This window comes from Alosa sapidissima, chromosome 15, assembly GCF_018492685.1.
Source record: "Alosa sapidissima isolate fAloSap1 chromosome 15, fAloSap1.pri, whole genome shotgun sequence".
Classification (NCBI taxonomy): Eukaryota; Metazoa; Chordata; class Actinopteri; order Clupeiformes; family Clupeidae; genus Alosa; species Alosa sapidissima.
This window is the reverse complement of record NC_055971.1, coordinates 30,173,395-30,232,647: the sequence shown is the minus strand read 5'-3', so window position 1 is coordinate 30,232,647 and position 59,253 is coordinate 30,173,395. Positions and strand designations below refer to the sequence as shown.

The 59,253-nt window shown below is 44.5% G+C and overlaps 1 protein-coding gene and 1 long non-coding RNA gene across 3 annotated transcripts; one reads left to right on the top strand and one right to left on the bottom strand.

Moving 5' to 3' along the window:
* Positions 1 to 21,084: 21,084 nt before the first annotated feature.
* LOC121684208 lies at positions 21,085 to 38,494 on the bottom strand. The gene is made up of 3 exons (XR_006023064.1): positions 38,190 to 38,494; positions 23,794 to 23,796; positions 21,085 to 21,098 (listed from the first exon to the last, which is right to left on the bottom strand). It is a non-coding gene; the product is annotated as an uncharacterized LOC121684208 (long non-coding RNA).
* On the top strand, positions 29,781 to 40,604 carry LOC121684207 (von Willebrand factor A domain-containing protein 7-like). Of its 2 annotated transcripts, XM_042064174.1 has the most exons (16): positions 29,781 to 29,855; positions 29,984 to 30,186; positions 31,515 to 31,787; positions 31,898 to 31,991; positions 32,321 to 32,437; positions 32,530 to 32,716; positions 34,703 to 34,875; positions 34,978 to 35,090; positions 35,302 to 35,418; positions 35,574 to 35,789; positions 36,374 to 36,506; positions 37,943 to 38,095; positions 38,501 to 38,593; positions 38,691 to 38,965; positions 39,057 to 39,356; positions 39,928 to 40,604. In XM_042064174.1, exons 2-16 carry the CDS (start codon positions 29,992 to 29,994, stop codon positions 40,450 to 40,452), a joined length of 2,964 nt encoding a protein of 987 aa, XP_041920108.1. In that variant the 5' UTR covers positions 29,781 to 29,855; positions 29,984 to 29,991; the 3' UTR covers positions 40,453 to 40,604. The 2 variants fall into 2 exon arrangements, with proteins under 2 accessions (XP_041920108.1, XP_041920109.1); XM_042064175.1 differs by lacking the exon at positions 29,781 to 29,855 and having other exon boundaries at positions 29,868 to 30,186.
* Positions 40,605 to 59,253: the final 18,649 nt, after the last annotated feature.

The window sequence follows — 59,253 nt, the reverse complement described above, 5'->3', positions numbered from 1 at the left end:
AATCTTATGTAGAAGAAGAAACATTCACAAAAAATCCATCCATCCAAAAATGACCTTTGTTTTTGATAGCTGTTGAAAACGGCATGGAACTGACAGATATGTTTTTGTTTATAAATACATAAAAATAAATAAATAAATAAATAAATAAATAAATAAATAAATAACATTATGCTGATACCTTTTGTTTTTCCCAAATACAATGTAGCCTACAGGTGTAAGTGACCTTTCATCAATCCAGTTGCAATGGATGAACTGTGATGAACTGCCCTACTTGTGATTGTTTAGAGATTTTAAAGGTTTTATAACAATGCTACATCTTCTTTGGCTATTCTACAATCTATTCACCTTTTCAGCACCAGTAGGCTACTTTCTGTGCAGCCGCACACACACACTCAGGCATGCCAAACAAGCATACACAAAAGTTTCAAGAGTGGGGGATGGAGTAAAATATGGAGACAAATTGAAGTGTGATTTATTTTCGCGGAACGGATGTACAGGACTGAGCGGCGGTCATATTTTGTACCGCTATGCGGTACATCTAGTTTACACATTGCACAGTCATGGAGACACTGAGCAAAGCATTTCACTATACTCTATAATTGTATGTGACAAATACATTTGAATTTGAATTTCAAACGGTCAGTGCAGTCAAAATGACAAGTCATGTTGCCATTGTTCATGTCGATAGTCAAACCAATTTGTCTTGTTGTCAATGTGAAGTTTTTTATAATAAAAAATGGCCAATATACAGTAAAACACCCCTTGGTCAGAGCTGTGCACCACTGTAGGCCTACATTATGTCTACATTCTGACGTTCCTGTCTGTCAGGTCACATATGTTAGACAGACTAGGACAACTAGTTATGACAACTAGTTCAGTTCGTTCTATGGGGTAGGACTATTCAGCATGGAAACAGTATAGTGCATTTTGACTAACATGAACATGGTATGGGTGTTGTAACCAGTTGAGCCACAGCGTCCTCCTAATATTATACATATTAACTTATTTTGTTATTTATAGGCTACTCTTTGTAGAATACCAGTTCAGCATCTTCTTTCAACTGTTATCTGTCTGGAATTGTGGTGGCACTTCCGTTCACACAGCTGGAGGGAGGGAGCAGGGAGGAGGACAGGTACTGTAAAACTGGTTTGACCTGTTGAATGTGGGACGGAAATGGTGGACAGCAGAGGTGGAAAAAGTACGAAAATATTGTACTCAAGTAAAAGTACCAATACTTTGATGAAATATTACTCAAGTACAAGTTAAAATACCAATCTGAAAATGTACTCAAGTAAAAGTAAAAAGTAGTCCATTTAAAATGTACTTTAAGTAAAAGTTACTTAGTTACTTTTTTTTTTTGGGGGGGGGGGGGGGGGGGGGTACCAGAAAAAACAGTTTTACCAGAGACTGTCTAATGAGGAGATACAGCACTCAAAAAAACCTCCATAGTTTAGTATATGTGCTGCCGAAGCGATAGTAATGCATGGGGTTAGTTTGTAACGCCAATATGGCAGTTGTCTACACATATTACAACCCTTTTGCAGCAAAACGTTGACATGTGAATACATTGAGCCAATCATGTGGTGTGTTGAGAATACATTGAGCCAATCATGTGGTGTGCTGTGAAGACATCGTGCCAATCATCTGTTGTGATCTCTCCTTTAAGTTTGAGCAGTAGTTGATTTTCAAAGTTAGTTGCACTCATCCTTGGTCGCTTTGCAGTGAACAGTAATCCAGCACAACTGAAAAGCCCCTCACAGGCACCTGAGGCAGGCAGGCCAATGTTGAGTTGCAGAGAGTTTTTTTTTTTTATATTTGGAAACGAGCAGAAGGTTCAGCAGATTAAAGGGGAACTGGGGGGAAAAGTGGAAGTATAGGGCCCCAATGTAGGAGAGGGCCCTTGAAAAGTGGAATACGGGGGGCACAACATTTTCACCAGGCATTAGTAATAACTCAGGTAATCCACACATAAAAAATCCAAACAACTCCATAAGTAGAGTCATGTGTAATGAAGTGGAATAACACAGGGAAAAAGTATTGAACACGCTAAGAAAAGGCACTAAGTCAAGGAAAGGAAAGGAACGAGCTGGAATCTTAGAGAGTAGTTATCCTTTCTATCTGTGCAAATTAATATAATCTTAATATAATATAAGCTTGGTTAGTAGCCTACATATTGATGGGCTATAAAAAGGTTTTTCATTACCAAGGTGTCACACAAGAAACATTTCATGATGGATAAAAGCAAAAAGCTCTCCCAAGACATTTGCAACCTTATTGTTGCAAAACATATCAATGAAACTGGTTACAGATGTATTTCAAAACTTCAGAATCTTCCAGTTAGCAGCATGGGAGCCATTATCTGCAAGTGGAAGGAACATCACTGCATCATCAACCGGCCATGCACAGGATCTCCTCGCAATATTTCTGACCAGGGAGTCAGAAGGATAGTCAATTCCAAGAGCCAAAGACCACTCGGAGAAAGCTCCAGAAAGACTCGAAGGCAGCCAATTCAATTAAATTCAATTAAACAGTTCTGGCAGTAAAGATCAGGATTCACAAGAGGGATCCATGGAATCTGTTTAGAACAATGGGCCAAAATCACACCTGATACTGCGACTAATAAGTTTTGTCATAGGAAATTTCTTGATGCTGTCATTACAAACAAAGGCTTTTCCACAAAGTATTGAAGCCATTTCAGTAGGCGTTCAATACTTTTTTCCTGTGTCATTCCACTTTATTACACATATTGTTTTTTATATGTGTGTTAATATAATGTGTGGTGAAAATTTCGAATAGAATCACTGTGTCACGGTTCAGACAGACGACCAGAGGACCACAATTGCGTCACACCAGAAAGTTTATTAAACTTAAGGGAAAAGGGAAGTAGGGAGTGAGTGAAGGCTCCAGGGGTTACTGGGAATAACAGGGATACAGGGGTTCCGTCCAATGTGCTGTGTCTGTGTCCCACCCAGTGGCAGCGATGCGTCCTATGACGCCGGTGGTGGGTGGTCCGGAAGTCCTGGGGGGGGAACACAGACACAACAGGGCGGATGAAACAAGGCAGAAGTACAGTTCAAGGGAAATCCAAATTCGTAGTAGCAAGGCAGAAAGCAGGTCTGGTTTTCTGGGGCAGAAGAGTATCCAAGATTCAGGCAGGTCCGGGGTCACAAAACAAGAGTGAGCCAGAAGCGCGAGCAAACAGGTTCCGGGTGTGAGCTTTGCAGACGATCTGACAAAGGAGAGCTGAAAGACAGGGCTTTAAATACTGGGAGAGGTTAGTGGGTAATGCAGCGCAGCTGGCAGAGTAATTAGAGCAGAGCAGAGCAGGGACAGGTGGAGCTAGTTAGGCTGAGTAGAGAGAGTGGTGAGCAGAGTGGAAGATAATGGAAACCAATTAAGGTGGTAACCCGGTGGAGTGAGAGGGCTCATGACAGAACCCCCCCCCCAAGGGACGGCCCCAGAAGTCCCAAGAGCAACACCACGCCGGGCGGGAGGAGGGGAGCCGGAGGAGGGCTAGAACTCCTCCGAACGGTCCGAGTGAACGTCCTCATCCTCGGAGGAAGCCGGAGGGTCGTGGTCGGGAGATGGGACAGGTCCCGAGACAGGGTCAGGCACAGGACAGGAAGCCGAGCGGGCAGGACGGTCAGGGACCCCTCTGGGGCGGCCCCTACGGATTGCAGGTTGATCAGGATGCCGTCGGTGGAAGGCGGTGATGAGAGTCCGATCCACAATCCGACTAGCCGGGACCCAGGTCCTTTCCTCAGGTCCATAGCCCTCCCAGTCAATGAGGTACTGGAGACCCCTACCCCTCCGTCTGGACCGAAGCAGGCGGCGGACGGTGTAAACCAGACCACCATCGACGAGCCGTGGAGGAGGAGGAGAAGGCGCAGCAGGGACCAGCGGACTCTCATGAATGGGCTTAATCTTAGACACATGGAAAGTGGGGTGCACCCTCATGGAATTAGGCAGTTGGAGCCGGACAGCAGTTGGGCTAATCACTCTTACAATAGGGAATGGGCCAAGGAACCGAGGTGCCAGCTTTTGCGACTCCACCCTGAGTGGCAGGTTCTTCGATGACAACCACACCCTTTGACCAACATGGTAGGTGGGAGCAGGAATTCTCCGACGGTTGGCCCCGGTAGTGTAGCTGGCAACGGATCTGAGGAGTGTGGCTCGGGCTTGTGACCAGGTGCGGCGACATCGACGGGCAAAAGCAAGTGCAGATGGGCAAGTAACCTCCCCTTCCTGGCTGGCAAATAGAGGAGGCTGGTATCCATAAACACATTGGAAGGGGGACATACCGATGGCAGAGCAGGTCAGAGAATTGTGTGCGTACTCCACCCATGTCAATTGCTGCGACCAGGAGTGGGGGTTGCGTGAGGTCATGCATCGCAGTGCCTTCTCGAGCTCCTGATTTGCCCGCTCTGACTGCCCATTGGATTGGGGATGGAATCCGGAAGTCAGACTGACTGTGGCTCCCAGCAGGTGACAGAACTCCTTCCAAAAGGCGGAGGAGAATTGTGGGCCACGGTCAGAAACTACATCCCTTGGCAGTCCGTGGATCCGGAAGACGTGTTCCAGGACCACCTGGGCGGTCTCCTTGGCGGTTGGGAGCTTGGGGAGGGGAACGAAGTGTGCCATCTTGCTGAATCGGTCAACTATGGTCAGAATGACGGTCATGCCACTTGAAGGGGGCAGCCCCGTGACAAAGTCAAGGGCGATGTGAGACCAGGGACGTCTGGGCACAGGCAGGGGCTGCAGCAATCCGGCTGGGGGCTGGCAGGACGACTTGTGTTGGTTGCAGATGGGGCAGGCTTGGACGAATTCCCGTACATCCCTTCTCAGAGAGGGCCACCAGAACCTCTGGGCGAGCAGGTTGTAAGTGCGGGTGGAGCCAGGGTGACAAGCTAGGCGGGAGTCATGTCCCCACTGAATGACCTGGGACCTCAGGTTTTCGGGGACAAACAGGCGGTCAGCTGGGCAAGCGCTGGGACCTGGCTGGTTACGGAGAGCTTCCAGCACCTGTTCCTCAACAGCCCAGGTCAGAGCTGCTACGATGCAGGGACTTGGCAGAATCGACACAGGATCCTTGGAGGGGGTGTCATCCTTCTGGAATTGACGGGAGAGGGCGTCTGGCTTGGTGTTGCGTGATCCAGGCCGGTATGACAGAGTGAAATTAAACCTGGTGAAGAACAGGGCCCAGCGGGACTGCCTGGAGTTCAACCGTTTGGCCGTGCGGATGTACTCCAAGTTCTTATGATCGGTCCAAACGAGAAATGGAATGGTGGACCCCTCCAGCCAGTGACGCCACTCCTCCAAGGCAAGCTTCACAGCCAGCAGCTCTCGGTTCCCTATGTCGTAATTGCACTCAGAGGGGGACAACCGACGTGAGAAAAAGGCACAGGGATGTAGCTTCCTATCCTCCGCAGCCCACTGAGAAATCACAGCACCAACTCCCACATCCGAGGCGTCCACCTCCACAATGAATTGCCGGTCCACATCAGGCATCTGGAGGATGGGAGCGGAGGTGAACCTTACCTTGAGGGTACTGAAGGCTTTGTCGGCTGCTGGGGTCCAGGTGAAGGGTTGCTTGGTGCTGGTTAGAGCAGTGAGAGGGGCAGCAATGGTACTGTAGTTCCGGATAAACTTTCTATAGAAGTTAGCAAACCCCAGAAACTGTTGCAGCTTCTTTCTGTTCTCCGGAACTGGCCATGAAGTGACTGCTGATATTTTGGCAGGATCCATTTGGATACTTCCCTCTGCCACTATGTACCCCAGGAAGGCCACTGTCTTGACGTGAAACTCACATTTCTCTGCCTTGGCGTAGAGGGAATTCTCCAGGAGACGATGAAGGACTTGCTGGACATGGCGGGTGTGTTCAGACAGGTTTCTGGAGTAGATTAAGATGTCATCCAGGTAAACGAAGACAAACTTGTTTAACATGTCCCGCAGCACATCATTCACTAGAGCCTGGAACACAGCAGGAGCATTGGTGAGGCCAAAAGGCATAACCAGATACTCGTAGTGGCCTGTTGGTGTATTGAATGCGGTTTTCCATTCATCTCCCTCCCGGATCCGCACTAGGTGGTAAGCGTTTCTGAGATCCAACTTGGTAAAAACAGTGGCTCCCTGGAGCAACTCAAAGGCAGAGGTGAGCAGAGGCAGAGGGTAACGGTTTTTCACTGTGATGTCGTTGAGTCCCCTGTAGTCGATGCAGGGGCGAAGAGATCCGTCCTTCTTCCCCACAAAGAAGAAGCCAGCACCAGCAGGAGATGAAGATGGACGGATTAATCCTGCGGACAGAGAGTCGTTGATGTAGTCCTCCATGGACTTTCTTTCAGGAGCAGACAACGAATAAAGACGGCCCTTTGGAGGGGCTGTTCCAGGGAGGAGGTCGATGGCACAGTCGTACGGTCGGTGAGGGGGCAGAGATGTGGCTCTTGCTTTGTTAAACACTTCTCTGAGACCATGGTAGCATTCTGGGACATTGGAGAGGTCAGGAGCGGAGTTAGTGGGTACTGGCCGAGGGGGTAGTGCGGCAGCAAGCAGGCAGGTTCGGTGGCAGTCCTCCCCCCACTCCCTGATCACCCCGGTCACCCAGTCGAGCTGAGGGTTGTGCCGGCGGAGCCATGGGTAACCCAGGATGAGGGGTTGGCCTGGAGAGGGGAGCAGGTGAAACTGGATAGTTTCTTGATGGTTTCCGGACAGACCCATCGAGACCGGGGCTGTGACATGAGTGACCGATCCGAGTAAGTGTCCGTCCAGTGCCCGGGCAGGAATAGGAGGTGTCAAACGGTGGTTCTCCAGTCCCAGTTGGCGTGCCAGTTTGATGTCCATTATGTTGGCTTCGGCGCCAGAATCCACCAGAGCAGCCAGGGTGTGAGTTGAGTCAGAGAGGCGGAGGTGAACTTGCAGCAGGGGTTTGCGGTCGGAGGACTGGATGGTCATTGAGCTCAACCGGACTCCCCCTATGCCCGGTGAGCTTCGGCTTTTAAAAGGGCAGGTTACCACACGATGTCCATCACCTCCACAATAGAGGCAGAGGTTTGAGGTGAAGCGGCGCTGGCGCTCTGCAGGAGTGAGAGAGGCTCGCCCAATCTCCATGGGCTCAGACTGGTCAAGCTGACTTGGGTGAGTGGCAGTAGATGACAGGAGCCCCGTCGGATCTCTCCGAATGCCGGTAGTTGGTGGACCTTGGCGCCCCCTCTCACGACGACGGGTCTGTATCCTTCTGTCGATCCGGACAGTCAGTGCGATGGCTTCATCAAGAGTGGAAGGCAGTTCATGGGAGACCAACTCGTCCTTGATATAGTCGGCCAAGCTATGGAAGAACGCGTCCACCAACGATGGTGTGTTCCAAGAACTTCGTCTTGCCAGGGTTCGGAAGTCGATGGAATGGTCTGCGACTGTACGTCTGCCTTGTCGAATACTGAACAGTTCACGAGACGCCTCTGCGGTTGGTGAATCCAGGTCAAACACCTTCAGCATCTCCTCAGCAAACAGGTTGAAGGTTGCACATGCGGGGGTTTGACGTTCGAACTCTGCTGTTCCCCAGAGTCGAGCTCGGCCCGTCAGGTGAGTGATGGCATACCCAACTTTAGCCCCTTCAGTGGCGAAGGTCCTTGGCTGCAAGGAGAACTGAAGTCGGCAGCTAGTCAGGAATGGCCGGACCTGGGTTGAATCGCCGTTGAACCGCTCGGGGTCTCCAATCTTGGGTTCCGGAGCAGCGGCTGCAATGACCGGGGCAGGTAACTCGGGGGCAGGGCTGGTGGGCGGAGTGGCTGGGGTAAGGTTGGGGAGGAGTTGGATGATCATGGCGAGTTGCTGCTGGTGCTGCTGGAACTGCTGATGCTGTTGGTGGCCGACCTGAAGCAGGGAGGTGATGTCGCCGCTCATGCGGGCTAGCCCTCTCTCAGTGTGTTCCAGGCGTTGCATGGCGGTGGGTTGCTCAGGTTCGTCGGTTTCCATGTCGGGGGAAGTGTGCGCTGAGTCCATGATGGTCAGATCGTACTGTCACGGTTCAGACAGACGACCAGAGGACCACAATTGCGTCACACCAGAAAGTTTATTAAACTTAAGGGAAAAGGGAAGTAGGGAGTGAGTGAAGGCTCCAGGGGTTACTGGGAATAACAGGGATACAGGGGTTCCGTCCAATGTGCTGTGTCTGTGTCCCACCCAGTGGCAGCGATGCGTCCTATGACGCCGGTGGTGGGTGGTCCGGAAGTCCTGGGGGGGGAACACAGACACAACAGGGCGGATGAAACAAGGCAGAAGTACAGTTCAAGGGAAATCCAAATTCGTAGTAGCAAGGCAGAAAGCAGGTCTGGTTTTCTGGGGCAGAAGAGTATCCAAGATTCAGGCAGGTCCGGGGTCACAAAACAAGAGTGAGCCAGAAGCGCGAGCAAACAGGTTCCGGGTGTGAGCTTTGCAGACGATCTGACAAAGGAGAGCTGAAAGACAGGGCTTTAAATACTGGGAGAGGTTAGTGGGTAATGCAGCGCAGCTGGCAGAGTAATTAGAGCAGAGCAGAGCAGGGACAGGTGGAGCTAGTTAGGCTGAGTAGAGAGAGTGGTGAGCAGAGTGGAAGATAATGGAAACCAATTAAGGTGGTAACCCGGTGGAGTGAGAGGGCTCATGACACACTGGAAGTTTAGGCTAATTACTGAAAAAAATCTAAGCGTTCATTACGTATTTCCACCATATTTTACCTGAATATTTTAACTTCCAAATTAATGTCAAAATGAATGTCATACAAAATGTAAAGTTTGACTGACTGGATGTTTATACACACATAGTGAAAACTGTCTAAGGTCACTCTCACTCTCCCTTGCTAAAGAGCTAAATGGTTTAGTCCGCCTGCACGACTCATAAGGTAGTCTATCTTTTGTTTATTTAGTTGAGCATGCTTGTAGTGGACCGCTAATTGTTGTGCTGCTGGTGCAATGTCTTTATCCAAGAAGTCAGGTTACCAAAAACAAATGCCAAAACAGGAAAAAGAGAGAAATGAGGGGAAACAACTGCTAATGAACTACTTTCCAAAGGTGAGCACAAACGTCAAAACACGAAATCCCATGGTGTTTGCTTGAATATCTCCGCAATCATAGTGCTAAAACGAACTGAGACAACCCATTGAAATAGCGGAAAATACACTTTCATAGGTTAGGCTACACATGTAATCTGATGCATCTCGTGATCCAGCTCCATCTCAATCACTTTCAGAAAGACATCGCGCCAGCTTGAGATCATGTCCTGTTGTAGGCTACATGCTGATCATCATCAGGCTAGTGGTTTAGGGCGCGATTTTTTTCTCTCTCCCCTTCTGTTTTCGTTAGTCTTAACTTTTTTTTTACTCAAGTAACGGATGGGATTTTTGATGTAGCTAAGTACAATACTTAACTCAAAATGTAATCAAGTAACATTTAAAATACCGATTTTATAAACTACTTAAAAAATACAAAATACACAGAAAACTACTCAATACAGTAACGTGAGTAAATGTATTTCGTTACTTCCCACCTCTGGTGGACAGCACAGTAAACAGGTATGATACAGACTATATTCATTTTCGATCATAAATTTCAGCTAGTGCCTAAGAATGGTCACTATCAATACTATAGCTAGCCTATATTCCTTAAAAGTAAACCTAAAAACTAAACTTTCTAGACTAGGCTACTGCTTGTGTTAGCATAACCTTTTTTGGACATGTGGCATTGTGGGCAAATGAAGCAGGCTACTGCGTGGCGTAGCCAGAAATGTTCAAATGGGTGGGCACAGAAAAAAACGGATGGGCAAAGGCAAAGACAATTTGATTGAACATCAGATAGGCCTAGATTAGATACACTATACTAACATTAAGCATAGGCATGTTATATTTATTACATAAAGTGGAAGTTATTGAACGCATTTGATCACAGCTGGCAAATGACACAGAAACATTTTCAACCGGAGCAAAATTTGCATGAATGTATCTCGGTGCATCACATGAAACACAATTGAAACAATAGATTGACATATTGGACAGATTTTTACTGCATTGCCATGAACAAAGTAAAGGAAAAAAAGGTGTTTCTTTGTCGAACAAATTGGGATGCAATGTGAGCTTTGAATTGGATGCCATGCAGGAGTTTGCTAGGATCTCAAAACCGGATTATAAACATACTTTGCCACAAAAACACACAAAAACGTGGGGTAAGTCAAGCTATATGAAGTTATTATTTTGCTTGTATCAAATGATAGCATATGAAAAGCCTTTCATTAGGAAGTTTAACAGGCCTTTTCAAATACATATCGCCCCATCTTGATTAGAACCTTGCTATGGGAGAACATTTTTATATTGTTAAACATTACTATCGGCTGATATATCGGTTATCAGTTTTTGAAAAACTCAAACGTTGAAATCGGTATCAGCCCTCAAAACCCCATATCAGTCATAAGGATATTGAGACAAATTGACATATGCACACGCATCCAAACGCAGACACATCCACACACACACCACACACAAACACGCACACAGGCACAGGCACGCACACACTCACACACACGCACGTATGCACAAAGGCGCACACACACAGGCATGCACATACAAGCATACACAAAAGTTTCAAGAGTGGGTAGATGGAGTAGGAGATGGAGGCAAATTGACAAGTGTGATTTTCCAGTGAAATGCCAATCTGCCACATGGAAAATGGTGCTGTGTTTATTTCCTTTTTAAATGGTAGTTGAAACTTAGCTTCAATCACATTGTTCTGAATTGTCTTTGACATATGAGAGTAATGATATTGCACAGTATAGGCTACAGATTGCAAAGTATTATTATTAATATTTCAATATTATTAATATTAAATATTGCACAGTAGGTGGGTAGAAGAAAGTCCGGGGGTTGGGGGGGGGGTGTAGACTGTGAAGTCATATAGGCTAATACAGTATTATCATAAACTTGCAGGTTACTTTGAGAAACTGCACTTTCTTATAGTCTATGGGCTAGGAGGGCTCCATATGCACCAAGATTCCATTTATAAAAGCATGAAAAGTGGAAATATCCAAGGGACTATATGAATTCTTCAAACTGTGAATTCTTTAAAATAGGCTCATGAAGCAACCTATGGTGCACTTCATTGTCATTTTCGTCGGTCATTCATTCATTGTCCTGTCTCCCTACAGGAGCGTAGTCTGGGCCTTTTTCTCCTCCTCTCTCCTCATGTTGCTGTATTTTTTTCAAATGGCGCCGCAGATGGCTGCCTCGGTACTCTAACCGGAGTCAAATTCCTTGTTTGTTTACGCAAACCTGGTCAATAAAGCTGATTCTGATTCTGAGATCACTTTATCTGAAAGCATTTTATGAGCTTAGCATACAGTTGCTAATTTTGTGCATTTATTTAGATAAATCATTACATGACTCGTTTCACTACAAACTTGGTCATACTTTGTTTGCCAGCACGCTATGCCTCTGACATCATAGCCTACAGCCTATAAGGGATTTAAAGGATATTGGCGTCAGTATGGCAGAGAAGGATCCTCATTCCGAGCTTCCTGATGATGACCCCAGCCAGGCAGAGTTCCATTCTGCAGTGAGCCCTCTAGATGAAAGTGCAGATTGTGGAAGGTGAGATAAAATAACAGAACCAACATTCAAAGGCAAACCACAGGCTACAAAATATTGCAGGGAATTCCATTTGAAATGCACCTAATTTCATTATGAACATTTGTATTATTGATGATGAATTTCGCCTAATTTACTTGTAACACCTACATTCATGATTACAGACTTTCACCGGTACTCAGTGAAATTTCCATTAGTAGTGACATGTCATCGGAGCGAGGAATTTCATTTACAGAAGGAACTATACAAATCCCTAGGTATTGTACCCTCATATACTAACTTACATTGATATTTGTTGGCAGGGGCGCCGCACCTGTCAACACTCCCGTTTTTCCCGGGTTCTCCCGTATTTCAAGGTCATCTCCCATCACCCTCCCGTTTTGTTATCTCCGGAAAACTCCCATTGCATGGTCATCAAACTTAATTTTAAAATCATTGATCCATTCATTTTTTCTAGGCTACTTTCAATTTCAACCGTTTTGTCATAGGCTAAAAACTGGCAACCCAAAACCGAAATAAGGTAACACAAATAAGGAAGCGAGTGCCGACTGCCTGAGTCTCGCAAGCAAGTAGGCTAGTTCAATAGCCTACAACAGAATTAACTGTTGTCAAATTGTTGGGAATTTAATTGATTAACACATCACATAAATTGTTATTGAGTGTTGTTGATACACAATTGGCCACAATCTGACAGCAAGCAGCTTTGCTTTGGAGTTTTGGAAGTAGACGATTCTAAGGGCCCAGCACTGACTGTGACAATAATACTTTTATTATTATTATCAGGGGACCCAGAATTATTGTCTGTCATAGGGCCCAAATTATAGCAGTGTCCCTGTTTGTATGTGTGTTAATAAAGAAATTGTGAAAGAAATTGTAAAAGTGCAATTATTGTATTTTCAGCTTGTTGCTCACCAGATTTGATTTTGAGAGGGTGAAACTCACCAAGACTATCTTCAAATGACGTGTTCTATCTTTTAACAGTGAGCTCACAACAGTATCTGGAGGTATCCTCTGTGACGTTTTCCCAAAGACAGCTGTGAAGTCCTGCCTGACCTGCACTGCCTCCTATTGTGAACCCCATGTGAGGCCACACTACACAGCTCCAGCACTGCAGAGACACAGGCTGCTACATATAAGGAAGCGAGTGCCGACTGCCTGAGTCTCGCAAGCAAGTAGGCTAGTTCAATAGCCTACAACAGAATTAACTGTTGTCAAATTGTTGGGAATTTAATTGATTAACACATCACATAAATTGTTATTGAGTGTTGTTGATACACAATTGGCCACAATCTGACAGCAAGCAGCTTTGCTTTGGAGTTTTGGAAGTAGACGATTCTAAGGGCCCAGCACTGACTGTGACAATAATACTTTTATTATTATTATCAGGGGACCCAGAATTATTGTCTGTCATAGGGCCCAAATTATAGCAGTGTCCCTGTTTGTATGTGTGTTAATAAAGAAATTGTGAAAGAAATTGTAAAAGTGCAATTATTGTATTTTCAGCTTGTTGCTCACCAGATTTGATTTTGAGAGGGTGAAACTCACCAAGACTATCTTCAAATGACGTGTTCTATCTTTTAACAGTGAGCTCACAACAGTATCTGGAGGTATCCTCTGTGACGTTTTCCCAAAGACAGCTGTGAAGTCCTGCCTGACCTGCACTGCCTCCTATTGTGAACCCCATGTGAGGCCACACTACACAGCTCCAGCACTGCAGAGACACAGGCTGGTGGAGGCCACTGAAGATCTGGAGTCAAAACTGTGCCCACGACACAACAGAGAACTGGAGCTGTACTGCATGACTGATCAGACAAAATGTTGTGGGTTATGTGTGGCAAAGGAACACAATGGACATAACATAACAGAACTTGGAGAACAGCAGGTAGATATTGTTCCCATTTACGCAGATATCACACCTACATTTGCAGTGCTTGAAAGTGAAAGAAAATGATCAAATTTCACATTATCTTATGGGCTTTTCTCGTATTTAGAGTCTGCAAATGACCAAATCAGAAATGGAAAATAAGTCAGGTAAGCAAAATTGCGTTTACCAAATAACAAACCAACAAACTACTAGTTTGTAGTTAGTTTTGGGTTGTTTAAGAGTGGTCTAAAGACATTCCTATTCAACATGTACTTAGTTGTTTAAGCGCTTATGTGTTATGGTTTGTATAATATTGTTTTATTTTCATTAGGCTGTTAATTAATTTCACATTATTGTTTATTATTGATATTCTCCTTAATGTAGTCTTACCATGTCATTGTTTTTATATTATTGATTGAATGGACATTCCCCTCATTTTCATTGCTTATTTTTATTAGGCTATTGATTGAATTGATATTGTTGTTTATTTTTACTGTTCTCCTTATTATATTTGACCAACATTCTAATCTGTTCCCTGTTCAATTTTAAATATTATGTTGTTCAGTATTTACATGTCGCTTTGGACAAAGGTGTCTGCCAAATCCATAACCATAACCATACTATCTAATCTATGATGGCATCGGACATAATTGCTTTTCTGCAGTCATAAGAAAGGGTTCAGATAATTATGTTTTTTTTTTTTTTTTTTTCCCCATTTTGCATAAAATGTACTTAGACATCATTGACATAAGACAATGATATCGATGTACTAAATACCTTGCAAACAGTTAAATGTGCCATCAGGGATTGCACACAAAGTCACGTTTGTTTGTGCTTATGTTTACATTTATTAGCAGATGCTTTTGTACAAAAAAAAAACGTACATTGCATTTTAATCAAGGACCAAATAAAACATGTGAAACATGAGAAACACCCCTATCTTCAGTATTCCCAGAGAAATTCCTACTCTACTCTACTACTATTATGAAAATAACTGTCACAGCTCTAATTTGTTTGACATGGTATGGGCAATGCAGTGAGTTATACACTGACATATAGATGCTAATGCCAATTTAAAGTACTGGGCAAAACATTTTGCTAATTCAATAATACCAATACACAGACGAGAAATTTCTCAGTACAGTACATTTTTTTTTTTTTAAATGACACAAAACTTTCCATGAAACTTCTAAAAATCATAGACTCTCAATTAAAGTCAGCCTTTGTTAAATGTTATGTTAAAACATCTCTTTGTTGTATCTATTGTCAGGTAAAAGAAGGATTGTGCTGCTCGGGAAATCAGGCTATGGTAAAAGCAGTACTGGAAACACCATCCTGGAGAACAGCTTTTCACTGTGATGGCTAGTCAGGACTAGCCAGTGTGAAGCTCAGAGTAAGATCAAAGGTAGAAAATACACAGTGATTGACACACCTGGAATTATTTGACACAAACACTACGGAGGAGAAACTAAATTGTGAAATAGCAAAATGCATCACTTACTGTGCTCCAGGGCCTCATGCCTTTACTATAGTAATGAGGGTAGGGAGACACACAGGGCAAGAGGAAGACATTTTAGGTAAGATTCAGAAATTATTTACTCCAGATGTTTTTCAGCATACAGTGATTCTCTTCTCACATGGTGAAGATCTGAATGGCCAGACTATTGAACAGTTTGTAGAGCGCACTGTGAGGGGAAAAGCCTCACTGAAAGACCTTGTAGACAAATGTAATGGCCGGTGTCATGTAATAGATAATAAACTTTGGAATATTCAGGAGGAGGGGGAGAGAAGCAACAGAACTCAGTTAGCAAAGCTGTTTAACACCATAGAAGAGATGGTGCAGAAGAGCAGAGATAAATGCGTCACTAATGACAACGCCACTGAAGAGATTATGCAGGGGAATAGAGGTGGTTTTTACACTAACAAGTTACTGACGTTAATGGAGGAGGTCATACAGAAGGAAATGCAAATTGTATTTGAGAGGCCACTAGAATACAAATTATCTTATGCTGCCATAAGAAAGAAAGCCCAGAAGATGGTTTCCGAGAATCTAGGATCATTATTAACAGTAGGCCTAATGATGATGATACTTACACTATTCTTTGGTACAAAAAACAAAGATATGCTTAAAACAATACGAGGTCTCTTAAGTAAGTAAGTAAGTATATATACTCTTTTGATTCCGTGAGGGGAAATTTGGTCTCTGCATTTATTCCAATCCATGAATTAGTGAAACACACTCAGCACACAGTGAACACACAGTGAGGTGAGCAGTGAGGGGTTAGGTGCCTTGCTCAAGGGCACTTCAGCCGTGCCTATCCGTTACAAGTTACAAGTCCGAAGCGCTAACCAGTAGGCCACGGCTGCCCCTAACCCTCCCCTGCCAACTGTCAATGTCTTCCGCACTCGCTGCTTTGTGCTTTGAAGACACACGGTCATCTCTTGTTAAAATGCGCATAGTAATAGTAAAGGAATTAGGAAATCTAAAAACGATCATAATCTAATATAATTCTGTAAATCAGGTTTCTAGGCCAAGCATATTTGCGTATACATGGAATTTGGTCCCTGCATTTATCCCATCCGTGAATTAATAACACTCGGGGCACACAGTGAACACACAGTGAGGTGAAGCACACACTAACCCGGAGCAGTGAGCTGCCTGCTACAGCGGCGCTCGGGGAGCAGTGAGGGATTAGGTGCCTTGTTCAAGGGCACTTCAGCCGTTCTGGTCGGGGATCGAACGGCAACCCTTTGGTTCCAAGCCCTAACCAGTAGGCCATGACTGCCCCCATTGCATAACAAATTTATAACAAATAAATAAGGAGCCACCAATTAAGCTCACCATGTAAACCTTAAAGGAGTGATATATAATAGAATGGATGAACAGAACATTTTACCATGTTCTGTGATGTTAACACGTGTGTGCTATACTTAGCTTAGCTCCGACTAGCTTTGATAAAAGGGAGTTTAGTATGGAGATGGAGGGAATAAGGCTCTTTTCACCTTTGTGATTAAAACTTTTCCTCTGTTTTTTTTTTCTTTATCTTTTTTCTACTCTTATATGTATGTATATTTGTATTGCTTGTCCCCCAGCTTTTAACCAAAGAACCTGTACAGGCCAGGTGGCCAGGTACAAGTCACAATTAATTCAGCTTGACAACCTAGCACAAACGTAGTACAAACGAATGAGACAATTTTGGGAAGTTTTGGACATTGATGGGGGGCTGGTGATGTCATGCACATAAAAAATAAAGCATAATAACTTAAAAACATAGTAGCATAAATGATTATTTTAACGACACAAATCAACCATCTTGGGAAGATTTACTTTTTTATTTATTTTTTATTATTGTTATCAAATAAAACATTCATGTATGAAAAACTCATGGTTATAAAACAATTTGTACAATATTAATTAAAGAATTGAGTGAGGAGTTAGGTGCCTTGCTCAAGGGCACTTCAGCCGCAGCCCACTGGTCGGGGCTCGAACCGGCAACCCTCCAGTTACAAGTCCAGAGTGCTAACCAGTGGGCCACGGCTGCCCACCAATCTTCTCCACAACTTTGGTGAGAATGAAGTACCACGTCCAACTATTCTATTCTGAGATTTTTATCTCAGTAACTGTGGTTTGAAACATAAATCAATGGGATGGGTCATTTTTCCTCAGCTTGTTGACTGATTACATTTGACTTACAGGTGTGGATTGTGTACGGTGACGGTTCCCTTGGCTACAGCGTTGCAGAATTTGACACCTTCACCAGGCATAAGGTGGAGTGCTTCCTTCACACACAAACCACAAGAAACACTCAAGGCAGCTTAAAGACCCTTCACACACAAACCACAAACCACAAGAAACACTCAAGGGAGCTTAAAGACCCTTCACACACAAACCACAAATCACAAGAAACACTCATTATAGAGGCAGCGTAAAGACCCTTCACACACAAACCACATGAAACACTTATTATAGAGGCAGCTTAAAGACCCTTCACACACAAACCACATGAAACACTCATTATAGAGGCAGCTTAATGATAAGCTTAAAGACCCTTACTGTTACGAGGTCAGATAGTGGTTTGGTTGATGAAGGGACAGAGATCACCTCATATCTCACTCACTCACATATAAGGAAATATATTATGAAGCCTGTCATCATTTTATTGGAATAGTAAAGGGTGGCTGAGGAACCCAGAACTGCATTGATTGACTGTTAACCCGATAGCTTATGATGCATAATGCAGTCCTCCTGGGGGGTATTCCAGAAAGGAGGTTTAACAAACACTGAGAACCTCTGGGTTGTCTGAGCCTGTGGTGACTAAACCCGAGCTGTTGGTTACCAGTGGTTACCAGTTAGTTCCATGAACCCTGTGTTAGTTAACCTAGAGTTGTGCACCTTCACGGCGAACGAAGACATCATCTATTGAGAGTGAAACCGAATCATCATCATCTCTAAAGTTTTGCTAACATCTCCATTATTATCCTGAAATATGTCTCCATGCAGGGCAGGACCGGTTCAAGCCTACTGGGTGGGCTGGTAGAAGTTTTGGGTAGCCTAGGCATGGGTGGATTATGAACTTTCGGGCCCCTGGGCCCAGATGTATTAAAGGCCCCCCACTAATTGTCATATATGTGGGAGGGGGGGTTTGGGGGTCCTCCCCCAGAAAATTTTCAATTTTTTTGATGTGATTTCCTGTATTCTGGTGCATTTTGGGGATGGCCAATACTAAATTTAATCAGATTCATAGCCTTCATCCTGATTTGTTGATATTGAGGCAATGATTATGTATCAAATTACATAAGTGTGTATTTTTGTAGTTTACAAATACTGCCCATCTTTGGTAAAACCAATAACCTTTTTTTGGTGATTATCCAGTGCAATATGAGTAATTTGGTTGTTCACACACACACACACAATAGGCCTACATTCCCTCATACCAACCTGAAGTTTCTTGAGAATTTTAATCATCCACATCGTAACACATGTAACCGGTTATGTGGTTTCATGTGAATATGATTCAGGAAGATTATCCAGTGCAAGATGAGTAACTTGTAGGTTGTTCACACACACAATACACTCCCTCATACCAACCTCAAGTTTATTTACTCATCATCTTCTTGAGAACTTTAATCATCTAATCGTAAGACATGTACTGTAACTGGTTATGTGGCTGCTCTGCAACATTTGCTCTATCTGACTTGCAGGGCTGTAGTACTCGAGTCCGGACTCGAGACCGTTTTTCTATGGTCTCGGACTTGTCTCGGACTCGCTAGTATTTGGACTTGGTCTTGTCTCGGTCTCGGCCACTGGTCTTGCCAAATATGGCTTTTGGTCTCGACCGAGTCCAGGTGTCTTTAGGGCCATCATAATTAACGTGTTAATCGCCGCGATTCATTTTGAAATACATAATGCGTTACAAAATATTAACTCAATAGTGTTTACCTTTGTGGGGGGCTGATGTCACGTAACGGAAGCCGCAAAACCTAAAACCGCAAGCCTGAGAGTTTATTTTACTGTCTGTGGAGTTAGCTGAAGATAAAGAGGAACCAACATTTAGCCAAATAGTAGCTTTACTGCAAACTGCTTTTCACTCTTGTTAGATAACGTTTACAATGTCAAAATGCACCAACTGCAACAGTTACATAAAGATGATACTTTTCGGCTCCTCTCCATTAAGATCCAACTTGAACGTATGCTACTCCATTTAATTAAGAGCGCGTCTGAACGCACACGAGAAGGAGAGAAAACGATTGGCAGGCTCCAGCTGGCTTGTCGTTGTTGATGATAATTGATATCTCCTTTTTAATATAAGAAACTTATAAAAGGAAGGCAACAAAGACGAGGTTAGAGGAGATTGCGGATTTATCCGATTTCCACTACTGACCAGTTATAAACATGTATGTAGGCTGCACTCACTGTGATTTGAAAAATGGACAAAAATATGAAGAGTTGTCTTTGCCTTTGTGTAATGGAACTGGTGAGTCTTGAAGTCTTCAATAATTTGTTTACATGAAGCACATATTATGCCGATTGAAACACATTCCATTCAGATAGCTAGGTGACTGGCTCAGGCTCATCATTCACTTTTAATTGCAAACAGAAAATGTCTAGCTAGCATCATGTCATTACATGCTTCTATTTCCAAAGGAATGAAAACTGTTTATACCAACTTAATATCATGCTTATCATTGTTAATATTGTACAATACATGTGGTACAAACAATATTAGAGCTTGTGGACTAGCTATAGGCTATATTTCAATGGAGCTGGTAAAAAGATCATTATGAGAACGTGGCCACAATGGGCTTAAAGTAACAGTGCACCATTTACAAATGAGTTAAACAGCATCATATGTGTAGTATTTCTTAAGAAATGAATACTTTAAAACACAATTACTGTGTCAGTATTATCATTTAAATAATATAAAAGTGTTTTACTTTTACCTTTGTGGTTACTCATTAATTTTGTGATTTATGTTGAAGCTTTAGTCTTTAGGAACTTTTTAATTGCGGTTAATCGAGATTAATTCATTTCAAAATATATATTTTGAATCGTTTGACAGCCCTATAATAATATTGGAGAAGGGGAATGGCTACACTTACAAATCCTGGGTGTGTTCACACTGTTTTTGCTTTTAGATAATAATAATAATAACCCAAAATGATTGTCTTGATACTGTCATGCACAAGACTTTTTTTCCTATCCTGGACTCGGTCTTGACTCGGACTCGAACCTTTTTGGACTCGGTCTTGTCTTGGACTCGAACCTCTTTGGACTCGGTCTTGACTTGGTCTCGACTAGTCCTGGTCTTGGACTTGTCTTGGACTCGACAAAGGTGGTCTTGACTACAGCCCTGCTGACTTGTCTCCACTTTGTAGCACTTGACAAGTTCAGTTGTGACTTTTTGAGTGCATCTCTGATACAGTATTTAGGCGATGAGATGTAACAGGCAGGTCGGCATATTGATCTGTTGACTGTTTGCAGGTTATGGCATGTCTCGTAGGCAGAGAAAAACTGTTGCGAAAAACTGTCTCGAACACTGTCCACTTAATCAACAGAGTCAGTGTACTGATGAAGGAATAGATTGAATAGATAGATATGGAAGGTTTGCAAAGTGAGCAAAGTATGCAGGTAGCCAATGTTCATGTCACCTAGCTGAGTACAGAAGACAAGCCCTGCTTGCTCTGTTATGGTATTTCTGTCCCTCTCAAACTGTGTTACCGTGTTTACAGTAACAGCACCCCTGGACCCTCATAGGCCAATATTAATCAAAATAGTAATGATAACAATAATATCAATACAATATCAAATATCAATAGTAATAGGCCTACCGGTAATAAAAAAAAAAATGAAAAAAACTGTCTGCAGGGAATGTGTCTGACCAATCATGTTGCGTGTGGGCCGCATAGACCAAAAATATCAGGGCTGATTTTTTGTCCCAGCCCATCCCTGATTACAGTTTTTCTCAGTCGCTTTGGTGCTTTTTTCAGATCAGAATGAAAATTCTCATAACTATTAGTTCAACCTCCACAACATTTAGTCATTTGTGCACATCATAGTAGCAATTTCTCCTTCCTCTGAACAAATTGCAAATACTTTTGGACATGTATCAGTTGCTTTCATACAATTCTCTGCTGTTTTTTAACATTATCATTTGCTTATGTCATGTCAGTCAAAATGAACTATACTTATGAATGCTGAATAGTCGTTCCCAATAAAACTATTAGTCTTCATTTTCATTGCTTGAGTCATTACATACAAAATTGTTGAACTAGTTATCAAATTCTGTCACAATGCTGTAGAATTGCAAAGAGCATACAGTAAAAATGTACGTATTCAGTGTCTTGTATTCACTTACTCATTTAAGTTTTTTCATCAACATTTTTTATTATTATTATTATTATTATTATTATTATTATTATTATTTCCGTACACAGTCGTGGCTTGGTAAATGGGAAAAGAACATAGGGATGGACCCCCACAAAAAGCACCAACTCCTGCAGTTCGCAACAGGTGGCTTTAGTGCTGCTTCAATGGGCAATGAGAAGGCTGAATGATTGCATTATTACAGTTTTTCTCAGTCGCTTTTGGTGCATTTTCTCGAATCATAATAATCATTTGCACAACAGTTAGTGCATTTCTCAAAACTGCAAACTGCACTGCGTAGTTGATAAGCTACAAAAGTGTGTATCATGCTGAGTCATGTTCATATCAAGATAGTCAAACTGTTTTGTCTTGTTGTCAATGTGAAGTTTACTCTGTAAGTATTTCTAATTTCTATTTCAATCTTCTATTTATTTATTTTTTGTAATGACAGACATTGTGACAGTATAAAGAAAACAACGGCTTTTAAAGCATTGTGCAAATGAAAAATGGCCAATACACAGTCAATACATCTTTCTATACATTCTGACGTCCCTGTCTGTCAGGTAGAGCACATATTGTGCATATTTACAACTTGAATTTCCCCTGGGGATCAATAAAGTATCTATCTATCTATCTATCTATCTATCTATCTATCTATCTATCTATATATATATTTATATGCTAGACAGACTATGACAACAGTTATGGCAACTAGTTCAACACATTTGCATGTATGACACAAGTGATGAAATATAAGGCCAATTTGTTGTATGGGGTGGGACTATTCAGCAGGGAACCAGTATAGTGCATTTTGACCAACATGACATTAGTGGACATTACATGAAAATGTAAAAAAAAAAACCAGCAGACTTCTGCACAAAATCAGTTGCATGGATGCATTGCTATTTGATCAAATCAGCTGCATGGATGTACAAAAGCATTGCTATTTGTTCAAAATGGGGAGAAACTGCTTCAGTGACGTGCACAAGTGATAAGATGATATGGAGTTTGAACAAACAGTTTTGAGAATTACCATTCTGATCTGAGAAATGTGCCAAAGTTTTCACTTAGGGGTGTACTCGTTTTTGTTACCAGCTGTTTAGACATTAATGGCTGTGTGTTGACTTTGAGGGGGCAGCAAATGTACACTGTTATTCAAGCTGCACTCACTCCTTTACATTGTATCAAAGTGTAATTTCTTCAGTGTTGTCCCATGAAAAGATATAATAAATTATTTGCAGAAATGTGAGGGGTGTACTCACTGTTGTGACACACTGTATTTGTTCTGCCTCTGGCAAATTAATTACAGTTATAGACCCTTTCAAGAGAGTTCCATTATCAGCATCATAGTTGGCCCCACAAGACTTCCTTTTTAACATTCCATATGTTATCTTAATGCAGAGGAAGTAGATTGGGGCCCAAATAGAACGTTCAAGCATTGTTTTTGTTTACCTTGTTGAAAGGGTCTATAGGCAGTTTAATGACATCTAGTGGTTCATTCTAATGTGCATTTGTTATCTGTACTGTTTTGTTTGATTTATGGCATAGCAACCAGGACAACCATCTTGATAAGCATCAGCACATTTTTGAGTTATTTGCTGAATTATCATCTGTCCACATCCTATATGTTTAAGCCCTCGAAAAGCATTGTCGGTAAGTTTAATAATTGCTTACTTCAAGCAGATTGTACATTTAGAAACATTATTTGGTAGTTTCTGTTAAATCTATATCTGTCAGGATCTGGAGGAAACTTTTGCTTCTCATTTGTATCCCTTCTGTTGCTAAGGAGGCAAAATGGTGATTCTCTTTTAAGAATCATTTAAGTATTACTTTTGTCACAGTTATTTCTTCTAATTTTGCCTTAGAAGAAATAAAACAAGCAAAAGATGAGACACATAGCAATGAGACAAGTAGGAGTCACATAAGAGATATTAGTTTGAGAAGCAGGAGAAATATGGGAGATCTCTTATATGTTTGAGTATAGTCTCACTTACAACTTGTTTCTCCTTAGGAGAAATAATAGAGCAGATGGAGTCACATAAGAGATATTAGTTGGAGAAGCAGGAGAAATACGGGAGATCTCTTATATGTTTGAGTGTAGTCTCACTTACAACTTGTTTCTCCTTAGGAGAAATAATAGAGCAAATGAAGAGACATTGCAATGTGAAATTGTTGAGAAGTAGGAGTTACAATTGAGATATCAGTTTGAGGGTCAAAAAATAGGGCACTCCATAGCATTTCAAACTTTTATTTTATAAAACAAAGCAAAACAGTTGTACTTTAAAAATGGACTTTAAGCAATGGGAGCTTACACAGTTGCACTTTAAAATGGACTTCAAGCAATGGAACCATGTTAATGCCTTGATATGTTCTTTTTATAATGTGTATTCTTCTTTTTTTTGTGTGAGTGCGTATGTGAGTATTGTTTTTAAAAGCTGCACAAGCAAATTGCATTGTACGGACCAACTGCACAATGACAATTTAAGTCTATATATAAATCATACAACATGGAGAAATAAACTAATAAACATTAACATAAACAAACTGAACTTGTGCCAAAGTGTGCCATACTGTGTACAATGGTGGATGAAAGTGTGGGCTGGTCAATCTGCATCTTTTATCCTGGTGGTGGAACCAACCAAAGGGAGGAGGGAGAGAAGAGCAGAAAATAGAACATTGTTAGTTTGTGAGCCACTCAAAAATACATTTGTCTGACCGTCTGCTTTCATAACTGGGAATTTTGATACAGCACAATCATCAGACACTAATCACTTAAACACAGAATGGGGGATGTGATAGCTACCACTCACATTTGCTATATGTTGCCCCATTGAAAATTAGATTTTATTGATATATTTGTCAAGCTTAAACAAGTTTGTTGAATTCCCTCACCTCATAGTGAGTGAGCTTACCGCTAGGCAAAACCTTGTTTTGGTTGGACTAAGCCTATTCAGTGTAAAAAAAACAATAGGCATCTGAAAATAGTTTAGTTCAGAGTCCTGATGTCAAAAAAGTAATTTGGGCATTCTTTTTTGTCATCGGGGAGCTGGAACGCATAACAACTAAATGCAGCGTCGCCTTGTTTAGTTCTGATAGTGGGTTTCAACAGGAACATTTCTCCTGTGATCTGTGAGGTTTAAGTGATGAGTATTGCTGGAACATGTCACACAGTCTCATTGAAGAGCAAATCTGGTGTAAACTGATCCAAAGCCTTGTTGTTCGAGCTCACTAGGCACTGTCTAAAGGACAAAGAACAATAAAATGTGTCATAGCCTAGACAAGTTATGGACAAGGAAGTACAGTAAAGCTGACTCAATATGAAAAAAAAAGCCTTCGGTATCTTCTTTCCATTACAGGGTTTCCCCAGGTTTGACCAACCCAAATAAGACTTTTTAAGACCTTTTTAAGACCACTTACATGAAAATTAAGACCTATATCACACCCATTATGCGGATCTAACAAGTAGCATGATAACGTTACAAAGTGGCTTATATCTTTATAACTAACATTAGCCTGAGGTTAAGCTAACCGGTTGGCTAGCTAGATAATTATGCACTTACCTGGAAAAATGTACCAATGTCTCTTCTAATTTTTGAATTCCACTCTCTCTTCAATCTGGTGTCTGTCAGGAACCTGTGGAACTAACGTGTTTTGTCTTTTTTTCCGTCTTTTGTAGTAGGAATTACACCCAGGCACACAGCAGACATATTCGTGACTAATACAATCCACAACATCCACACACACAACTACAGGTACAGAACTCGAACTTCCCACCCTGAGCATGACGTCAAAACAAGATGGCCGCCGTGTGAATTTGGTGAATAAACGAACAAATAAATATTGCAAATTCAAAAATGAAATGTCGTCCAATTTCTAATACTATACATGGATTTCTATGCAACGTCACGAAAACATGTGTGCGCAACCAAGAGGCAGAAAGCACCATAGAACAGCATAGAGCAATGCAAAAGAGCAAAAGAATAAAATGAATTTTTGTGCTGAAAACTGCACCAATTCAAAATCACAATGGTTAGAGAATGTTAAATATGTTCAATATCCCTAACGGAATGCATGTCTTCGCCAAAAATGCCAAAATACGATGTTATATTAATATTTCAAATGAACGGCAAACTTTGAAATATAGTCTGAAATGAGATGTTATTGAGACAACAGGGGTGTACAAAAAATCAGATTGTAGCTTACAGCAGCCAACTATTTTGGTTAAGTTTATAACGTTGTGGACGGCCACCAAGCGTCTTCTGCCCACGTCTGCGCGCGCATCTAGTTTTGTTGGTAAACGGGAAACCCGTGTATTATTTGATGACAACAATACATTTTAAAAACAGAATACAGCCATTTCTGCTTCAAGCTTGTGAAGAGATCTCTTTTACAGAACTGATGGAGCCTAATCTGAGATTTACCAAATAGATCTGAAATGAGAATTGCATGAGTTTACAGAGAGCTCTCTGGTGGATCAGCCTGAGTAAAATATGAGATGTATAAATTAGACAATATGCATTATTTAAAATATTGATGAGATCTCATTTCAAGTCAAGTCGGCTTTTATTGTCAATTTCTTTACATGCACTGGTCATACAAAGAATTGAAATTTCGTTTCTTACTCTCCCATGCAGACATAGACATGCTTTAAATACAGACATAGACATACTATGGACATAGCCATAGACAATAAACATTAAATTAAAGTGCAAGACTGAAATATAGAACATGTATGTATCAAAATAGAAATATAGGACATATATTAAAAAAAAAATAGAGGTAGTTGTGTTGTATATTTCTATAGTCTTAACAGTTACATGAAGTAACTGGGGGGGTTTGGTAGACAGGATCCTAGTTTCCTAGGTTCCTGGTTGGCTGGTGGGTGGGGGGGGCTGTCAGTGATGGGAGAGTGGGTAGAGTGTTCAGCATCCTGATTGCTTGGTGGATGAAGCTACTTGCCAGTCTGGTGGTGCGGGAGCGGAGGCTCCTGTACCGCTTTCCAGAGGGCAGGAGGCTGAACAGTTCGTGTGCAGGGTGGGTTGTATCCTTGACAATCATTAGTGCTTTGCGGGTGAGGCGGGTGGTGTAAATGTCCTGCAGGGAGGGGAGTGGTGCTCCAATGATCCTCTTAGCTGTGTTAACAGTGCGCTGGAGGGTCTTCCTGTTCTGATCTGTGCAGCTTCCGCCCCACACTGTGATGCTGCTGGAGACGATGCTCTCGATGGTCCCTCTGTAGAATGTAGTCATGACAGGAGGCGTGGCACTTGCCTTCTTCAATTTGCGCAAGAAGTAGAGGCGCTGCTGGGCTTTCTTCGCCAGTGATGCTGTGTTGGTGGTCCAGGAGAGGTCGTCGCTGATGTGCACCCCCAGAAATTTTGTGCTGCTCACTCTCTCCACAGCATCTCCGTCGATGGACAGTGGTGGCAGTTGTTTGTGCCTCTCTGAAAGTTGACAACAATCTCCTTGGTCTTGCTGACATTTAGCAGGAGGTTGTTGTCTTTGCAGCATTTAGCCAGCAGGTCTGCTTCTTCTCTGTAGTGAGCCTCATCGCCCTTAGTGATGAGGCCCACCAGTGTTGTGTCGTCCGCAAACTTCACCAGATGGTTGGAGCTGTGAGTGGTTGTACAGTCATGTGTTAGCAGTGTGAAGAGCAGGGGGCTGAGCACACACCCTTGAGGGGCCCCCGTGCTCAGGGTCAGAGTGCTTGAGGTGTTGTTCCCGACACGTACTGCTTGTGGTCTCTGCAACAGGAAATCCAGCAGCCAGTTGCAGAGGGAGGTACTGAATCCTAGCTTGTCCAGTTTGCTGATGAGTTGTTGTGGTATTATGGTATTGAATGCTGAACTGAAGTCTATGAACAGCATTCTCACATATGAGTCTTTATTGTCTAAGTGGGTGAGGGCTGGATGGAGGGCAGAGCAGATTGCATCCTCCGTGGATCGTTTGGCTCGGTATGCAAACTGGAAGGGGTCCAGGGTGGGGGGTAGGGTGGCTTTGATGTGTGACATGACTAGCCGTTCGAAGCACTTCATGATTATGGGCGTGAGTGCTACAGGACGGTAGTCATTGAAGCATGATGGTGATGATTTCTTTGGCACGGGTATGATGGTGGCAGTTTTGAAAAGTGATGGGATGACTGCTTGCTCCAGAGAGGTGTTGAAAATGTCTGTAAAAACATCCTTCAGCTCTTCTGCACAGTCCTTCAACACTCGTCCTGGTATGTTGTCTGGGCCTGCTGCTTTGCGTGGGTTAATGGTGGCTAGTGTCCTCTTCACGCTGGCAGAGGACAGGTACAGGGGTTGGTCGTGGGGGGGAGGTGGGGTTTTCTGTGGGTGAGTGTCATTTTGTGCTTCAAAACGGGCGAAAAAACTGTTCAGGTCATTTAGCAGAGAGGTGTTGTTCTCACAGCTCCGTGGCGCAGGCTTGTAGTCAGTGATGGCCTGTATGCCCTGCCATAGGCTCTGTGCATCTCTGCTGTCTTTGAAGTGTCTTGTTATTTTGTCTGTGTAATCCTTTTTTGCCTTCCTGATGCCCTGGGACAGGTTAGCCCTCGCTGTTCTTAGGCCAGCTACATCTCCAGCTCTGAAGGCTTTGTCTCTGGCCCTCAGCAGTCTGTGGACGTCTCCTGTCAGCCATGGCTTCTGGTTGGCCCGAGTGGTGATGTGTTTTATTTCTGTAACATCATCGATGCATTTGGTGATGTAGGAGGTCACAGTGTCTGTGTATTCCTCAATGTCAATGTGGTTGTTGTGGGTGGCAGCTGTTTTGAAGATATCCCAGTCTGTTGTTTCAAAGCAGTCCTGAAGTTGTGAGACGGCCCCCTCCGGCCACATTCTCACCTCCTTCAGAACCGGTTTGGTGACTTTTGCTCTTTGTCTGTATCGGGGCATTAGTAGGATGCTAATGTGGTCTGATTGCCCGATATGGGGGAGGGGTTTGGCTTTGTAGGCTTCTTTCTGTGGGGTGTAAACAAGGTCCAGGGTGTTTTGTCCTCTTGTTGGGAAGTTTACATGTTGGTGAAATTTTGGTAGTACAGTTTTGAGATTGGCGTGATTGAAGTCTCCAGCGATGATTGTGAAGGCATCCGGGTGTTCACTTTGTTGTTCACTGACGGCCCGATACAGCTCATTCAGTGCCATGCTCCTGTCACTGTTTTTGTTGCTGGGGGGGATGTACACCGCGACCAGCAGAATCGCGGTGAATTCCCTGGGGAGGGAATTTGTAGATTAAAGGGATTAAAGGGAGTCTACACTGAGATAACTTAACTCTTTTGCTCCGGAGACAAACCTGAGAAGCGGGAGACAAAAGCAATAATCTCATTTTTATATCACTGTGATCTCATTATTGTCTAGGAGAAACAATTGAGAAAGAGAGGAGCTCTCATTTTAACATTTTCTTTCCTCTGGGCTGGATTGAGTGACTTTGTGCCACCCTAGTGGCCATTTTGTGTATTGTCCTGTGTTTGCTTTTGCCTGTTCCCCATGTGCTCTTGGTGCATTCATGGCACTTGGGAATGTCAAGGACCGCCCCTGTGTCGGAATGTGTGACAAACACGGATGCCACAACAAAGGTGGCATTAACCTTTGTTGTGGCATCCGTGTTTGTCACACATTCTGACGGCAAAGCACATGAACACTTGCTGTGGGAAAAACAAAGTAATCACAGGGGCGGTCCTTGACATTCCCATGTGCCACATACACTCACTAATCCTAAATAAACAACTGTATTTGCTTAAAATATAGTGTAAGACGCTTGTGAAAGAAAGATATGCAGCTTTCAAGTGACAAAAATGGCAAATTCTAAGTTCACATTAAAACTGTTGGAATAGGCCACATGGACTACAAACGAACTACAAGGTGACGGCAAAAGTGTTGACGAGCCACCTAACTGGGCAACTCTGTTAGCAAAATCTAGCCCCAGTTTCCGACCTCTGACTCATTACGTGACGTGAATAATGCAGAATGATGATGTTTTTATTGGGACAATGTTTTTTCCGGTGCCCATGAACGCTAGGTAAGTTTACCTGTCTGCTGTCATGTGACTGTCTCCACCCCTTTTCCCATATATGGTCTGCACTTCCTGTCTTGTCAGTTTCCCTCCGTTTCTGCTCACACCTGTTCCCTGTTATTGTCTTGTATGTATGTATGTAAGTAAGTAAATATCAAGTGTGTAGTTTAAGTAGCAGGTAAGAAAAATGAGGTTGAGAAAATCCTCCATTGAAATGCATCGGGTTAGTTTTGTAACGCCAATATGGCAGCAGTTGTCTACTTATATCCCTTTAAGTCTTAAAGTTCACTAATATAAACACTACCAGTGGACTACAAAGAGTATTCTTTGTCTTTCTCTGCAAACAGGATGTTTTACTACATTCCTGTTTGTTATCAACTGTAAAAGATCTGTGGGAGACTGGAAGTGTCGTTGAGTTTTGTCACCATTTCCATTTAAGAACTTCCTCATGCGTCACTTAGTGCTTATCTAAACATCCTCAGATGTTCTTCTTGTATTTGGCCAGTTTACCTCACAAGGTAAAGTGCTGCTTGCATGACATCATAAATGATTATGGATACTGCTCGAGATTGTACTGTCGTTTACATTTGTTATATTGAGATCATCATTTACAGTAGGTAATGATATTCTCCCTCTGGTTTTGAAGAATTTACAATGAAGTTCACTGGAAGGGTTCTTCTACTGGCCATCCTTCTTCAGACCCAGACTGTGTGCTTTAAGATATGGCTCTTCTCAGAAAAACCTCGAACCACCACCCATCAGCAGATGACAGAAACCGCAATTCTAAACGTTTCAGCAGAGGCTTGCAGGACTTTGGCAAAGGCTGAGGGAAGGGACTTTGTGCTGCCGGTGAGACAGGCATCTGTGGTACTTTATGCACACCTACAGACATTTGATTGTTTTTTTTCTCTTTCATGTGTCAGTGTCATGTATGTTGATGCTTTGAGGGGCAGCTGTGGCCTATACTGGTTAAGGAATCAGACTTGTGGCCAAAGGGTGGCCGGTTTGATCACTGACTGGTAGGAAAATTTTAAGTTGAACATGGCTGGGTGAACACCACTCTCCCATGTCCACAACCATGGCAGAGTTGCCCTTGAGTAAGGCGGAGTTCCACACTAACGCAGCAGTGCCTGCTTAGTACTCTGGGTTTGTGTGTGTTCACTAACCACTGTGCGTGTGTGTTTGTGTGTGTTCCCTAATCACTGTGCGTGTGTGTTTGCGTGCGTGCACTAACCACTGTGCGTGTGTGTTTGTGTGTGTTACAGTTTTTCTCAGTCGCTTTGGTGCTTTTTTCAGATCAGAATGAAAATTCTCATAACTATTAGTTCAACCTCCACAACATTTAGTCATTTGTGCACATCATAGTAGCAATTTCTCCTTCCTCTGAACAAATTGCAAATACTTTTGGACATGTATCAGTTGCTTTCATACAATTCTCTGCTGTTTTTTAACATTATCATTTGCTTATGTCATGTCAGTCAAAATGAACTATACTTATGAATGCTGAATAGTCGTTCCAAATAAAACTAATAGTCTTCATTTCATTGCTTGAGTCATTACATACAAAATTGTTGAACTAGTTATCAAATTCTGTCACAATGCTGTAGAATTGCAAAGAGCATACAGTAAAAATGTACGTATTCAGTGTCTTGTACTCACTTACTCACCTAACTACAGCAATGTGTAACTTTACTGTAGTTTTCAAATGGCTGTGCAAGTGCTGTATAGTGCTGTCTTGAGCATGTTCAGGTAGTGTCACCGAGTTCTGACCTTTTTTTGCATTGGAAAACACTGAGAGAACTGTCATAATGAAAACATGACAAAGCCATTTGACTGTCTTGTCCATAAACGATGGTGTCAAGACTTCTAATTTTGATGACACTGACAGTTTCATTGACATGAATACCTGCTTTTGAGGAATGGACTATCCATTTTGAGCAAGTGACGTGCTTTTGCAGGTCATCCACTAGGTTTTGCAGTTTGCACTAATTGTTTTGAGAATTGCACTAACTGCTGTGCAAATGTTAATAGTGATGTGAGAGAAGCACCAAAGCGACTGAGAAAAACTGTAACTAACCATTAATGGGTAAAATGCAGAAAAAAAATGTTAAAAAATGTGAATTTTTTTCCTCTTTAAAAAAATTGACATTTTTTCCTCTTTTTTAAATTTCTTTCAGACAGGTCCACTTTCAGCTGAGTCCCTGGCAATGGCTTGTGCAGCCGCCGACTCTGCCAAACCCTTTCAGACTTCAATTAAAACCATTCGATTTGGCAATGCTGCTACAGATGTTGCCTTCGTCCTCTCACCCGAGCACCATTTTGACAATGAGCAGATTTTAAGAGGCCGTGAGCGCATCAAAACTGGTTTGGAGGCAGTGAAGGCAAACATTAGGTTGGAGAACTTTATTGCAGCCAGATGGACACTGGGAGTAACCCTACACACCTTACAAGTAATTTGGGCTTTTATGTTTTGTTTATTTTTAATAATAGAAATAGATAGTTCACAGTCATCAGACATGTTTTATTCTTTTAAAAATGACTCTGGGGAAATGTCTTACAGGACTTTTACAGCCATAGTAACTGGATTGAGATGGGTAAAAGGGTTCCTTTCTCATCCTTAATCAAACCAGATGTCATAATAAGAAACATTGCAGGTAATCTGTTCAATATTTATTTTCAAGTGTTGTGCAGTGACTACACCGTTTTCCTCACCATTAATTGCAATCGACTCAGGATAGGTTTTCTCTGCCGGACAGTTTTTAAAGGAGATATGGTATCATGGTTTTACTTGGCCAGACTTCTTATGCGTAAACAAACATGGGAGCTTGCAACTTCACATTATTTTCATTTACATACATTTCAGAGCAGGCCTTCTGATAAGAGGGTACATATTTGATACTGGCGTATAAACAATAATAGAAATACAGGTCCCTTAATCTGAGATTGCTAGGCCCTGAAATGGAAACCATGGCTCTTTTTTTAGATGAAAAAACCCCAACATGTGGAGAGTGTGATGGACAAAACTGTAATAACATCCTGCAAAGCATCCTGAATGACCAGCTGCTCACCACTGGATACTTTGGATTGACAAAACCAGACGGTAAAGCGCAAAGCTATGAAAGCAAAGTTTTGAAAACAAAACAAATGCCACACACTCAGAACAAATGTAAAAAGTGTGTATTGTGTACACAGGTAAGTGCAGTCACGGAGGCTTTCCTGATCTAAGTAGTTTACATCCGCCAAAGGGCGGCATCAACAAAGACGACGAGGATTCGATACACGGTGGCCTCCATCCTGTGGCTGTGGAGGTAGCCACCGCTGCCACCAGAGAACTCCTGCAGGACATCAGGGGGGCTGCTGGGGATCAAGACTTCCTAAGGTACTGGGGTGTGTGTGTGTGTGTGTGGGGGGGGGGGGTACACTTACCCTAAGTGACTTACAGTAGCCTATCATAGATAGATAGATAGAAAGATAGATAGATAGATACTTTATTGATCCCCAAGGGGAAATTCAAAATGAATTTATCATGTTGATACCTACAGTATGGTTGATACACATAAACCACCATACCGGGCACAAGCCCATGCTCTTGTTGTGGATCTGGCTGTGGTGCTTTTTCAGCAAAATGAGTGATATTTAGATTGTAATAAAAGAGACACAACACACTAGACCCAACAGTGCTCTTAAGCCTGCTCTGTACTTCAGAAAAGTGCTTTTACTTGCAGCATTGGGATTATGAAACTGTGATACTGTGAAGATGCTGACTCATCTTCTCTGTTTTAAGACACCATTTTAATTGAATGCCTTTTTGCACATACACCTGGCTATTAGCTGAGTAATTGTCTGCAGGTGTGAGTAATGAGTTAATTTGGGCCACACCCATTTTTGGTGCTCTTTAAATGGGCCGGGGTGTTGGTGTGTGAGAGTCCAACTGATATTACTACTATATGCAAGTTATTGTGCGTTGTCCATTTTTAAACAGTTTGTTAAATTAAAGAAGACAGTTGGTTACACTTTACTTAACAGTATCGATATAAGAGTGACATGACACTGTCATGAATGTGTCATAAACAAGTCATAAACGTTTATCACATTACGATTCTGTTATTAAGTGACATTCAGGTTTTGTCATAACAAGTTAGGCATGATGAGTCATGTCACTCGATACTGTCAAGTAAAGTGTTACCAGACAGTTTTCTATAATTATCTTGACAGTTTTGAATCTTATAAATGCAAAATTACATTAAATTTTTTACATTTGGCTGACGCTTTTTTTAACCAAAGCGACTAACAACATGGCAAACAGTAAGTTTTAGAACAATTCTCACAATTTTAGGACAGTTTAAAAACATTAGAGTACAGTAAGAATAAGTGCGTCGGTGAGTGCTGTTTTTAACAGTCATTTGTCAGTTTAAAACGGCTGGTGAGTGCTAGGATCAGCAAGGCTTGTTGTAAGTGTTGCTATGAGAGTAGATGTTCTCTAAAGAGCTGGGTCTTCAGGAGTTTTTTGAAAGTGGAGAAGGATGTCCCTGCCCTTGTAGGAACTGGCAGTGTGTTCCACCAACGAGGAACAACAGATGAGAAAAGTTTGGATTGGCTTGAGCGTACCGGTGGTAGAGCTAGACGTCGTTCGTCAGAGGAGCGCAGCGGTCTGGAGGTAGTGTAAGTCTGTATGAGGGCATTCAAGTAGGTGGGAGCAGAACCGGAGACTACTTTGTAGGCAAGCGTTAGAGACTTGAATTTGATGCGGGCCGCCATAGGTAGCCAGTGTAGCTGGATGAGCAGCGGGGTAACATGTGCTTGGTTGTAGACCAGGCGCGCCGCCGCGTTCTGGATCATCTGAAGTGGTTTCACTGCGCAGGCTGGGAGACCTGTCAGGAGGGCATTGCAGTAGTCGAGTCGTGAGATGACTATTGCCTGAACCAGAAGTTGGGTAGCATCTTGAGTCAAGTAAGTCCTGATTTTCCGTATGTTGTAGAGTGCGAAACGGCATGACCGGGCGACTGAGGCAACATGATCTGAGAAGTTTAGTTGGTTGTCGAGAACAACTCCTAGATTTCTTGCAGTCCTGGTCGGTGAAACAGACAGGGAGTCAAACCATCCACGGATGGTGGATATTCATTTTTACAGATACACATGGAAAGACAATGTTTTTAGGTTCATAATGTGTTTCTTTGTATTTTCTCAGTGTTATGACATGCTTAATTATAACAACATAATCAAGAGTATACTGTTTGTTTGTTTTTTCCGTTTTTAATAAATACATCACTGCATTGCTTTGCAGTATACACAGAGGGCACATTTTTATTTTCCCTCTGAAATAACCACCATTTTTCATGTTTAATCATCCTCATTACTGTGACAGGTTGATGGGAGTGACACGGTCCTCTTCTGTTCTGTGCTTTGTCATCGACACTACTGGGAGCATGGCTAATGACATTGTGGAGGTCAAAAGGGTGACCTCGAGCATCATAGACAGCAGGAGGGGAACACCAGACGAACCCCCTGCCTACATTCTGGTGCCATTCAATGATCCAGGTACCATCAACAGAATCCATTCAAATTTCCATTTTGACAGCATACAGACATAACTGGAGATTGTGGAGAACTTGACACTGAACCACTGAAAAAAATTTTCAGACTTTGGCCCTCTTATAAGGACAACGGATGCAGACATTTTCAAAGCGCAAGTCAACGCTCTCACAGCAACTGGAGGAGGAGACTTCCCTGAATTGAGCCTGTCAGGTCTACAGGTATGTGACCATTGAGACAGCAGGTAGGTAACCATAGAGATAGAATGGAAAAATACACACGTGGAATGTACATGTTGAATTGCTGACTGACTGTTGATCTGCTGATTGAAGGCATCCCATTATACAGTGTCAGGTGTCATCAACATAGTATGAGGTTTATCTGACCGTGCTTCATTCTTTTCTGGTGGTTCTGTGGTTTCCGTGGTTACAGCTGGCTTTAACAGGTGCACCACCGTCATCCAAAATATTTCTTTTCACTGATGCAACGGCAAAAGATGACCACCTGAGGAGCACTGTTCGTGCACTAATTGAAAGGACTCAATCAGTGGTAGGTGTTATTTTTAATAGTTCAAATAGTTAGACTTAGTTCGGCTCATATATAACTCAATATTTTAATGTTTAACATGAAAAAAAAGCTACAAAACAAAACTACCTAAGTGTCCAATTCCACTGTAGTTGACATCTCTGTTCCACTCTCTCCAGGTAAACTCCATGCTGACAGGGGTATTAAGTGGGGCCCGCAGACGCAGAATGCCCAATGACGACCAGCAGAACCAAAGACTGCGCTTCTTTGACCAGTCGTCCATTCAGCTCTACCAGGAGCTGGCCCTGGCGTCAGGAGGCCAGGCCATCCAAGTCACCAAAGAGGACCTGCCGCAGGCCACTAGCATTATCGAAGACTCCACTAGTTCAGCTCTGGTAATGAACAAGAGGGCTGACCACTTCTACCACAGCATTCCTTCATTTCACATGGCCTTCCCACCTGGGGTTCCCTCTGATGAAAATAATTATGTTATATTCTCAGAGCTGATGCCTCTTTGGCACCATTGTTGTTCCATTGCAATACTTAGTTTGCATCCTGTTCTAAATGTCCAATTCTATACACACTTATCAAAGTAAACATAGGTAGTGTCTTAATTAATGTTTTATCAACAGTTTGATTTACTAATTGAATTGACTACAGTGCCGCTGCATACTAGTGATTTTAGCTATTCTAGTTGGTTAAATTACCTCTTGCATCTGAATTCAGACATGGATCACGGAATAGCACTCATGAGAAAAAAAGCGAAAAAAGTATGACCATATTTAGTATTTCCAATCTTCACTCTGAGTTTATTAGATGACCATATTTAGTATTTCCCATCTTCACTCTGGGTTTAGATTACCATATTTAGTATTGCCCATCTTCACTCTGGATTTAGATTACCATATTTAGTATTGCCCATCTTCACTCTGGGTTTAGATTACCATATTTAGTATTGCCCATCTTCACTCTGGATTAGGTGACCATATTTCAGGCTGTGAGGAACCCTGGTAAAGCTGAAAATTTCTCCTTCATTGTGGACGACTCTTTGAGAAAGTTGACAGTGTACATCACAGGCAGCTCGCCCATATTTACCATCATCAGCCCTACAGGTGAGCGGATAAAACTCTTTATACATGTTCTGCTTTTGAACTGTGCCATTTTTTCACTTAAAGACATTCTGTGCATCCAGTTTTTTTACCTTGATATTACAGCTTTGAAGTCATTTTGTTGGTAGACATATACACTAACTTATCTTGTAGCAGGGAGAATGGTGTGCCTTCCACTACTGTCTTATCCATCTACTGAGAACCAGCCTTATTCAGCCTTTACGACAATTTGCCTTATTCACCCGGCGGCCATTACGAGGCTGAGCGGTACACTTGTCATTACACCTCAGTCCAGCAGATGGTCGTGGTAATGCACTCCGTTTGCAAACTGCTGTGTACCCCTCAATCTCATAATGGCCGCCGGGTGAATGTGGCGAATTGTGCAATAGCTTACTAGAATGAAATCGTGTGATATTACCTTGTCAGTCAACATTGCTCTTTAAAGATTATCTTTGCCGGTTCCTATGTTTTGGTTTGTAAGCAAATCCACATGTACAGTCCAGTGGAAAGGGTGCAAGCCATGGCATGAGTAGTATTTACAACAGTGGTGTATGATACAGCTGTGTATAATAACGTTGTGTACTGTATAATACAAATGCTGTAGTGACAATTAGAGGGTGCCCAGTAGCACAAAATGAAATACAGTAAACAGTGAGTGAAAGTATTTAGACAGGCTAGTAGATAGATAGATAGATAGATAGATAGATAGATACTTTATCGATCCCCAAGGGGAAATTCAAGGTCTCCGTAGCATACAGACATCACACACAACATGCACTTACAGCAGAAAAAGTAATATACATATAAGAAAACTCCACTGTACAATAGAAACAGTTAGCCTGGCGGGCCATCCTATATCATTGAAATGTATAGTCTGGAATCGAACCATTCACCTCGCTTAATCCAAGGGGCGGGCAGAGAATTGTCTTTCAAACTGCCTAGGCATGCAATAGGCCAGCGCTACGACCATATCCGTATCCGGTCGGCAAAATGGCAAATACATCCTTCTTCGAAAGGAATGACTTAAGTGCATTGTGTTGCTCAACTTTCAAAGAAAAGCACAAGTCCAACTCCTCCAAAGTTGACTCCAACGCCGATTCAAACAACCGCTCTTCGTTCGCCATAGACACCTTCCTTGTTGTTCACCATCGCAGGACTGTCGTTATCCTGTTAAGCCCGCCTTAAGACTCTCTAACAAAATCGAGCGCTGTGATTGGATGACGTCCACGGCGTCAGCCAATAGAAATCCCTATGGTTTGATACTAGACGTACAGGCTGAGCAAATTAATTTGCCACCGCTAGGGTGCGTCTAGATTTCTAGGCTAAGAAACAGTAGAAGATAAACATGATACTAAAATACTAAATTTACTATAAAAAACGAAATCAAATACAACATATTAGTAGGTACTTTTCTGAGATGGTACTGAATTTTCTCACAGGTGCGACCCAGAATAATACTGAATTCTCTGGAGCTCTGGGAAGCATCCAGACGGCGGGGAATTTCAGGACTGTGCGTCTGAACACCACTGAGCAGGGAGGGGTGTGGGAGATCCGTGTGGACTCCACACAGGCCTACACCGTCAAAGTGATAGGTTGGTATTGGTATCAAAAGGACACATCAAAGACGTCATGCTATAGGCGCAAAACCTGGACCTGTTGGGCCGTGTGTGTGCTGGAAAAGTCTACAGTTCTATGCAAAGTGCCTATCGTAATGCTAAGCTGTACTGCATTTTATCTTTGAACGGAATGGTTAAAGGATTTCATATTGAGGCATATACTGTATTAGTGTAACCTATGCCAATGCCATTCGTGAAGATAAAGCAGTTCTAGAGATAATATGGGCAGAAGCAATCTGTGTATACTGAGTATATTTTAAGCTCCAAATTAAAATACAAATGCAATGACACATTTGATATAATGATAAGAAAGTGGTCTGAAATAGTCATATTACAGAGACGGAATGTATCTACGTAATACAAATATCTTCTTATTTCCAGGTCAGAGTGGCATAGACTTCCTCTTTGACTTTGTGGAGATATTTATGGAACCGCAACCTGGATTTCAAATCTTATCAGGACGGCCATCTGCTAGTAAGACAACATACAGTACATCACAGGCAAAAACAGTCTCTGTTTCCAGCCCAAAAGCACTGCTGGGACTTTTACTGAATCAATATTTCTCTTGTAGATAAGAATGCCACACTTTTTGTGACCGTAACGGGTGAGTCCGTAAGTCTCACTGGGGTCGAGTTGGTTCCAACGTCTGGTGCGCAGCCTGTCAACACAACAGTGGAAGACAGAGGCCAGGGCGACTACCTGGTGACTGTGGACAGACTACCCGAGGGCGAGTTTGCAGTTCGTGTCACAGGGCTAACCGGTGTAGCGTCCAGGACGTCACATAACCTGTTTCAGAGACAGACGTCTACTCAGCTAAGGACCTCTGGAGTCACAGTGACTGTGTCTGTGAGTCCATCCCTATACGATATGACTTTCAGATATTTCTGTCTTCTTTAAGCAACTGGTACTGATCTCTGTTGCACATGGTCCCCCATAGGCACTGGTGAATGACTCTTGGGAGCCTGGCACAAACCTCACCATCCCCTTCACCATAGCCTCTAATGCCAGTGGGTCTGGTAGCAACTTCACCATCCAAGCGAGGAATGATCGCGGGTTCAGCTCCTCTTTCCCCAGCAGTGTGACCCTGGAAGCTGGAGGTCGTGCTGCGGGCACAGTGACCCTAACAGCTCCCTCGGACACAGCCTCAGGCACCGACGTCACGCTGACCATCGAGGCTGAGGCTCCCGGAGGCTCAGACTCCAACTATGCTGTTCAGCGCCTGACAGTCATTGCTAAGGTGATCTTTTATTTTACCCGCAAACGCAGTGTAACCAATAGTTTTTAGCTTTTAAACACATTTGTCTATAGATTTCGTCATTTCACTGCGCTTAAATCAAGTCATCGATTTTAACAGTATACTTATAAAACTGAGAGTTTCATCAAAGGGTCATTTATTGGCTTCATCAGACTACATGCAATCTAAAGTGCAAGTGCAGAAAAAACATGTTTCAGGTGATCCCATCCTCAGTGCCACTTGCAAAATCAGAGTTCAAAGAATATATAGGAAATGACATCATTCACAGGGTAGGTGGCAGATTCAGAACAATGTGTATTTGCACTTGCACTTTAGCTTGCATGTAGTCTGGTGAACCCAATAAATCATCTTTTGATGAAACTCTCTTCTTTTTAGAAGTATACTTTTGAGTGAAATCTACGGTCTTGCTTTGGTAAAGGTATTTTGTTTGGAGCCCAGGCATCAACACAAACGACAGCCACTGTGAAAGGACCAGATTCTTTCTTTGGACATCTTATTTATTTTAACAGGACGTACACCAATTCTTGAGTGAATTTGTATTAATCTCTTTCAGACGACCGACATATTGTCTCCCACATGTGAAGTGGTTAGCGTTAACGCTAATTGCACTGGGAACTGTACTCTTCTCTCCTGGGAACTCTCCGCAAACCTGACGGATGGCAATGGGACGGGCATCGCGAGAATCACAGTCCGCCAGGGCAGCGGTACCCTCAACACCACCGTGGTGACAGGAGTGGACGGACTGAACGTGACCCTGGCCACTTACAGGGCCTCCTGCTGCTCCGAGGAAGTGGAGCTGGTGGCTGTGGACGCAGTGGGGAATGTGGGTGTCTGCTCCAGATCCATAAGAGCCTCGAGTAGCACAGCGGAGCCTCCGACTACAGCCCCGGTTGCAACTACTATGGCCCCAACAACACCCCCAACAACTGCCCCAACTACTTCAATGCACACTGAAAGCATGACATCGCAGATCACTGCAGCTAACAGCACCTCTGGTGGGCAGAGCTCTCTGGCTTCACCTTGTTCATTCTGGTTCAGCCTGATTCCTTTCTCCCTTATAAACATTCTAACACACTAGGCAACACTGCAAAAGCATTCTTTTGTGTCTAGAACTGACTCATGCTACAAATTAGTAATCGTTTAATTAGTTACTAATTTCAATACAAAAAAAGGCATTTATATCAAAGAACGGTGAATCTGTGTACTTTTACATGCTATATCATTAAAGGAGAATTCCGGTGTGATATTGACCTAAAGTGTATTGAAACATGATACCGAGTGTGAACGTATGTCTCATAGCCCATCTCGACTTGTCCCCTGCACTCCAAAATCTGGCGCTAGTTAGCCGATGCTACCAACAACTTTTTCAGTAGTGGTGCTTCGGCATCGGGCTAGCCATGCAAATAAATCACTGTTTTACACCCATTTACGAGGCTCAATGTATCTCCACACTTCATTGGTAGACTTCCTAGGGCCCTGACATTTAAAACGAGACATTGAGAACTTTGAAAAAGCACTGGTAGTTTACTTACAAGACGATTTATACAGACAACATCTTCACGAAGTTTAACGTTTGCAGCCATCTTGAATTTAGTCACGATAAGTCGAGCAACGAGTAAGAATGAACAGGTATGATAAGGGATCAGATTCCAAAAATAATTCAGTGGAAATGCATGGATTCCAGTTTCTTCCAGTAGCAGCAACTGGAATCCATGCATTTCCACTGAATTATTTCAATCAATCAATACCATTCTGTATAGTAAAAGAATTATCTTTACAAAAAGCCACCTTTACAAGAGCTATGAAAGAACAAAACATGTTAATACATGAAGGTTGTAAAATAACACATTTTCAACAAGCTAGACGTCTGCTAGCAACTTACATTTACCCATGCACGTCAGCAGAATTTAGCCTACTTGAGGAATTTACCTAGCGTTTTGTCATTCAACATTGACACTTGCTTGAGAAGTTGAAGTCGTTCTCTATCTCCGTTGCATCATGCACCACGGTGGTTAAAAATGGTACGGTCCATAATAGGGGTGTCTGAAATCGCTTTACATTAAAATGTTCCTACAGTGAAAATAGGAGTTGACTGGTATTGTAGCCAACTGTAATGATATTTTTCATAATATCAGAAAAATGATCTGACCCCCCCCCCAAAACTGATATTTCTGTCTCTTTAGGCGGTACTGGGTCTTCATTGGGGGGTATAGTACCCCCCAGTACCCCCTGTAATTCGAACTATGTGCATGCTGTACCTTTGAACTCCCTACTTGTAGCATCCCCTTCTACATTCCACAGTGGAGAAAAGTTCACCTTGACTAAATAACAATTCATTTTTCTTCGTTAGCAGCAGGTTGGGTTGAAGATATTTAAGTTTCTTACATACTGGAACTTCAAGATACAAGATATATATTTATTATCTTGTTTGGTTCTGCACTTGACTTGAATTAGGAACCTCAGGCACAGATATAGTAAAAAAAACACACATGATTGACCTATTGATTATACAACGTAATAATATTATATAGTGTATAGTACTGTATATTGATACATACAATGCCTATACAAAGTATTCACCCCCCCCCCCCCCCCCCCACAATATGACTTACAGCTGAGGTTATAGTCAGGTGGCTGATGTGGAAAAAAAAAACACTACATTTACAATATGCACATTCATTCTCTAACCACCATGCATCCAGTGTGAGCAGCAAAGAAATTAAAAGTTTTTCTTTTCTTCATGTTCTTCATTTCCCATGTTAGGGAGGCAAGACAGTAAACTACGTGATTCAAATTTTCACTGACTGTGAACAATTACAGTAAAGAATCACACAGATAGATACTGAATGAGATTTACAGGTAGTCTTGCTATCACCAGACTAAGCTCACTTTTTTAAGATTGAGCTGCAGGAAGAATAGTTTATATGCTAATATCTGAATACCCTTTTTGTGTATTGTGTAGACGAAAAAAAAAAAATTACTCAGTGAAATTACTATTTTGTGTTTTGACTTGGAAAAAAAAAAAAACACTTGTGTTTGTTTTCAGTGTGTAAATAAACCAACACAGTCTCACCCCTAGTCGTCACATATTGTGGCTTGGACATTGATCCCTGTCGTCAACAGTTGAAGCAGAAGGTACCCCCAGAGCCATATAAAGGTAGAGTTGCGACAACGCCATTGACGCTAATGTTCCATTTTTTCCCCCAACAATGGCAGCTAATGGAAGCCTCAAATAGTTCCCGGAAGTTAACAATTAATATTAGCAGCAGTGCAGTTACAGCAGTATAGACTGTTTGTAGCCAACATTTCAGACTTAGATTTACATTCCTTTGCCTCATCCGAATAATAATAATAATAACAGTAATAGTAGTAAAGTAATAGTAGGCTATCAATAGCCTTATTATAATAATAAACGATGTATGTATCGACTATGACTTTTCTGCTGCTCAGTCTTTATCAGTTCCTCATCAAATAAATTAAAAGAGGCTAAAAGCCCAATAAATGTGCCGAATATAAGATAACCCTTGCCTATCTTTATTTCAATTAGGCAGCACTACACCACCACGAACAAGCTGTCATTACGTTTTTGCGTTTAGTACGCCTACAACTTTTATGATGTGACGTTTCTTGGGCCATTAGCTTCACCATCACGTCAAGTTGTAACGTATGCGCAATGCTCATCTAGGCTATGGATTTAAGTGGCTTAAAGGCAGCAAAAGTGGGATATAGTGCATCTGCTTCCCCAAAACAATTCCTCCATAACTGTGTATTTAATTGTTTGATATGTGGATAACTTTCAGTGGACTAAACAAAAGGTAAAGATTTTGTTATCACACGGCTAGCTGGTTCGTTATATGGCGAAGCATACAGCCAACTTTGTTTGCAGCAGTGAAGCTGAGTTTGTTGTTAACATTGTTGGTAACTGTCAGGGAATTTAACCCCAACATATAGATACAAGAACCACAACACGTAGTATGGCTTTGCCCACAAACTCTGGTACCAAGAGGAGAGCCTGCTAATGTAAGGCAGAATTCCTCACACGTGACATACTGTACTCTTATCTCACCCACACACACACACACAGACAGGGTGCAGTTCCTGTCTGTCTGGGTGCACACTTGTACTCTCGGTTCTTAAAACTCAGCACAACAACATTTAACTCGTTAAAACTCAGCACAACAATATTTCTGCTTACACAAATGGTTATACAATGATAATAATAATTTCCTTACAGTAACGTAAACGTTTCTTCAGTTAGGAGCAGCCTACTACTGTTTTTTTTTTTTTTTTTTTTTTTTTATGTTGCACTCTTTTTCATTGGCAAAAGCTAGCCTATGCAGATTTGAGGGAGCTGCAGCTATTAGCATCAGCACGCCCCCCCCCCCCCCCCAAAAAAAAAAAAACATAAACAACTGAAGTCAAACAAAAGGCCAATAATAAATTATCATTTTTTTAAGAAATTCTGCCAATTTGAACTTAAAGTATTGTTAAATGGTGCATTGTCACTTTAAGAGAGTCTAAACGGTTCTCATAACGTCATTTTGCCAGCTGTTGCTCACAAAGGATACAAGGATACAAGGATACAAGGAAGTTTATTGTCACATGCATATAGTTACTGGAAGTAAGAAATGCAGCGAAATTATGTCTGGTGTCAGCCTATTTGTGCATTAATGGGGGGTAAAAAGTGCAGTAGAAGAGGGGTTTAGTAGATTAAGTGGCAAGGGCTGCATAAAAAAAGGTGGGGGAGGATTGGGATTGGGTGGGGGGCACCAACAAGGAGCACCCAAGAGCAACAGGGGCAAGGAAAAACTCCCTTACCAAGGAAGAAACCTTGGGCAGATCCACGGCTCAAGGGGCTAACCCAACTGCCAGGGGTCTTGGTGTGTGTGTTGGGGGGATGACAGGGGAGATGGGATAGTGTGCTGTGTATGTGGGGAGAGGGCAGTGTGCAATATGTGTGTTGGAGAAGCTTCCTCATGCTGTGTATTGGGGGGGGGGGGGGGGGGGGGGGGCAGTGTGCTGTAAGTATGTTGGGGATGTGTGTTGGAGAAGCTTCCTGATGAAATAATGTGCTGTGTATGTAGGGGGGGGGGGGGGGGGGGGGGGGGCAGGGACTTACTATTGCAAGCAGAGTACTGTATGTATTGTATGTGAGTGATGACAGTGAAGATGTGTGTGTGGGCGGGAGGGGAGTGGAGCAGTGACTGTGTGTGTGTGTGTGTGTGTGTGTAGGTGGGTAGGTGGGGGCAGTGTGCTGTAAGTATGTAGAGGATGTGTGTTGGAGAAGATCCTGAAGACAATGTGCTGTGTATGTGGGGGGGGGGCAGTGTGACACGTTTTGGTGCGCGCACTCAAGTGGATGCTACAGCGGGTGGTTTTGCAAGCCACCTACAGCGCAGGCACGTTTACAGTGCTGCTGGGCTGGGACGCAGGGCAGACCGGCGAGGACCCAAGGACCCAAGTTCACCCTCTCCTTTCAGCTGTGGGCTTTGCCATGAGACTAGTGTCGTCTGGAAGAAGAGACACGGGCCAAGAGCAACTGCTGGATGTCTGACTTCTCCGGGATGGCGTCCCATCATTCTTCTGACTTCAGACGGCAACAAAGCGGCAAGATCCACTGGGCAAGGTCCTTCCACCTGGACGCAGACACATAGAGAGCCAACCTGTTTGCCGCACTGGGCTACTGCAATGTCCGAAATGATGAGAAGCAAGCAGAGCTGTGGCACACGCCCCAGCATGCCGACCATCCACGGGTCTAAGTACCCGTCTCTCTGTCCCCGCTCACTTCTTCTCAGTCTTTCACGGGCCTGTCAAATTAAAGACAGAAAGCCCCCAAACTGTACTTAAATAAAAACATGATGAAAATAAAGCTTGAGTGTCTCAGGACATGGGTGTTGTTGGTTTTCTGTTCTTTCCAGAGCATTGAAGTATCACACCACCGCCACAGAAAGAGAAATACTACATGGTCCTATGCAGGATTTCATATATTAACGTGACAGACACAGATTGTTGTAGGCCAGTCACCCTCTCCCACACCACCTGTACCAAGGCAATTAAGTAGATTTGACAATTCAGATTGTCAACAACTCTCAAGCATTGAAGTATCACGCCCAGAAAAATTTAATATATATCAACGTGAGAGACATAGATTTTGTAGGACCTACATCACCTGCCGTCGATTGCTATCCAATGGCACTCCTCCTCTGCCGAGACGTTTTGGTGCGCGCACTCAAGTGGATGCTACAGCGGGTGGTTTTGCAAGCCACCTACAGCGCAGGCACGTTTACAGTGCTGCTGGGCTGGGACGCAGGGCAGACCGGCGAGGACCCAAGGACCCAAGTTCACCCTCTCCTTTCAGCTGTGGGCTTTGCCATGAGACTAGTGTCGTCTGGAAGAAGAGACACGGGCCAAGAGCAACTGCTGGATGTCTGACTTCTCCGGGATGGCGTCCCATCATTCTTCTGACTTCAGACGGCAACAAAGCGGCAAGATCCACTGGGCAAGGTCCTTCCACCTGGACGCAGACACATAGAGAGCCAACCTGTTTGCCGCACTGGGCTACTGCAATGTCCGAAATGATGAGAAGCAAGCAGAGCTGTGGCACACGCCCCAGCATGCCGACCATCCACGGGTCTAAGTACCCGTCTCTCTGTCCCCGCTCACTTCTTCTCAGTCTTTCACGGGCCTGTCAAATTAAAGACAGAAAGCCCCCAAACTGTACTTAAATAAAAACATGATGAAAATAAAGCTTGAGTGTCTCAGGACATGGGTGTTGTTGGTTTTCTGTTCTTTCCAGAGCATTGAAGTATCACACCACCGCCACAGAAAGAGAAATACTACATGGTCCTATGCAGGATTTCATATATTAACGTGACAGACACAGATTGTTGTAGGCCAGTCACCCTCTCCCACACCACCTGTACCAAGGCAATTAAGTAGATTTGACAATTCAGATTGTCAACAACTCTCAAGCATTGAAGTATCACGCCCAGAAAAATTTAATATATATCAACGTGAGAGACATAGATTTTGTAGGACCTACATCACCTGCCGTCGATTGCTATCCAATGGCACTCCTCCTCTGCCGAGACGTTTTGGTGCGCGCACTCAAGTGGATGCTACAGCGGGTGGTTTTGCAAGCCACCTACAGCGCAGGCACGTTTACAGTGCTGCTGGGCTGGGACGCAGGGCAGACCGGCGAGGACCCAAGGACCCAAGTTCACCCTCTCCTTTCAGCTGTGGGCTTTGCCATGAGACTAGTGTCGTCTGGAAGAAGAGACACGGGCCAAGAGCAACTGCTGGATGTCTGACTTCTCCGGGATGGCGTCCCATCATTCTTCTGACTTCAGACGGCAACAAAGCGGCAAGATCCACTGGGCAAGGTCCTTCCACCTGGACGCAGACACATAGAGAGCCAACCTGTTTGCCGCACTGGGCTACTGCAATGTCCGAAATGATGAGAAGCGCGCACTCAAGTGGATGCTACAGCGGGTGGTTTTGCAAGCCACCTACAGCGCAGGCACGTTTACAGTGCTGCTGGGCTGGGACGCAGGGCAGACCGGCGAGGACCCAAGGACCCAAGTTCACCCTCTCCTTTCAGCTGTGGGCTTTGCCATGAGACTAGTGTCGTCTGGAAGAAGAGACACGGGCCAAGAGCAACTGCTGGATGTCTGACTTCTCCGGGATGGCGTCCCATCATTCTTCTGACTTCAGACGGCAACAAAGCGGCAAGATCCACTGGGCAAGGTCCTTCCACCTGGACGCAGACACATAGAGAGCCAAACTGTTTGCCGCACTGGGCTACTGCAATGTCCGAAATGATGAGAAGCAAGCAGAGCTGTGGCACACGCCCCAGCATGCCGACCATCCACGGGTCTAAGTACCCGTCTCTCTGTCCCCGCTCACTTCTTCTCAGTCTTTCACGGGCCTGTCAAATTAAAGACAGAAAGCCCCCAAACTGTACTTAAATAAAAACATGATGAAAATAAAGCTTGAGTGTCTCAGGACATGGGTGTTGTTGGTTTTCTGTTCTTTCCAGAGCATTGAAGTATCACACCACCGCCACAGAAAGAGAAATACTACATGGTCCTATGCAGGATTTCATATATTAACGTGACAGACACAGATTGTTGTAGGCCAGTCACCCTCTCCCACACCACCTGTACCAAGGCAATTAAGTAGATTTGACAATTCAGATTGTCAACAACTCTCAAGCATTGAAGTATCACGCCCAGAAAAATTTAATATATATCAACGTGAGAGACATAGATTTTGTAGGACCTACATCACCTGCCGTCGATTGCTATCCAATGGCACTCCTCCTCTGCCGAGACGTTTTGGTGCGCGCACTCAAGTGGATGCTACAGCGGGTGGTTTTGCAAGCCACCTACAGCGCAGGCACGTTTACAGTGCTGCTGGGCTGGGACGCAGGGCAGACCGGCGAGGACCCAAGGACCCAAGTTCACCCTCTCCTTTCAGCTGTGGGCTTTGCCATGAGACTAGTGTCGTCTGGAAGAAGAGACACGGGCCAAGAGCAACTGCTGGATGTCTGACTTCTCCGGGATGGCGTCCCATCATTCTTCTGACTTCAGACGGCAACAAAGCGGCAAGATCCACTGGGCAAGGTCCTTCCACCTGGACGCAGACACATAGAGAGCCAACCTGTTTGCCGCACTGGGCTACTGCAATGTCCGAAATGATGAGAAGCAAGCAGAGCTGTGGCACACGCCCCAGCATGCCGACCATCCACGGGTCTAAGTACCCGTCTCTCTTTCCCCGCTCACTTCTTCTCAGTCTTTCACGGGCCTGTCAAATTAAAGACAGAAAGCCCCCAAACTGTACTTAAATAAAAACATGATGAAAATAAAGCTTGAGTGTCTCAGGACATGGGTGTTGTTGGTTTTCTGTTCTTTCCAGAGCATTGAAGTATCACACCACCGCCACAGAAAGAGAAATACTACATGGTCCTATGCAGGATTTCATATATTAACGTGACAGACACAGATTGTTGTAGGCCAGTCACCCTCTCCCACACCACCTGTACCAAGGCAATTAAGTAGATTTGACAATTCAGATTGTCAACAACTCTCAAGCATTGAAGTATCACGCCCAGAAAAATTTAATATATATCAACGTGAGAGACATAGATTTTGTAGGACCTACATCACCTGCCGTCGATTGCTATCCAATGGCACTCCTCCTCTGCCGAGACGTTTTGGTGCGCGCACTCAAGTGGATGCTACAGCGGGTGGTTTTGCAAGCCACCTACAGCGCAGGCACGTTTACAGTGCTGCTGGGCTGGGACGCAGGGCAGACCGGCGAGGACCCAAGGACCCAAGTTCACCCTCTCCTTTCAGCTGTGGGCTTTGCCATGAGACTAGTGTCGTCTGGAAGAAGAGACACGGGCCAAGAGCAACTGCTGGATGTCTGACTTCTCCGGGATGGCGTCCCATCATTCTTCTGACTTCAGACGGCAACAAAGCGGCAAGATCCACTGGGCAAGGTCCTTCCACCTGGACGCAGACACATAGAGAGCCAACCTGTTTGCCGCACTGGGCTACTGCAATGTCCGAAATGATGAGAAGCAAGCAGAGCTGTGGCACACGCCCCAGCATGCCGACCATCCACGGGTCTAAGTACCCGTCTCTCTGTCCCCTGCTCACTTCTTCTCAGTCTTTCACGGGCCTGTCAAATTAAAGACAGAAAGCCCCCAAACTGTACTTAAATAAAAACATGATGAAAATAAAGCTTGAGTGTCTCAGGACATGGGTGTTGTTGGTTTTCTGTTCTTTCCAGAGCATTGAAGTATCACACCACCGCCACAGAAAGAGAAATACTACATGGTCCTATGCAGGATTTCATATATTAACGTGACAGACACAGATTGTTGTAGGCCAGTCACCCTCTCCCACACCACCTGTACCAAGGCAATTAAGTAGATTTGACAATTCAGATTGTCAACAACTCTCAAGCATTGAAGTATCACGCCCAGAAAAATTTAATATATATCAACGTGAGAGACATAGATTTTGTAGGACCTACATCACCTGCCGTCGATTGCTATCCAATGGCACTCCTCCTCTGCCGAGACGTTTTGGTGCGCGCACTCAAGTGGATGCTACAGCGGGTGGTTTTTGCAAGCCACCTACAGCGCAGGCACGTTTACAGTGCTGCTGGGCTGGGACGCAGGGCAGACCGGCGAGGACCCAAGGACCCAAGTTCACCCTCTCCTTTCAGCTGTGGGCTTTGCCATGAGACTAGTGTCGTCTGGAAGAAGAGACACGGGCCAAGAGCAACTGCTGGATGTCTGACTTCTCCGGGATGGCGTCCCATCATTCTTCTGACTTCAGACGGCAACAAAGCGGCAAGATCCACTGGGCAAGGTCCTTCCACCTGGACGCAGACACATAGAGAGCCAACCTGTTTGCCGCACTGGGCTACTGCAATGTCCGAAATGATGAGAAGCGCGCACTCAAGTGGATGCTACAGCGGGTGGTTTTGCAAGCCACCTACAGCGCAGGCACGTTTACAGTGCTGCTGGGCTGGGACGCAGGGCAGACCGGCGAGGACCCAAGGACCCAAGTTCACCCTCTCCTTTCAGCTGTGGGCTTTGCCATGAGACTAGTGTCGTCTGGAAGAAGAGACACGGGCCAAGAGCAACTGCTGGATGTCTGACTTCTCCGGGATGGCGTCCCATCATTCTTCTGACTTCAGACGGCAACAAAGCGGCAAGATCCACTGGGCAAGGTCCTTCCACCTGGACGCAGACACATAGAGAGCCAACCTGTTTGCCGCACTGGGCTACTGCAATGTCCGAAATGATGAGAAGCAAGCAGAGCTGTGGCACACGCCCCAGCATGCCGACCATCCACGGGTCTAAGTACCCGTCTCTCTGTCCCCGCTCACTTCTTCTCAGTCTTTCACGGGCCTGTCAAATTAAAGACAGAAAGCCCCCAAACTGTACTTAAATAAAAACATGATGAAAATAAAGCTTGAGTGTCTCAGGACATGGGTGTTGTTGGTTTTCTGTTCTTTCCAGAGCATTGAAGTATCACACCACCGCCACAGAAAGAGAAATACTACATGGTCCTATGCAGGATTTCATATATTAACGTGACAGACACAGATTGTTGTAGGCCAGTCACCCTCTCCCACACCACCTGTACCAAGGCAATTAAGTAGATTTGACAATTCAGATTGTCAACAACTCTCAAGCATTGAAGTATCACGCCCAGAAAAATTTAATATATATCAACGTGAGAGACATAGATTTTGTAGGACCTACATCACCTGCCGTCGATTGCTATCCAATGGCACTCCTCCTCTGCCGAGACGTTTTGGTGCGCGCACTCAAGTGGATGCTACAGCGGGTGGTTTTGCAAGCCACCTACAGCGCAGGCACGTTTACAGTGCTGCTGGGCTGGGACGCAGGGCAGACCGGCGAGGACCCAAGGACCCAAGTTCACCCTCTCCTTTCAGCTGTGGGCTTTGCCATGAGACTAGTGTCGTCTGGAAGAAGAGACACGGGCCAAGAGCAACTGCTGGATGTCTGACTTCTCCGGGATGGCGTCCCATCATTCTTCTGACTTCAGACGGCAACAAAGCGGCAAGATCCACTGGGCAAGGTCCTTCCACCTGGACGCAGACACATAGAGAGCCAACCTGTTTGCCGCACTGGGCTACTGCAATGTCCGAAATGATGAGAAGCAAGCAGAGCTGTGGCACACGCCCCAGCATGCCGACCATCCACGGGTCTAAGTACCCGTCTCTCTGTCCCCGCTCACTTCTTCTCAGTCTTTCACGGGCCTGTCAAATTAAAGACAGAAAGCCCCCAAACTGTACTTAAATAAAAACATGATGAAAATAAAGCTTGAGTGTCTCAGGACATGGGTGTTGTTGGTTTTCTGTTCTTTCCAGAGCATTGAAGTATCACACCACCGCCACAGAAAGAGAAATACTACATGGTCCTATGCAGGATTTCATATATTAACGTGACAGACACAGATTGTTGTAGGCCAGTCACCCTCTCCCACACCACCTGTACCAAGGCAATTAAGTAGATTTGACAATTCAGATTGTCAACAACTCTCAAGCATTGAAGTATCACGCCCAGAAAAATTTAATATATATCAACGTGAGAGACATAGATTTTGTAGGACCTACATCACCTGCCGTCGATTGCTATCCAATGGCACTCCTCCTCTGCCGAGACGTTTTGGTGCGCGCACTCAAGTGGATGCTACAGCGGGTGGTTTTGCAAGCCACCTACAGCGCAGGCACGTTTACAGTGCTGCTGGGCTGGGACGCAGGGCAGACCGGCGAGGACCCAAGGACCCAAGTTCACCCTCTCCTTTCAGCTGTGGGCTTTGCCATGAGACTAGTGTCGTCTGGAAGAAGAGACACGGGCCAAGAGCAACTGCTGGATGTCTGACTTCTCCGGGATGGCGTCCCATCATTCTTCTGACTTCAGACGGCAACAAAGCGGCAAGATCCACTGGGCAAGGTCCTTCCACCTGGACGCAGACACATAGAGAGCCAACCTGTTTGCCGCACTGGGCTACTGCAATGTCCGAAATGATGAGAAGCAAGCAGAGCTGTGGCACACGCCCCAGCATGCCGACCATCCACGGGTCTAAGTACCCGTCTCTCTGTCCCCGCTCACTTCTTCTCAGTCTTTCACGGGCCTGTCAAATTAAAGACAGAAAGCCCCCAAACTGTACTTAAATAAAAACATGATGAAAATAAAGCTTGAGTGTCTCAGGACATGGGTGTTGTTGGTTTTCTGTTCTTTCCAGAGCATTGAAGTATCACACCACCGCCACAGAAAGAGAAATACTACATGGTCCTATGCAGGATTTCATATATTAACGTGACAGACACAGATTGTTGTAGGCCAGTCACCCTCTCCCACACCACCTGTACCAAGGCAATTAAGTAGATTTGACAATTCAGATTGTCAACAACTCTCAAGCATTGAAGTATCACGCCCAGAAAAATTTAATATATATCAACGTGAGAGACATAGATTTTGTAGGACCTACATCACCTGCCGTCGATTGCTATCCAATGGCACTCCTCCTCTGCCGAGACGTTTTGGTGCGCGCACTCAAGTGGATGCTACAGCGGGTGGTTTTGCAAGCCACCTACAGCGCAGGCACGTTTACAGTGCTGCTGGGCTGGGACGCAGGGCAGACCGGCGAGGACCCAAGGACCCAAGTTCACCCTCTCCTTTCAGCTGTGGGCTTTGCCATGAGACTAGTGTCGTCTGGAAGAAGAGACACGGGCCAAGAGCAACTGCTGGATGTCTGACTTCTCCGGGATGGCGTCCCATCATTCTTCTGACTTCAGACGGCAACAAAGCGGCAAGATCCACTGGGCAAGGTCCTTCCACCTGGACGCAGACACATAGAGAGCCAACCTGTTTGCCGCACTGGGCTACTGCAATGTCCGAAATGATGAGAAGCAAGCAGAGCTGTGGCACACGCCCCAGCATGCCGACCATCCACGGGTCTAAGTACCCGTCTCTCAGTCCCCGCTCACTTCTTCTCAGTCTTTCACGGGCCTGTCAAATTAAAGACAGAAAGCCCCCAAACTGTACTTAAATAAAAACATGATGAAAATAAAGCTTGAGTGTCTCAGGACATGGGTGTTGTTGGTTTTCTGTTCTTTCCAGAGCATTGAAGTATCACACCACCGCCACAGAAAGAGAAATACTACATGGTCCTATGCAGGATTTCATATATTAACGTGACAGACACAGATTGTTGTAGGCCAGTCACCCTCTCCCACACCACCTGTACCAAGGCAATTAAGTAGATTTGACAATTCAGATTGTCAACAACTCTCAAGCATTGAAGTATCACGCCCAGAAAAATTTAATATATATCAACGTGAGAGACATAGATTTTGTAGGACCTACATCACCTGCCGTCGATTGCTATCCAATGGCACTCCTCCTCTGCCGAGACGTTTTGGTGCGCGCACTCAAGTGGATGCTACAGCGGGTGGTTTTGCAAGCCACCTACAGCGCAGGCACGTTTACAGTGCTGCTGGGCTGGGACGCAGGGCAGACCGGCGAGGACCCAAGGACCCAAGTTCACCCTCTCCTTTCAGCTGTGGGCTTTGCCATGAGACTAGTGTCGTCTGGAAGAAGAGACACGGGCCAAGAGCAACTGCTGGATGTCTGACTTCTCCGGGATGGCGTCCCATCATTCTTCTGACTTCAGACGGCAACAAAGCGGCAAGATCCACTGGGCAAGGTCCTTCCACCTGGACGCAGACACATAGAGAGCCAACCTGTTTGCCGCACTGGGCTACTGCAATGTCCGAAATGATGAGAAGCAAGCAGAGCTGTGGCACACGCCCCAGCATGCCGACCATCCACGGGTCTAAGTACCCGTCTCTCTGTCCCCGCTCACTTCTTCTCAGTCTTTCACGGGCCTGTCAAATTAAAGACAGAAAGCCCCCAAACTGTACTTAAATAAAAACATGATGAAAATAAAGCTTGAGTGTCTCAGGACATGGGTGTTGTTGGTTTTCTGTTCTTTCCAGAGCATTGAAGTATCACACCACCGCCACAGAAAGAGAAATACTACATGGTCCTATGCAGGATTTCATATATTAACGTGACAGACACAGATTGTTGTAGGCCAGTCACCCTCTCCCACACCACCTGTACCAAGGCAATTAAGTAGATTTGACAATTCAGATTGTCAACAACTCTCAAGCATTGAAGTATCACGCCCAGAAAAATTTAATATATATCAACGTGAGAGACATAGATTTTGTAGGACCTACATCACCTGCCGTCGATTGCTATCCAATGGCACTCCTCCTCTGCCGAGACGTTTTGGTGCGCGCACTCAAGTGGATGCTACAGCGGGTGGTTTTGCAAGCCACCTACAGCGCAGGCACGTTTACAGTGCTGCTGGGCTGGGACGCAGGGCAGACCGGCGAGGACCCAAGGACCCAAGTTCACCCTCTCCTTTCAGCTGTGGGCTTTGCCATGAGACTAGTGTCGTCTGGAAGAAGAGACACGGGCCAAGAGCAACTGCTGGATGTCTGACTTCTCCGGGATGGCGTCCCATCATTCTTCTGACTTCAGACGGCAACAAAGCGGCAAGATCCACTGGGCAAGGTCCTTCCACCTGGACGCAGACACATAGAGAGCCAACCTGTTTGCCGCACTGGGCTACTGCAATGTCCGAAATGATGAGAAGCGCGCACTCAAGTGGATGCTACAGCGGGTGGTTTTGCAAGCCACCTACAGCGCAGGCACGTTTACAGTGCTGCTGGGCTGGGACGCAGGGCAGACCGGCGAGGACCCAAGGACCCAAGTTCACCCTCTCCTTTCAGCTGTGGGCTTTGCCATGAGACTAGTGTCGTCTGGAAGAAGAGACACGGGCCAAGAGCAACTGCTGGATGTCTGACTTCTCCGGGATGGCGTCCCATCATTCTTCTGACTTCAGACGGCAACAAAGCGGCAAGATCCACTGGGCAAGGTCCTTCCACCTGGACGCAGACACATAGAGAGCCAACCTGTTTGCCGCACTGGGCTACTGCAATGTCCGAAATGATGAGAAGCAAGCAGAGCTGTGGCACACGCCCCAGCATGCCGACCATCCACGGGTCTAAGTACCCGTCTCTCTGTCCCCGCTCACTTCTTCTCAGTCTTTCACGGGCCTGTCAAATTAAAGACAGAAAGCCCCCAAACTGTACTTAAATAAAAACATGATGAAAATAAAGCTTGAGTGTCTCAGGACATGGGTGTTGTTGGTTTTCTGTTCTTTCCAGAGCATTGAAGTATCACACCACCGCCACAGAAAGAGAAATACTACATGGTCCTATGCAGGATTTCATATATTAACGTGACAGACACAGATTGTTGTAGGCCAGTCACCCTCTCCCACACCACCTGTACCAAGGCAATTAAGTAGATTTGACAATTCAGATTGTCAACAACTCTCAAGCATTGAAGTATCACGCCCAGAAAAATTTAATATATATCAACGTGAGAGACATAGATTTTGTAGGACCTACATCACCTGCCGTCGATTGCTATCCAATGGCACTCCTCCTCTGCCGAGACGTTTTGGTGCGCGCACTCAAGTGGATGCTACAGCGGGTGGTTTTGCAAGCCACCTACAGCGCAGGCACGTTTACAGTGCTGCTGGGCTGGGACGCAGGGCAGACCGGCGAGGACCCAAGGACCCAAGTTCACCCTCTCCTTTCAGCTGTGGGCTTTGCCATGAGACTAGTGTCGTCTGGAAGAAGAGACACGGGCCAAGAGCAACTGCTGGATGTCTGACTTCTCCGGGATGGCGTCCCATCATTCTTCTGACTTCAGACGGCAACAAAGCGGCAAGATCCACTGGGCAAGGTCCTTCCACCTGGACGCAGACACATAGAGAGCCAACCTGTTTGCCGCACTGGGCTACTGCAATGTCCGAAATGATGAGAAGCAAGCAGAGCTGTGGCACACGCCCCAGCATGCCGACCATCCACGGGTCTAAGTACCTGTCTCTCTGTCCCCGCTCACTTCTTCTCAGTCTTTCACGGGCCTGTCAAATTAAAGACAGAAAGCCCCCAAACTGTACTTAAATAAAAACATGATGAAAATAAAGCTTGAGTGTCTCAGGACATGGGTGTTGTTGGTTTTCTGTTCTTTCCAGAGCATTGAAGTATCACACCACCGCCACAGAAAGAGAAATACTACATGGTCCTATGCAGGATTTCATATATTAACGTGACAGACACAGATTGTTGTAGGCCAGTCACCCTCTCCCACACCACCTGTACCAAGGCAATTAAGTAGATTTGACAATTCAGATTGTCAACAACTCTCAAGCATTGAAGTATCACGCCCAGAAAAATTTAATATATATCAACGTGAGAGACATAGATTTTGTAGGACCTACATCACCTGCCGTCGATTGCTATCCAATGGCACTCCTCCTCTGCCGAGACGTTTTGGTGCGCGCACTCAAGTGGATGCTACAGCGGGTGGTTTTGCAAGCCACCTACAGCGCAGGCACGTTTACAGTGCTGCTGGGCTGGGACGCAGGGCAGACCGGCGAGGACCCAAGGACCCAAGTTCACCCTCTCCTTTCAGCTGTGGGCTTTGCCATGAGACTAGTGTCGTCTGGAAGAAGAGACACGGGCCAAGAGCAACTGCTGGATGTCTGACTTCTCCGGGATGGCGTCCCATCATTCTTCTGACTTCAGACGGCAACAAAGCGGCAAGATCCACTGGGCAAGGTCCTTCCACCTGGACGCAGACACATAGAGAGCCAACCTGTTTGCCGCACTGGGCTACTGCAATGTCCGAAATGATGAGAAGCAAGCAGAGCTGTGGCACACGCCCCAGCATGCCGACCATCCACGGGTCTAAGTACCCGTCTCTCTGTCCCCGCTCACTTCTTCTCAGTCTTTCACGGGCCTGTCAAATTAAAGACAGAAAGCCCCCAAACTGTACTTAAATAAAAACATGATGAAAATAAAGCTTGAGTGTCTCAGGACATGGGTGTTGTTGGTTTTCTGTTCTTTCCAGAGCATTGAAGTATCACACCACCGCCACAGAAAGAGAAATACTACATGGTCCTATGCAGGATTTCATATATTAACGTGACAGACACAGATTGTTGTAGGCCAGTCACCCTCTCCCACACCACCTGTACCAAGGCAATTAAGTAGATTTGACAATTCAGATTGTCAACAACTCTCAAGCATTGAAGTATCACGCCCAGAAAAATTTAATATATATCAACGTGAGAGACATAGATTTTGTAGGACCTACATCACCTGCCGTCGATTGCTATCCAATGGCACTCCTCCTCTGCCGAGACGTTTTGGTGCGCGCACTCAAGTGGATGCTACAGCGGGTGGTTTTGCAAGCCACCTACAGCGCAGGCACGTTTACAGTGCTGCTGGGCTGGGACGCAGGGCAGACCGGCGAGGACCCAAGGACCCAAGTTCACCCTCTCCTTTCAGCTGTGGGCTTTGCCATGAGACTAGTGTCGTCTGGAAGAAGAGACACGGGCCAAGAGCAACTGCTGGATGTCTGACTTCTCCGGGATGGCGTCCCATCATTCTTCTGACTTCAGACGGCAACAAAGCGGCAAGATCCACTGGGCAAGGTCCTTCCACCTGGACGCAGACACATAGAGAGCCAACCTGTTTGCCGCACTGGGCTACTGCAATGTCCGAAATGATGAGAAGCAAGCAGAGCTGTGGCACACGCCCCAGCATGCCGACCATCCACGGGTCTAAGTACCCGTCTCTCTGTCCCCGCTCACTTCTTCTCAGTCTTTCACGGGCCTGTCAAATTAAAGACAGAAAGCCCCCAAACTGTACTTAAATAAAAACATGATGAAAATAAAGCTTGAGTGTCTCAGGACATGGGTGTTGTTGGTTTTCTGTTCTTTCCAGAGCATTGAAGTATCACACCACGTCAGTGTGGGAGGGACCCGGGAGCCATTCATCAAATGCTTGATCTGCGCTCTCATTGGTCAATCACTTGTCTTGACACTTTCTACATACTATCTTCTCTCCCATTTACAACATGCACATTCACTCTCTAACCATCATGAATCCAGTGTGAAGATACACTGAACACAGAAGCTCAAGGCAATTCAGTGGATTCGACAATTCGGATTTCCAACAACTGTGAACCATTGAAGTATCACACCACCGCCACAGAAAGAGAAATACTACATGGTCCTATGCAGGATTTCATATATTAACGTGACAGACACAGATTGTTGTAGGCCAGTCACCCTCTCCCACACCACCTGTACCAAGGCAATTAAGTAGATTTGACAATTCAGATTGTCAACAACTCTCAAGCATTGAAGTATCACGCCCAGAAAAATTTAATATATATCAACGTGAGAGACATAGATTTTGTAGGACCTACATCACCTGCCGTCGATTGCTATCCAATGGCACTCCTCCTCTGCCGAGACGTTTTGGTGCGCGCACTCAAGTGGATGCTACAGCGGGTGGTTTTGCAAGCCACCTACAGCGCAGGCACGTTTACAGTGCTGCTGGGCTGGGACGCAGGGCAGACCGGCGAGGACCCAAGGACCCAAGTTCACCCTCTCCTTTCAGCTGTGGGCTTTGCCATGAGACTAGTGTCGTCTGGAAGAAGAGACACGGGCCAAGAGCAACTGCTGGATGTCTGACTTCTCCGGGATGGCGTCCCATCATTCTTCTGACTTCAGACGGCAACAAAGCGGCAAGATCCACTGGGCAAGGTCCTTCCACCTGGACGCAGACACATAGAGAGCCAACCTGTTTGCCGCACTGGGCTACTGCAATGTCCGAAATGATGAGAAGCAAGCAGAGCTGTGGCACACGCCCCAGCATGCCGACCATCCACGGGTCTAAGTACCCGTCTCTCTGTCCCCGCTCACTTCTTCTCAGTCTTTCACGGGCCTGTCAAATTAAAGACAGAAAGCCCCCAAACTGTACTTAAATAAAAACATGATGAAAATAAAGCTTGAGTGTCTCAGGACATGGGTGTTGTTGGTTTTCTGTTCTTTCCAGAGCATTGAAGTATCACACCACCGCCACAGAAAGAGAAATACTACATGGTCCTATGCAGGATTTCATATATTAACGTGACAGACACAGATTGTTGTAGGCCAGTCACCCTCTCCCACACCACCTGTACCAAGGCAATTAAGTAGATTTGACAATTCAGATTGTCAACAACTCTCAAGCATTGAAGTATCACGCCCAGAAAAATTTAATATATATCAACGTGAGAGACATAGATTTTGTAGGACCTACATCACCTGCCGTCGATTGCTATCCAATGGCACTCCTCCTCTGCCGAGACGTTTTGGTGCGCGCACTCAAGTGGATGCTACAGCGGGTG

Excerpts from the sequence above, each read along its gene's own strand:
- LOC121684207 (XM_042064174.1), top strand. The coding sequence starts at position 29,992 with ATGAAGTTCACTGGAAGGGTTCTTCTACTGGCCATCCTTCTTCAGACC. Across the intron at positions 31,992-32,320 it reads CATAATAAGAAACATTGCAG|ATGAAAAAACCCCAACATGT; the intron begins GTAATCTGTTCA and ends CTCTTTTTTTAG. Across the intron at positions 34,876-34,977 it reads GGTGCCATTCAATGATCCAG|ACTTTGGCCCTCTTATAAGG; the intron begins GTACCATCAACA and ends AAAAATTTTCAG.